Below are 72,089 nucleotides of genomic sequence, written 5' to 3'. Positions count from 1 at the left end.
GAGAGCGGCTTTTCAGAAGCGTTTGGTTTAGTTTCTTTTTTTCGTTTTAGTTAATTAAATGCTTTCATTTGCTGTTGGCTTCCACCTTAACGTTCGGTCCTTTCCAATTGATTTTACACCTGAGCTGGTTTCGCCTGCTTGCCGAGTACCATAAGCAATTGTTGTAGGAAGTGTGTGAGGCTTACTGCAAAAAAGAATGCCAAAAATAAAAGGGATGAATAAGGATGTTCTAAATCTTCGATTATTGTTATTAGAGAGTGCATAGTAAATGAATTAAAATGTATTTGTGGGTCATTAGTAGCTAGATTTGTTCTATCTAAAGCAGGCATTTTGATTAGTTGTTAATAAATGGAAACAAAATAAAACTAATGTAAAAAAGAGAAAGCAAACTTAAAAACCTTTGACGCCGCTTTGGGACGCACAACCATCATCAGTTTCTGTAGAGCTTGTGTGAGTCCGCCTAGAAGAGTTTCGTCAAAAATAAATAAATTGTGGAAAAGCAACAGCAGCAGCAGCAGCAGCAGTGAAGGAAAACTTGTGGGGAAATGTTATATATTCCCATTTTCTGGACGACTTACCCATGGTTTTTTGGAACCAAATTGGTTTATTTTTCCATGCTATGAATACCAAATATACAGGAATACTTGATAATATCATCAAGATGCCATATCCTGTTTCCACAGGACTGGCATACATGGGAACAACAGTCACAAATATTGTGGCAATGAGATAGATAATGGGGAATACCATGGGCACACGAATGGGACGTGGTAGATTCGGTTGAGCCCAACGCAGCCAGGGAAGACAGAGTACAGCAACGCCGATGCTCAACTGGAATAGACATTTGCATTAGCTTACTCTTTGTGTTGTTGTTGTTGTTGGCATCCTTGGACTTACCCAGGTGGCAAAGCCCACATAGTTGATCAAGGCAAAGATATCCGAGACAGTCAGGTACAACATCGAGAGCAGAGCCATGGCTAGAACAGCTGGTGTTGGTGTGAAACGTTGAATCTGTATCATGGTTAGGATCTCTGGCATTTGTCCCTCATTGGCACCCGCATAGAAGAGACGTGAAGAGGTCAACAAGATGCCATTGACAGCTCCAAAGGTTGATAAAGCCACAAACACTACAAAAACAAAGGCAAACCATTTACAACTTCTTCAAATCGTGAAAAGTTTAAGGTTAATACCTGGTATGGTCCAGGCCAGCATGCCAAAAGCTCTCTCCGCATAGGTCACAGCCACAGCTGATGAGCCCAGGACTTCGTCTGGCGACAAAATGGTGTAGAAGGACACATTGGCCATGACATAAACTACTGTAACCAGGGTACAACTGATGGCAATGGCACGTGGCAGATTCTTGACAGGATCTTTCAGCTCTTCAATGATAAAGTTTAAGTAATTCCTAGAAAAACGAGAACAGACAGAAGCCAATTAGTGTTGGGTCAAATCACAAAACTAAATAATTAATCCGCTTACCAGCCATTGTAGGCAAACAGGCCCGAGTAGAATGACAGGGCCAAGGAGGTGACTTTGGCATCTGTATTCTCGAATGTAAAGTATTGCACATTCCCCAGATACAATTGATACATGCCCGTGGCAATGATAATAAACAGAGCCAGTAGCTGCAACAAACAACATTTATCTTATTTTCATCGCTGTCAAGCTCTCTGAGTCTTACTTACTTTGGCATATGTGAATATATCCTGCACAGCGGTGGCCCATTTTACATCCCAACAGTTGATTAGAGTTAGCACCACTGTAAATGGTCATAGATATACAATAAAGAAGCTCAGTTGGAGTTAAGCTGGAGCAAAGCATTTATAATCATAAAGAAGCCCTGTCTTGGTTTGGCTTGACTTGGGTTTTGCCTTGGGTTGTCTTGGCTTGGGTGATGTAATAATGTCAAGATTTACACCATGTGACAATGTTTGTGGGTTTATTTTTGTATTTGCTATTGTCTCCCCTCATCTGATTGCATTTAGTGACGCTTAATTAAATCAATATTTAATATGTAAGAAAATCTGTCAATGCAAGTAGTAGAAACTAAAGTTTCTTAATATTTTCTTTGCTAAAATAGATGAATATTTATTTATAAAGGCTTAAATTAAAATAAAATGTCTACCGAGATTCTAACTATGTTTTTATCGTAATATCTATAAATATATATACCTTTCTTCAGATCTCTTTCTCCATCTGTTCTCTACATTTAGTATATCTAACTATCTATCTTTCTATCTATTTGTCTATCAGTCTCTGTTAATGTCTATCAATCGTTAATTGCTTAAGACCTTTCTATTAACACTTTCCCAATTATTTCAGTAACAATTTCCTAGAATTTTACCTTTTACGGAATAAATTGAAATAACATTTTCCTATATGGAGCAAAAATCGATGAAAAACAATTTTAGTTTTTCCAAAATTGTAATTAATTATAAGAGAAGTGAAAATATTTACATTTACTCCCCCACAAATTGTGAGTACTCGCTTATTTCGATTCATACCCCTTGCATACAAAATCTGCTGATAAGGTCTGCCATATGGAAAATATTCATTTGTTTATTTGTTTTGCACTTTAAGCGATATATGTATGAGTGTGTGTGTGTGTGAGAGTGTTTAAAGTATTTCTAATCTATAGGTCAAGTACGCGCTGCGATTAGGGGGGAAATCAACAAAGTGTAATTGTTCTACTCACATATACAGCAAACGGCAAGCAGACGAGCAGCATCCTCTGGCGGAGTACATTCGGGGAAAAAGGGTTTCAGCACATAGGTACTAAATGTGAGAGCAACAATGGCCTGAGAACAGGGACGCACAATCATGCACTCAATCCAGAGACGTATGAAAGCCATGAATGGACCAAAAGTTTCCATAATATAGGCGTAATCAGCTCCTGATTTCGTAATCATGGTTCCCAATTCAGCATAGCAATAGGCACCGACCTATGAGAGAGAAGATGAAAAATAATGAAGGCAAATTACATTTTAAAGAGAAAAGTTAAAGGTCTTCAATTCGCTCGACTTCACTCCATTATTGTCATCGTCATCATGGCGTATACGTAATTTTTATTGAGTGGGAAGCCGCAGTGAGGCAGCAACGCGTGCGTTTGACATGGAACATGAAGTTAAACGTTGCCAGCGTTAGCCAGGAATTTCAATAATTTCATTAAGAATCGTTGATGGCACGCACTTGGCATTGATAATTGAATGCCATAGTTGAGTCCTTACTCCATTTCCAGTCATTTTCTAGCTGTCATCGGCAGCTTATTTATCGCTTGCCCATCTGTTGGCTCTCTCTGCCAGCTGAGTTGTTTACAATCCGAAACCCACCTGGCTGGCTGGCCAACACACCCTCAACAGGTGTAACATTCATTAATTTGCATATCGAGTTATCAATTTGCATGAACTGCTAATCCAATTATGCAATGTTATTTACTAGAAATACAAATGGAATAACTCACCATAGAGAAGAGACCGGAAATGACCCAGACAATGAGAGCCAGATTCACACTGCCCGTATACATAAGCACTCCAGTGGGTGATACGAATATACCAGAGCCAATAATAGAGCCCACAATAACTGTGCAACCATTGAGTAGACTCATTTTGGCTTTTAGGGTCACCTCGCCACCACCTGCAGCACCTGCGGCGCCATTATCGTCCCCAGTTCCATCGGCATCTCCATTGGTCAATTTGGTTGTTGCATCGCCGCCATTCCCATTTATAATTGAACTCTTCCTTGAGGAATTTTTGCGATTTAGTGCCTCCGTTTCCATATTGTGTGTCTTAATCACCTGGAAAAAATGAAAACCTCAATGGATTATACTTATGGTAAAGCCCCTCCACATGATTCACAGTCGTCATTCGAGGTTAATATACTCGTTTTGTAGATAAATGACTAATAAATGGGAAAATATGTCACAATCAGAGTTTGAACTCTTTCGCTCTTTCGTTGCATATAAATAGAAAACTTTCTCTGATAAATTTTGACTTTATTTCTTATCTAAAGCAAGTACACATCACGTGGATATTTCCCTCCCTCCCTCCCATCCCATACTTCTTGCTTCTTTGGGTTTCATCCATTAACTGGTCTTTATAATGATTTGAATTACTCATTAGTCTCTGGTGACTTTTTGTTTTTTTTTTCCCCATCTGTAGCTGACTTTGAGAAATGGCGTGCTAATTGTGCTCTTAGCATGTTAGACTAACAGTAACAACTTTTTAACATTCAATGTTAGACATTGTTTAGATGCCTTAATTAATGCTTATGATGTTGTCTTCTATGTGACATACATATGGGTCTTTAGCTTGATATTTTGTAATCATCAAATGGATGAATAAAACATCATTATCTTACATTAGATCAGTAAGAAAACTTGGAGTAATTGTAGCCACTTTCGATTATTAAGCAAGTACATGGCAGTACTTTCTTTTGGTCAATACTCAAGACATTCTTAAGATATTTTGTTTATTAAGCAATGAGGAATTTCTTCAACAAGAGTATTTAAACTTCTACTTTACTTAAAGCATTTTGTTTCCCTTCCATTTTTCTGAGTGAAAGGTAAGTCGAGGTCAAATGGACTGCTCTACTTTTACCAATTCATTTTACACTCTCACATACAAAAAATACAAAAGTACAAGTTGTTTGCTTCTTGTTAACATTTTTGGAATGTAAAAGTAAGAAAGTTCATAAGCATTTTTGTGGTCTAGTGTAATCGTCATTGTCTGTCTTATCAGTGTCTGTCTGTGTGATTTCAGGAAGCAACGTTTCAACGATTAAACAATTTTCAGCAAGTTCGTTAAACCTAATTCCCCCAAGTACCTATGTACCTACCAACACAGGGTATACAACTCAGTCTCAAAGATTGAAAAGACAACGAATACATACACAAAAATAACATGACGCACATTTGGGCCTTTTGTCATGAAGGGAGGAGTCCTTTTTGCTCAATTCAAGGTCCTACCCACCCACCTATATTGCTATTAATGTATTTTGATTAGGTCACGCTGTTTGTTTGTTTATTTTCTTTCATATACATACTAAAAGTTAGGCACTTCCTATCGAAAGGCAAAAGCCGGCACTGGGCACACGCTTTGCATAAATTAGCATAACATCAAAGACGAGAATAACAACAAAACAAAACAAAAAAAAACTGATTCAGTTATAATACAAACAGGTGAATAAACTAATGAGCTGCTAGTACCTACAGGCGATTAATTCAACACAACAAAAACGAAAACGAAAAAAAAAACTACATTAAGTACTAATTGACCAACCAAAGTGCTTTTTTTTTTTGTCTTGACTTTACAGTTGGCCAACCAAGCTGAACGGCCAGTGAAAATATTCTTCGAGTAACCATCAACTCGATATAATTTTCTAGCCACAAAAATTACTTCAGACTGTGATTGAATTTCGAACCCATGCAGTTTCTTTTTTTGGGGATTTCCGTTGCAAAAAAAAGGCATTTAAATTGTAATTGCTGGGGAATTTACAATGCAACTTTTGGTATTTTACATCATTCGATCGATCTGGTCATACATTACGCGTGAAAGGTAATTGTTGGGTGTTTGTTGTACAATGTGTTATTAGCCCAATACAATTAACAAAACCATTGTATGTATCATATCTTCATACATTCACTTTGCCTTTCCATTAGGTTGGCCTCAATTTTTCTCTTCGTTATACAGAACAATGGGCACGATATACGACTCATTTATTTGGAGGGGGGGGCCGAAACTCTTTCAACGTAAACATTAGAAACACAAAAATGCCATTAATCTAGTCACGGTAAACAATCATGACTTTCTGGATATTGCCAACTATATAGGTAACATACTATATATAGTTATAGATGCTAAGCATTTCTCTATTGTACTTTTAAAAACCATCGAATACGTTTTTTGACTTTAGAAACCATCCAATAAGTAGTTTTGACTTTTGTTGTGAAATAGTTTCTTTTTTTTTTATTAAATCAAGATTAAGGATTCCGGCTTTAACGGGTTTTATATTCTTATCATTCGTGAGCTTTGAAAAAGATTCTAATTTAATCAAACCGGCTTTCAATTTATACACTTTAAAAAAAAGAAGAATCTTTTGCTTTATGTAGGTTTAGAAAACTTGGTTGAGTTTCTGTTTTTTCTCATTATTTCAATATAAGCATTTAAAAGTCCAGTAAGAGGGTTTCGAATCCTTCTCTTTTAAGTTTCTTCAAATGTCGTTGACTGAACAAAGATTTATCTGCCAAACACAGTGTAGGAAATAAAAATAGAAGCGACTACTCTTATTAGATTTGTCTCCAACTTTTTGACTTAAAAGATAGTTTTATAATCTTATAATCTATCTATCCTATATAGGATATCTATCCTATATCATTTTGGTTTAAGTTATTTGGTTTTGAATCCTTTTTCCAAATTTATTAACATTGTTTGATTTTGATTAAGTGAACTTTTGAACTTTTTTTAGATTATTAATTAACAAAAACATTTTTGCCGAGTGTATTCGCAAAAGAAACCATCAACAGGTCTTGTTTAGTATATAGCGAATTAAATAATATATTTATAAAATTTTAAACATTTTGTCTTTTTTGCTGTACACATAATAGTCATTTAATGAGTTGCCAAAATCGCGCCACGCATTTTAATTTTTTTTAATTAAATTTTTATTTGCTTTGTTTTTTTTTTGGTTTTTGCTTAATTCTTTAGCACATAAAACACATCTGGAGAGGCGGCGGCAGAGCAAACATTGTGGGGCTGCGTGTTTATAATCTGCCGAGCAGATTAAGGCATTACCTTCTTAAGCGAGATAGAGAGAGAGAACACTTTTCGCGCCTTTAGAAATTTATTCTAATGAACGTTAGGTAGATAGTAGAGTGGTTGGTAGCTGCTAACCGAGCGTTAGGCCAAACGAACGAACCGCATTCAGTCAACGGATACAGCAGACTGACAGCGACTCGGAGGCATCTTCGCGAGGGCACAGCACAGAAAGCAATCTCAGCCGGAGGTGGTTAGCAGCGGCAGCTATCACCTACCTATGGAACGGTGTGCGGTGTTGGTCATGTAGCTTCAAATGAACTGCTCGCTAAAAGTCAGTAGAGCTTATATTTTTTGTGCCCTACATCGAACATGTTCGTTTGAGAGGCTCGTTTTGTTTTCCTTAACCGGCATTTTATGAATTTGTAATTTTAGTGAAACAAGTTTTTGACGTCGCTCGCTTTTTTTGTTTTTTTGTTTTGTTTGTTTGCTCTCTGTTTAAACAGAATTGTCGTTTTTGTTGCCGAAAAGAACACAAAAATGTATGTTGTTGTTGTTGTTGTCGCTAAAGCGGAAAAGGTCTCTGGGGGAGTACATGCTGCTGATACGTGTATCTAACAGATACTCGACCTCGCCAAGTAACTTTACATTAGTTGATGATTGTTCCACGTGTCTTTTTTCTTCTTCTAAGGTGTGTCGACCCAACTGTTCCCCTTCTTTTCAAACAAAAAACATGAATAAATTTTATTAGATGCCCACACACATTCAAAAGTATCTCAAAGTCACACTTATTTTATTGGTCTGTAGGTTGAACTTATTATTTATTCTTATCTTTTTGAATATGCAAATTGCCTGAGAAAGATGTCTGATTTTAGCGCGCATTATGCTATATAATTGAATATATCCGTTCTCTGGATGGCATGCCAACTGAATAAATAACTTAATTCAAATGGCTCACAATGACGACTGCAAAATTTAGTTTCTTTTGTGAAATTGATCAAGTTTGACATAGAATTACTTGTAACAATTCTCTGACCCCTCCCTCCTTCCTTCGTAAAGGTATATACTATATGATTACGCTTCGGGCCATATGAGTTTATTGACCAGAAACTGCGAGAGAGAGAGAGACAGACAAAGATCAACAGAGTGGGAGATCTGGGAAACAATGACCGTTTCAATGGCTTTAAATTTGATTTCATCGGTTCCGTGACAGGTTTTCTTTTTCATTTCTTTTTCGTTTTCATCCTTCGTTTTTGTTAATCACTAAAGGGCCATCATTGGATTTCTTAATCTCTCGTTTATTACTAATTTGTGTGTGTTATAAGACCAAATTAGCTACAATTGGCGGTGAATTTGAGAACTGAAATGTCATTGAAGTGTTTCTCTTTCTCTTTCTGTGTGTGTGTGTGTGTGTGAAAGGTGCTCTGAACTTGTTGTCATTGTCGTGATTTGTATCACTTTTTAAGATCTGTTTGATCACTTGATTTACAACACGTTTATGTTCTTTGAAATTAAAGCATAAATTTTTGAATACATGTATTAAAAGTTCAGTTAAGTTGGGTATTTAGTTTTTGAAAAGCATTTATAGAATCTATTTTCTTTTCATCTATTAACTATAATATAAATGCAGTCCTAACAGTCGTAGCAGTCCTAATCTGAGATTAGATTGTATCGGCCAAAACTTTATTAAATTTCTTCTTTAAAATATAATCAATATAATTAATCTTGAGAGCACAGGTTGTTCTTTTTAATTAAGAATCGCTTTTATTTATTAATTAACGTAACTTTTATATATTATATCTTGTTGTCTCTAATCTAATCTGACATTGAAAAATGGCCAACAAATTGGCGAGAAGTCCAAAAAACTTTTAAGCACTTGAATTACACTTTTTTTTTTTTTGGATGGATGCTAAATGCCAATAAATTTGAAATACAGTCAAGGTTAAGCCTTTAGGGCTTTGAACTGACCAGACCAAAATAATCATATAGGTAGAGGGGATATGGTAACCCAAACGCGTGCCTTACACTCATAAGTTGGGGCAGAAAAGCAAAGCACACACCTTGCTTTAAGTTTAAGTATTAAGTTCCCAGTTTCCCCTTTCGAGGTAGGTAATGATATAAGTCGATAAGTATGTACATTAATTTAAAGATTGACTGACTTTCAGTTAAAGAATTTCTCATTGCATTGTCGCGTTTAACATTTCAAGTGCATATCATTTGGAAAATGAAATCTCACGTTTCTTATTTGGAGGCTGGCTGACCGCATGAGTTGGGTTTATTGCATCAGTCGTTGCGTGGGTAAAGGGGGAAATAGTATACACTGTTCGAAGGTATTCGAATTCTCTATAATGCATGATTAAACAGAAAATGGCGCCAATGTGTCTAAAGAGAAGTTTCTATAGTCTCTATATGCCAAAGCGGTAGGTGTAGGTGGGTTCAAAGTCAAATTGTGACGTCACTTCTGCACTCATGCAAAAACAATGGTTGCTTGTGACGTAGAAGCATATGCTCCAAAAAATTTTTGCAGACATCACAAAAATCTTTTATCTATACAGAGGTGGGGCAAACAAGGGCAAGTCTGAATGTCATGGATTTTTTTCTTACCCAAACAAAAAATAAATGGAAAATTTAATTAATGTGCGTTTATACGATTTCTTAGATTGACAATATCAAGTTCTCATGGTATTTGTAGAACTGATAAATAATTAGAAACTCTTTTTCTGTTTAAATTTCTTTATCTCCGTCAACAATTGGTTTCTACGTTCTCAGAATTCGGTTCGTTCGCGTCGTGACCACAGTTCGCGTTATACTAAACATGGCTTGGTTACAGCATCATCAGAGATGCAGAGAACTAACCAACTCGCCAGCGAAACGACGTTTCGCTGATAAGAGGGCTTTGGAGAGCGAACACACAAGAGCAGAAATGCCAAAAGCATTTGCAGACCACGTTTTTTCTTCGTCAGAGAACCTTTCGGTACTTCAAATTACATACATCGGTCCAGGCACAACCCCCCCAGCAGGAACGAAGTACGCGCAGGCATTCATCAAGGGTTTTTTTTTGTTTTCTTGTTTTTGTTTTTCGGTTCCCAAAAGGCTGTTCTTTCACATTATGTCAGGCAGTTTTGCCGCATGGATTTAATGCCTTTGCTTCATCATCATCATCATCGTCATCGTGGTTATTGGTCGTTTCTTGGCAAGTTCAAATGCCTTTTGTGTTGTGCAGGAAGCTTCGCTCTAAATATTTTGCGTGACACAATGTCCTTTGAATTAATCTGTACGAACTCTCTTCGAATGCTCTACACAAGGTCAGCAAAGTTCTTGTGCGCATGTACCAAATGAAGCTTTTTGCAGCTGATTCGAGATAAAATCATTTCAAATATTGAATTTATAGTGGGTCGACGTTAAAGGAAAATTTGAAAATAAAGAAAGTGAAAATCAAGTTGATTATAGAGAATTTTATAAAAACAAAAGACACTTCAAAATAATACTCGTTATTTTTTAAAATTCTGCTAAAATTGAATGCCTATCACAGGAAAGAAGAAAACTAATACTAAATAAATACTAATACCGAAGATCTAATCTAATATAAACTCTTATCTAATTTTGCAACAAAATTGTTAACTTTAAAAAAAAACATAAATTTTCTTCTCATTTGCATTTTTGAAATATTTATTAGAAGACAAAAAGAATAAAAATCATTTTAAATCTAATCCTATTAGAATATACAATTATTTCAGATCAAAAACATTCTAATATATATATTAATATAAAAGGATAACTTTTAATTCATAAGTAATGACTTGAACCAAGATACGAATTCGAAAATATTTGCTCTATAAAGCATAAAATTTTCTACATTTATTTAGGAGGAAATTGAATTTAAGATGGAATTTCAATAAATTCTATTAGAGCCTTGAGTTTGCTGTTTCTATGGGAACTAACTGAGTTAGCTTCTCTCTTTAAAAGAAAGGACTTAGCTGATCAGGTGGTGATTTTTCCCCGCCTACACTTTGTGAATAGTCTTTAATATTCTTAGTTAGGGTATAAGCTGGCGCCCTCTATTTGCTATTATTAAGACCCAAAGGCCATCTGTTGCTGCAGTATAAAGTACCATATGAAACATACGCAACTTATAGATGGCGACAGAGAGCAAATTGAGCAGTGGAACTAAAGACCAGAAAAGTGACTAAAAACTATTGGCTAAGAGTAGCATTCTTCTGTAGTAAATGTAAAATTCCTTCTTCTTTGAATGTTAATATCCCTTTCTTAACTTTTAAGTGGCATTTCTCTTTATTGCAAATGAAAGACAAATGTAATTACTCCTTCAAGGACTATTTATAAGGGCTCTTTGTGAAATTAAAGTCTACTGCAACATATTTCATATATTAAATCTTATATATTGCACTTGCCCAAAATGCATACTCATACTCCATAGGAATATAAAGGCTCAGTGTGTGAACCAATGCCATCAGCGTGATATGTGAGCCTAGAACTGCTGTGATCCTGTTGCAAACTGTTCATGCGTACAAGCTGTTGTTGTATTGTTCGGCGCTTAAGTGAGATTCCAGCTGGGGTGGTTTTTTCTGTTATTCATGGTATAGTTGTTGCATTTATAAATGCACTTTTCTCCCGCCCCAAACGTCAGGTGTAAATGCAACACGCATACGCACTGTTGCACCTCAATAGCTACCGTATAACGTATGCCTTGCGCCCATTTCACCAAAATTTCAAGCTAATAAGATTGTTAAAGTAAAAGTTTATAAAGTTTATTTACATTGAATTATAAAAAGAAAAACCAAGTGAAAAATCAAGTGTTGATATGTGTTTGTCTATATGTCCAGATGGGGGTTGGAGCTGGGCGTTCATTTATTAGTTTGTTTTTTGGTCCAAACTGAAATCAATCAATGGACAACTGGCAAACCTTCTCAGTCAATGCCGACGCCCACAGAGAGAGAGAAACAGACAATTTGATGGCATGAAAGCTTCATTCTCTGTGTTTGTTTGTGTATGGATGGGTGGGTGGGTGAATGTGTGTGTGTGCTTGGACCCACGGACCGGATGCAATACTGGCAGGATATGAGCGAACTGTACATAGGGTTCTATCCAGGTGGTAGAACGCATATTTTTCCTATGACAGTTTGTTTTTGCATCTATGTCATAGATGGTGATGGGTTTTTTTCGTCGTTTAATGTTTTTTTGCTTGTCCTGTGCTGTCCTGTCCTGTCCTGTCTGCTTTTGATCCTTACGTGACTGTGACAATTGTCGCTGGCACCTGTATGTGGCAAGTGCAATGTAGTTGTGGTACCATCAGAGTTCCTGATGTTTGATGAAAGGACTGGACACGATTTTTTTCTTCCCTCTGTCTCCCTATCTATGTAACTCTTGGCAAAATGGTACGGCGGCAAAGTTTTCCTTTCCGCAATTTCACGATTTGCATTTTGAAATGCTCCATTACATCGAGACAGAATGAGAAAAACTTCATATGCATTTTGCTTATCGCTTGTGCCTGAACAAATTTTGAATATTTCTTTGTGCAATGTGTGTGTGATCAATGAAGTGAGGACTTTTTGCAGTTAAAACATCTTCTAAGCTACTTACATTGGAATATGTTAGCCTTCTGTATCGAAAAGTAAAGCATTTATTGTGAAGAACCACTGTAGACCAGAGCCAGAGCTCTTTTTCTGGTTACCTTTTTTTTTTTTTGTTGCAAAAATTGATGCACTTCCTGACCGTAGTAAGCGTGGATGAGGATGGGATGGAATGGGATGGCTGGGCAAGAATATGTGGAAATGCGGTTCGAACTCAAGCCCAAAACTGAGTACACGAAATCTCTTTCTCTCTCTCTCTCTCTCTCTCTCTCTCTCTCTGTCGTCCGTACTGACAATGATGTGCAAAGCTGCTTTTGATAGCCTTTCATGGCATGGATGGATCGTCCTGAATACTACTCTAGCTCCAACTCCAACTCCAGTTCCAGCTCCAGCTCCAACGGCCATAAAAATATATATCTCTGTGTGGCGCCTACTTCTCTGTATTTATGCAAAGTGCTGCCAGCTGTCGGCTTATGTTGATTTCCATGGACTGAAATCAATTTGAAGCAAAATGGGGAAATATGTACAGAAAATTTTCTGGCACAATCAAAACTTTACTAATTATGAAAAACTTGCCAACAGCATTTGCTTAATACAATAAGTGCAAGAATCTCCTCCTCTGTCAGGATTTGAGGAAGTGAGAAATTAACTTGCGTTTTCAATTACCAAAAAACACCAAAGAAGAGAGGAAGCGAGAGCAAGTCAAAAGTTAAAGGAGTTTGAGGAGCTTGTTGCCAGGCATCAAAGGATATTGCCACCGTCTGCTGACAATGCGAAAATGCAAAGTGCCAAAAGCACTTGAAGCCACTTCGCTAAAAACTGACAGATGAACTCTATTGAAGGCCTTAGAGGTCTAACAATAAGTGGCAAAATATCTAACACAAGTGTGAAAGTTATGAAAATGTTCAATGTCTGGCATCCTTCTTTACTTTGGTGTGCAATTTCTATTTATATTTATATTCTTTTGACTGTCTTTTGAAATGTTTTCCTCCTTTTTCCTCAAATTTCAAGTAATTTCATAAATTCTTTGCCCGAGTATTTTATTGTTGAATTCCCCAACCAAGTGAAATAGTTTGCAATTGAAGAAAACTAGTACTCAACCGTCTTATTGTATACCCTACATAAAAACAAGTATAAATTTGATTCGAGGGGAGAAAGAGAGGAGAAAATAAAAGAAAGAATCTTAGCTAAAGCCTAGCTAAAGGAAAATAAGGATAAAATTAAGTCGGTGTCTTGCATTTTGGGATATTTTTTCATTACATTTTGCAAGACAATCATTCATGTTTTTTAATTTATTTAAAGTCGGGTTTTGTTCGAATGTATATCTAGGATGACATCAAAAAGCCAGTAGCCTGAACATCACCGACGCCATTTGACACTCGCGACTTAAGGATAAAGTTTATAATTTCATAGACTTACCCTTACGCCTTGGCCAATGTCTTCTTTTAAGGCAACGTCTTGAATTTATGCGCTGAATTAATTATGCACGTACGTTGCCGTCTATGAAGAGTTTGCAACCAACATCCAACACTCTCTCTGCCTTCCCAACTCCATATCCATCTTCATCTCCATCTCCATCTGAATCTGCATCTTGGAGCATTTTCGCTGTTTGTCTGGTTAGTTTGTGTTTGCTGGCGTTGACGTCGCATTTAAAATAATTGCTCAGTCTTCTCAGGGGAAGAGACTCCCCTGAGTCATAACAGGAAACGTGGGGAGGGGGGGATCGAGAGTGGAAAAACTGAGACCCGCAATTCGTGTGAAAAGTTTACATTACGCTTTTGGCTTAAGCTTATAATGGATTTGTCAGTGGGTTTGTGTTTTGTTCTTTTTTTTTGAGTTTCTTTTAAGTTTCCAGGCCACAGGAGTTTGGCTGCAAAAACTTAATGTTGGTGGCAAAGATTTCAGGAGAACTATAAATGAAGTTGCCTGTGAAACTAATGCCAGCTATATGCAGATAGACTAGACATAAGTGGCTAAGTGGCATATCCTAATGAGTGAAAAATGAAAGTGTTGTCAGAAATATTCTTAGTTCGATGCTCAGAAAAAGTTTGAGTTCAATAACCCATGACAAAATGCAACTGAATTTAGAACTGACACAAATTAACTTAGAAAGAAGAAGTCATGGCGAAGAAGTCATCAGGGAAGATGTCATGAGGAAGCTTCATACCAAATCCATATCACACAATAATCTAACAACAAGATAGATTAGTTAAAATGTATATAAAAGAATCTTAAGCAAAATGAGATAACCAGTTTATCTATATTAGATTTATAAGGAAGGAAATCACTAGAAAAATATCAAAGAAGCTAACATCGGCTATGCCGAAGTTTATATACCCTTGCAGTCCTTGGTAATAATAATTTTACATGTTCAAAATTTGTTTTCTGCAACTCAATTCATCAATATACAAACAAAACAATTTTACTCTCTATTTTACAATTTGTTCTTCTTCTTCCCTTATTCCCAAAGCAAAGCATTGCACGCATACACATACAGTTCATGTAGCGTTGCGTCTGTGTGTGTTATATTGATCCGATCACATTCGAATTTTGGGATCTGGGGTTTTATATCCAATATTATCACATATGTAAATTTCATAGCATACTCCGATTTTTATGAAAATGTTTCTTCTAGTTCTTCTAGAGCTATATGATATAGTGGTCCGATCCTTATGAATTTCATACTTTATTTTTCCCGGATAATAAAAAACCTCGAAACAAAATTTCAGACCGATAGCTCTTAAGACGGCTGAGTAGAACGCATTCGCACAGACGGACGGACAGACGGACATGGCTATATCAACTCAGCTTCTCATGCTGATCAAGAATATATATACTTTATGGGGTCGGAAACGTCTCCTTCTGTGCGTTACAAACATCTGACCAATTTTATAATACCCTCTGCAAGGGTATAATGAAAATTTAAAATTATGGTAATTACTTTCAATTACTTTCCAAATGAATTCTCATAGAGTTCGTTCGTGCAACTATTGTTTTGTTTTGTTTTTAACTTTAGAGAGTTGTTTCTAGGTAATCTGAGAATTATATTTGCAGTTTATTGTAAAGATCTGATTATGGTATAACTTACGACTGCAAGTTGTCTTTATCCTAAATTATTTCTTATACAAATTTCAATGGGTAAGTCATGGACTGATTTGAATGGGGATAAATCAGACATGTATATCGGCATTAAATCAGTTGCAGAGGTAAATTTTATTTCCTGATGCAGACAATTTCACGTATTTCCGCAGAAATAGATGATACTGATGATGATCTACAGCCAACAATTACTTTTCCTCAGCTCAACAAAAAAGGCAACATTTAACTTGAGGTCTTCTCTGCTCTACTTAACCCCGGCTCAATATAAAGCGCTAGAAATCACTCAGATTTCACCGCCTTCTGCCATTTACCACATAACACGAAAATCCTGTCTGCTTGTCTCACTCTCTCCGTCTGTCTGTCTGTCTGTCTGTCAGTTTGCCTGTTTCGTTTATTTACGCCAACGGCATAACGTTGAAAGCAAATTGATATCATGTGGATTTGGATTTCACTTTGTGGAATCAATAGGCGAAATCCTTTACGTCTCCTTACTGCCTTTCCAGGACTTTTACTGCTGCTCAAGTTAAGCCAAAGATAATGATTATGTTGCGTAACAATAAGAACAAGGAAAGGTTGAGACTTCAGAGTAAAACGGCCACTCAAGCGATTGCTGGAAAGGGGCAAAGGGACTTTTGCATAGAGCTTACTTATTTGAGGGGGAGGGAGGGACATTTTGGGGGGGCCACACAGATTTTGTAATCGACAGACAATCGATGTGCTCCTCGAACAACATAATGGATATTGGAATTCGAGACCCCACAAACCAGACCAAAAGCATACTCCAAGGCATTGCAACTAATTGGCTTTCGTTAAATGTTAGACCAAGGAAGGAACGAGTGAGACGGGAGTACGAGACAGAGACCACAATTGTGGCAGAATATTGAAGAGAAGTAAGTGGATATTATAGTGGAGTGGGACCACTTGATTGGAAAATCAAACTAATTAAAAGATTTCAATTAAACGCTGAGCTGAGAGTGAACATTGCCTGCTACTTACTGAATCTTACCGCTAAAATGGCAAATCAATTTCAATAAATTCTCAATTGCTGCTCCACAAGGTAAATCGAATAAAGCAAATTCTCATCTCGCCTTTCTCCCATTTGGTCACTTATCAAAAAACGAATATTCCTAGCTGACAAATCTGTTAATTGAATCACAAATCCAATTAAAACTTTAGTTTTTTTTTTTTTTATAACGAAAAGAGAAACTTGCCAAGTGCATAAATGGCCAACATGTCACGCTTTTGTGGTGAAAACTTTTACATTTTGTTAACACACACACACACACACACACAGACGTTTCGTTTTTGGTGTCCTCCATGTGGGCCTGGGGTGTAAATTTAATAATGAATTTTTGCATCAAACAAACATTAAAGTGCACAATTTCCTAATTAGAGTGTCTGGCAATGTTCTGTGGAATTTGTGCACGCAAAAATAGTCAAAGTAAAACCGCAAAGCATCGCATAACTAAACTCAACTACTATATTTCGACTAACCGCATAGGTATTTTCCCTCCACCCCCCCGCACCAACTTCCCACTCAATTTCAGCCTTAACAGTAACAAAACAACATTTGAAATACATTTGTGTGCTAAAAGTGTTGAGTATCAAAATGGTCACAGGGTTACAGGTTGCAAAAGGGTATAAGAAAATCTACAGTTAAACTATTTGGCCAACATATTTGGCATCTCTGGCATGGCTCTCTCTGGGTACATGCAAGAGACCATTAAAACTGCATTTAGTGAAAATTTATTTATCTATGTGCAGGTGCAGAAAGGTAGCCACCGCAGGCGCATTTTCAACTTGTGTGTGTGTGCGTGCCCGGAAACGGAAATAAAATAATTCTGGTAGCACACTTCTCCACTTCCACTTCCACTCTACTCTACTCCACTCTGTCTCTGATAGCAACAGGAAGAATTTTCATTCACCTCTCTGGCTATCTCTAACTGTTTGTCCGTCTTTCTGACTGTCTGTCTGTCTGTTTGTTTGTTTGTTTGCCCGTTGGTGTTCTCAGGTTTGGCTGTTTATGCAAATACTTTGCTCTTGCTTCACTTCTCACCAAAAAAAAAAAACATTTTAACCACATTCACCTTGGGCGGCTGCTTGTTAGTACTGCTCATTGAGAGCAGAACCACAGACACGGTATGCCCCCCTCCCCCCCATACCCTCCCCCCTTCAGCCTTAACAAACCAAAAGGCCGTAAAATGCCTGCAAGTTACGGCTATGCCCCCCTGGGCTGTTGTTGCCGAAAAATGTTTCATTGCTTACGTTCCCTAACCATTTTCCGCCCCCCTCCCCCATCCCCCCTCACCAAACATCATCTCTAGTATATCTAACTCCTATTCTGTTCATGGCTGCATGGGTTTCTATTATGTAGCATATCGTAATCTCACTTCAGTCAAAGGTTGTGTAGCTATTGCCACCCGGGTAACCCAACAGAACACCATCTACCATCTACCATCTTCTAGTAGCTACAACCGACCACGCCCACATCCACCCGCAGCTAACACTTTGCAAATAGTCGTCGGCGTGTTTATTACTGAACCGTGCAGAGTGCCTGCCCTTGAAGAGTTGTTGCTGTTGCCAGTGTGTTCCTGTGTATGTATGTGTGTGGCAAAGTTATAGTCACTTCTAAAAATATCCAACAGAGACTTTAATTTCATGCAATATTCTTTTCTCTTTTTGGCATATAAAAGGGAAAGATGTCCAAACTCAAATGATATGTAATCAAAGTCGAATTAGGCGATAACTTTTCTAACTCTCTTGAATTTGATTCATTTAAGCGTATTAAACTTTATGCTAAGTTCAACTAGATATAAATTCAAGTGATTGTACATATTTCTTAGCTGGTGAAATAAATATATAGTAAAAATATTTAATGAACTTTTCCCAAAATCGATGAAAGTTTTACGAATGATTTTTCATATGCAGCACAAAAAGAAGAATTTTCCGCTTTCTAAGTTATGATTCTCAACTAGTTTTTGCATTGAAAAGCCACAAGATAAAGAGAGATAAGAGATAAAGATAAACCAAAAGTTTAGATTCTGTTATGTCAAAATATTTGAGATGGATTTTCAAAATATTTAAATACCGATTATAGAGTAACAAAGGGAAATATTCGACATATTTAGTTTCCAATTTTCAAAATATGCATGACGCGTTGCTGGGGGCAGGGTAGAAAAACAATGTCGGTGGCATCGGTTACATTGGTGGTATCAACCAAAACAAGGAGAGAGACCAAGTGGAGCAGCCAAACACCCAAAGACCGAAACTGGTGAAAAACAAAACAAACATTTCGCTCTCTCACGAAATTTATCGTTTGCATAAATTTGCTTTATTGCCCTGTGTGTGTGTGTGTGTGTGTGTGTGTGTGTGTGTGTGTAGCTAACGGAAGTGTAACTTTCGCTGCCGGGACCAAAGCCAGACCCAGACAAGGCCAACAGGAACAACAACAACAACAACAACTACAAGGCAAATGTGGCGAACAAAGTTTTCCATTATTCAATTTAACTAATGAAACTGAAAATTCATTTTACCACATTAACAAACACAAAAAGGAAAGCAAAAAGGACGAGCACAGTCCAGGCGTGGGATGGAGCAGGAATATCCTGCGAAGCGAGGACATGTGTGCGTGTTGTGCCCTGTCGTTGGTCTTAGTTGTTGTTGTCCCATAAAAGTGGAAAATTTATATTTAGAACTCAACAAGGACAAGAAGGCGCCGCCACATACAATACTGAGAGTCGGGGGGTGGGTGAGGGGAGATATATTTGAATAATTAAGCAGCAATTTAGGCGTTCCATTCGAATGTCCATTTGCCATCTTAAATTAGTTAGGGAGCCACGGTCAGGGGGGAGATGGATGGGATGGAAGCGAATTCGACTGTATTAAATAACATAAAATTTTTTTTTTATTTGCTTATAACAATTGGGAGTAAATGCAATTCGAATCAGCCTAACAATAATTAAAAATCATTTGTCAATTGTTCTCATCGTCATCCGATTCATCTTCGTCATCACTAACGGTATTACTGTCATGATCATCGTCATCATCATCATTGTCGTCGTCGTCATTATCATCGTCATTATCATCGTCATCATCATCATTGTTATGGTTATTGTTATCGTCATCCTGATCAGAATAATCCTCATCATCTGCAGCCGCATCATCATCTTCATCCTCGTCATCATCATCAACATCGACTTCATCGGCTCCGTGTTCGTCAGGAGCTTCGCTTTCCGCTGAGGCTTCATCCACCGGAACATGCACCACATGATCCCCATTACCCAGATCTCGTCGATGCGTTGTCGTTGCCTCACTTTGTTTTGCCACGGCCTCGCCAGTGCTTAAAGGTTTTTTAATGGACACCAGTTTGGGTGTCACAACATTGCCTTTGGGTAAACACTCCTCTCCAGCTGTATTTCGCAAGCGTGAACCACCCAAATCGCGGTCTGGCTGTGCCGTCGCTTTGGGCAGTAACAGGGGCATAACACTTGGCTCTATGGACCGCTCGTGGTCAGTGAAATTAAACAAGGGCGGCAGACTTCTTCCATTGGGCAACACCTGAAACGGATCCTGACGCAGCTCATCAAAGAAAGGATGCGCACATCCCATCATCGGGGAGACACGCAAACTGGGTGAATAGACCAACAATTTCGAGACCAGATCAATGGCTTCGGCTGGTGTGCGTATGCGAAAGACCTTGGGCCACGGATGCGGTTTCAGTTGAGGCAATTTGAATTGTTTATAGCTAGGATTCATATCGTGCATTTGGTCAGCTGTGGGCGTACCCATCACTTTGACTATCTCCACAATCTGATCTACCCCAGATTCCCCGGGAAAGATCAATTGTCCCAATAGCAGTTCGGCCAGCACGCATCCAGCACTCCACATATCGATTTTAGTTGAATAATCCGTGGCTCCAAAAATCAATTCCGGAGCCCGATAATATCTCGAACAGATGTACGAAACATTCGGCTCACCATTGATCAATTGTTTGGCACTACCAAAGTCGCATAATTTCAGGATACCCGACTCTGCGTCGAGTAGCATATTCTGCGGCTTGATATCACGATGACAGAATCCCAGACTATGCAGGAATGCCATGCTCCGGAGCAATTGGTACATATACAAACGCACATAGTTCACTGGAAGCGTCTGCTTGGCTCTCGCATATTGCCTCTCCACTTTATACAGCGTCTCGGGCATATACTCCATTACCAGATTCAGATATACCTCATCACGTTTCTCACCACTCGAATAGAAGAAATACCTGAGAGTCACGATGTTGTCGTGCTTCAATTTCCTCATGATCTGCAGCTCTCGATTCTTGAAGCGGCGATCCTGATGGACCTTCTTAATGGCCACCAACTCATTGGACGGCACCAATTTGGCCTGGAATACCACGCCAAAGCTGCCGTTGCCTATCACCTTGCTATCGGTGTAGCTAATCTCGCTCATAATGTCCAGCCCATAGCCAGCAGTGGCCACCACAGTGGTCACTTTGTTGCTCATACCGCCGGACTTGCTGGTCGCCATCTCTTGCTAATCACACTGCACTTTTTCCTCAATTTTAACAAAACAAAAAATTAAATCAAATCAAAACATACATTAATATTCCTTGTGTGTATAATGGGAAAGTTAACACTGATGTAACGCATCTACAAAATAAAAAACCAAAACACAAACAGATCAGAATGAAAATATATATTTTTGCCCCTTTTTTTTGTTGTAGTTTTTTCAATTTTGGAAATCTCTGTGCGATGCTGCCAAAGCCAGCTGTGACTTGCACTAAATATTTTGTTAAAAAATTAATTTACACTTTTAGATATATTGATTGGAATCCCCTAGCCGCATAACTCGAAATCTTCATTTGAAAAGTTTTGGTTTACCTTTATAGACAACTAATTAGTTTATATGTTTCATATTCCTCTGAAAACCAGTGGCTGATCTATTTCATTATTTTAATGGGGTAATTCGTATATTTTGGAAATGAAAGATCGGTATAGAAATTTAAGACCCACAGTGTGGTCCCTGACAGAAAAATCTCATATTATAAGATTTTGATCGGAAGACAAGAGACCTTCTGAGTGAAGGGAATATAGAATTAAGATCAGTAGTATAAAAGCTAAAGTTAAAAGAAAAGCTTAGAGAAAAACAATGAAAGGACCTCAATTTCTGAGCCCAAAGTGGTGGATAATTTGTCTAATTAGGAGGCACATTTGCCGCTGTCTGGGGATCTTATTAAAACTCCATTCTATGAAGATGATCTCTACTTAGACCAAGCAATATGTAACGGGAAACATTCCTACTTCTAGATAAAAGAGGATTCATAAAAGACAGTTACGGCATACCTATTTTTTACCACATACTGAGAAGAGCAAATAATAAGTCAATACAATCAAAAAGCTTAACTGTTGAAAATAAAAGATTTGATACATCCCTATGGATCAGAGACAAAGAATTCCAGTTAGCATCAAGGAAGCTTTTCTGGTGGCTCATAGAAATTGAGGCTCGGTCTTCTCTTCTTTTATCTTAAACTACCCTACTTACGCATATTTTTTCCTTTGGTGGATAATTTGTCATTAAAAAATGTCTACTAGTACTTACCAATCGGAGTTCACTTTCTATGTTAAATTTTCTTCTTATTCTTCTTTTTGATGAGTTAATAAATAGTTTTTTCTTACTGCTAAAAAATCCATCAAATCGAAAGAAGCCTTAAATTATAGATTTTGATATAATTGATTTTCTTATAAACAAAAGAAGTATGCTGAAAATATGTTATAATAAAATTCTTAAATTTCTCTACGTTTTAAATTCTAGTTAAAAATTTCAAACATTTAATTCTTTAGCCCAACTAAAGTTGATTGACCGAGTAAATTGAGTTTATTTTGAGCAAACTATTGAGACACACAATTAATTTAAATTAAAATCTATTTCTGTTTTTTTATTGTTCTCTGTAAAATGATGTTACTTTGTTGTCCTTATCACACAAGTCGATGCCATTATCTTGGCACTTGTGTGGTTGTGGTTATGGTCATTCATAACTCTAAAGAGGATTCTTTGCCATTCTTGCTGTAACTTGACTAATTTGTCTCAGCCCCAAGCTCAAGTTCTTGGCTTCAACTTGTAAACTTTGGCTGCTGCTTTGTCGCTTTTGTTTTGCCGCTTATCGTCCACTTGGTTATCGGACTCGGAGTTGGCTTTTGTATTATATTTTTTTTTTTGTCCCACAAAAGTGAAGTGGCCCTTGAGGCAACCACCCAGCAACCCACCAACCCACCAACCCACCACACTGACACTGTCACCCTCAATCCCTAGTCACTCATAATAATTTCGGTTTCTTTTGTTTGTTTTTGTATAAAACTGTTGTTTTTTTTTTGTTTTTTCTTTATTTGCAGATATATAAAAGTGACACACTCATTGTAAAATCTTGTTAGAGACATTTATATTTTATTTAAGTTATACTTTTTGTTTTTTTTTTTTGTTTATTTTTTACTTGCATATTTCATCTATTTTGTTTACATCAAATATTAATGCAATAAATATGCGTTTTTTGTTTTGTTTTGTAAAATTGTCGATCGTCTTACACAATCTTTCACAATTAAAAATTGCTCGAAATTTGACAAAAACACACACACGCAATAATGAATACATTTATATTGTTAATATTTATGTATGTATTTATGAAAATGTATACAATTATTTTTAGTTTATTGAAATCTTTGCTGCCAAAAGAAGGAAGTCATAGTTGGGTAAATAATATTTACAAATGTAAGTTAGTTCAAGCTTAAATTAGTTGCAAATGATTAAACTAATTTGGGCTTACCATAATTTCTATATGGTCAATATGTGTGTCTGTGTTTGTTTGTGTGTTCGTTTATATGTATGTATGTATGTGTGTTTATTTAAGTCTTACATAAATAATTATTATTGAAATTTGCTGGACGTTGTTGGCATAAGTAAGTAAGTAGTTTGTTTTTATAGTTGCGTATTTAAATAAATATATACAGACACACATACATATACATAAATGTTTATATACATGTATGTGATAAACGTACATATATGTAAATATATATAAATTTAAATAACATAGGCTACTATATTTATTTGGCTTTGCTTTTGCAGTAAAATTGAATTTTACATAATTTTTTTTTGCTTATTTTCATTTTGTTGTGCTTTGTGTTTTTTTGCTTTTACTTCTGTTTAGATGGGGGCATTATTTAAATTGCGTATCAAATTGGTTCTTAGTAGTTAATAAAAACGTATATTTAATTTACTTGCTGGCTGCACACACACACACTCACACATACACAGAGCCACATCACGCATAACAATAAAATTTTATATTTATCGCTAACGTTTTCTTAGTGTGTGTCCTTGGCTTTGTGTGAGAGCGTGCGTGTGCGTGTGTGTGTGTGGCAGGCATAAATATTTTTGTTGTGTGTTGTCTGCTTTTGGGCGCTAGACTACAATTTTTTCCGTCTTCGTTTCCGTTTCGTTTTTGGTTTTCCTTATTCGCTTGCTTTCCTTCTCTGTTGTCTGTTGTGGGCGCATATTTTAATAAATTTTCATGCCGCTAAAATGCTTGCCGCTTATCATTAACGCACAATTTATTTTTGCCCCCATTGTTGGTCTTATTTGATGCTGCTTGCTGCTGCTGCTATTGTTGTTTATCTGTGAGATACATTAGCTTTTTTGGCTTTTTGATTATTCGCATTCTTAGGAGCTAACATTTTGTGTTTTTTTTTTCTGTTTATTCGTTGCGGCTTTCGCTCGGCTAATTAGTTGTTTATAAAAACAAATATTCAAACTAACTTAGACACATTTCTATGTATGTATGTATGTATATATACATAAGTGTGCTTTGTATGCAATTATATATGTACAAGATATCCATGAGCTACTTATATATCTATTTACAAGTTGGCATAATGTGCATTTAATTTGCAAATACGACAAGAACCCGCAACATTGTTGAGTTTTCTCTCTTAAACTTTTCCACATACCCACAAAACTTTTTTGCCCCGGCGGCTTTTAAATGTTGTTTATTGTTGTTGATGTTGCTGCTGCTGCTGCTGCTGCTGCAATTGCTTAGCATACTTTTGTGCTAAAGCCCGCATGTGTGTGTGTGTGTGTGCGTGTATAGTTTCCATTTAACTTTTCACTTAAATGTACTGTGTGTTGGTTAGTTACTACAACCAAGCCTGTTGTTGTTCAAAGAGTTGCTGCTGCTGCTGCTGCTGTTGTTGTTGCTGTTGTTGATGTTGTTGATGTTGCTGCTGCAGCCAAAGTTTGCAGAATGCAGTTGGAGGTGGATTAGAGGCATCTGTTACTGGGTTGTGGACGAGCTTTGGCTATTGCAAATTAAATTTAGCTAATTCTCACAATTCTGTGCTCATTTCGCTTACAATTGCGCTCTGAATAGTTGTTGTTGCAGTAGTTGTAGTTTCAGTTTTGCAATTCCATTTGGCATGAGAACAAGAACAAGAACAAGAACAAAAAAAGAGAAAAACAAAAAGTTGGAAGAGAAAAGCGAAAAAATATTTGCATATGTTAGAAAAAGTTTGTTTGTTGATTTGGTTTCTGGTACTGTTTTTTGTTTTTTAAAGTTTTAAAGTGCGTTTCAATGAGTATATGTATATGAGCATGTGAGTATGAGTGTATGTGTGTGTGTGTGTGAGTAAGGCTTGTTAGTTTGTTCTATTAACTACATTGCGTATAACGCATAAAAAATATAAAAAGAAAAAAAAACTCGTAAAAAATATACTTAAATTATGAGAAAACTTGAATTCAACCAATAAATTTCATATATTTGCTCTTCTTTTTCGCAAATTGAATTTATGTGGCATTTGTTTTGGCGCCACTATGCCAATAATTACTTAATTTAATCATAACCAAAAACAAGAGAGCAGCAAAAATAAAACTCTAGGCACATAATGTCAACGTGCCGAAGTTGAGTTTTTATATATCCATTCCATAAGCTTATCTTTTTGCCTTGCTAAAAATGTGCGTCAAATTTACGACCGCCAAAGGCACTTTCAACATTTTCAGCACTTTTTTTGTCGTTGTTGTTGTTGCCTTTTACCGGCTGTTGGGACAAAGCCAAAAAAAAAAAGAAACAAAAAAAAACGAAGAAATGCGTAAAGTTTCTGGTGGCCCCATTTGTTTGTTTGGTGCCCTTTTTTTTGCTTCCTTCTGCTTTTGCGTGTGGCCTAGGACACAAGTCGCGATAGGCTTACAATGAACGAAAACAACCAAAGGACAGACGAAACTACTTCTATATATGTACATATATAAGGGTAAGTAAACACCTTTATTTAAACATAAAGCTCTTCAGTGAACTCTCTTCAAATGTGAGTTTAAAATGAGACTGTGCGATAGGTGTTTAAAAAAAAAGAAACACTGATCTCTAAGTTCCTTTTTCCCTCTTCAACTGAAAGTTTACTTGATCTGAATTCTATAAAGAGTATCTGCACTTCATTCTAACTATGATCATACATTACATCATATTCAAACGTTTTCAGTTGTGTTTTCTCACAGACCCAAAAAAGGTAACAAAAAATATTTCGACTATACCAAATTGTTTGGTTTGCCTTTTTTGCCTTCATCGCATATTATTCTTACTTTTTTTTTGTTGAAATTCGTATTTATGTTTGGGAGCTCCTCCCACATAGACAAAGACATTGACATAGACCCAAGAGGAATATCATTTGCTCTCTCTCTCTTTTTCTGGTAAAGCTTGTACTCGTATATTTTAATGCTTTTGCTTTTGTTGTGTGTTTTCACCCATCATATTTTCATCTATATGTGTGTGTGTATGTGTAAGTATGTGTGGGTTGAATGGGTTTTTGCCTTTTTTGTCTTTGTGTGAAATGAAAATTATGTATGTTTTTCTTCTTTTTTTTGGCACTTTCGCTTGTTTTGTTTTCGCTTATCGGGTTTGAAGGTCATTTACTTGCAATGCCTTTTGTATACATACAAACATACATAAATTGTTGTGCCTGTGAGTGTAAATGTGAATAAGAGTTTTGGGGGTGCCCAGTTCGCCTGGCTGGGTAGTTAATTTGTTGTGAAATTGTCATTTTGTTGCTCCAATGGCTGTGTGCAATGCTGCGTATGAGTTATATTTTTGTGCCTGGGCAAAAATGTATAGCATACTTCTCAGGGCCGTTGTGGGGAATGGAAATGAAATTTGCGTTTCAATTGACATGTTTAAAGTCAATTTGCCTGAACTTTTACTCATAAACAAGACTCACCACACCACCCACCCTCCCTCTGATGACATTAACCTATTCATTTATAAATAGGCTGTCGAATTTCCTGAGTACCATTCGTTTTTTGTCTTTGCCTGCTTACATAAATATTTGTGTGTTTTCTGCCTTGCCAAGCGAAAAAACGACAAAACGCAAATGAGAACAACTTACAAGGGGATGTGGTGCTAGACACAAAAAGAAACAAAAAAAAAAAACAATCAGGGGTTGGAGAAGGTGTAGAAAGGCGGAAGGCAACGAAGACAACACACTGCAAAAGCAAATAAAACAAACAGCGCGACGCAGCCAAATCAAATGTAAATCCAAAATGAAAGCAAGCGCCAAAGTGAAATTGAAATGAAAACGAATGTTTTGGCCCTCGACAAACCATCATTGATGCCAACGTCTTCCTTCTTTCAATTGTTATCGCTGTCGCTGTGCCCCATTGTTGTTCCCCAGTTTGCTTCAAGGCAATTGAAAATTGGCAGCTGGCAAAGTGCTTTGACTTTGGCAATGGCGAAACGGGGAGCAAAAGGCCAAAAGCTTATAGGTTTTTCGTATGATGAGAAAGAGAATGTAGAGATGGAGATGTGGTTGGGGGATGCTGGTAGTCCCATAGAGACAAGACACCACCACCACCATTACCATCGACAAAAGCGTAGGCCTAACGGGCGCATTAATACATAATTTATAATGTTTTCATACGGTTTTGTTTTGGGCTGTTTTTAAAGCCAATTCAAGGGTAGAAATTTAACAAAAACAAAACAAACAAAAAAAAAGAAACAAACGAAATGTTTAGAAAGAAAACCGTTTTGTCTTTTGCATAAATATTGTGTTAATAAATAAGACTTATAACTAATTTAAATTAATTAAATATATATTTCAATGATTTTTAAAGACTTTTAGAATGACGACTTTATCACACAAAGTTTTATAGCAAAGTCTAACAAATTTAACATATTTAACTGACTACAAAAAGTTCACATTTCTCAATTGTTTTGATTGCTAATCTATTTAATAATCGAATATTTTCAACAATTATCCATCATCGCTTGACAACTTGAAACTAAACTCATATTGGAAACATTTTAAAGGGTCTCACATTCAAATTGGGTAAAGAAATAAACTGCAATCACAAACTAATTATGGTAAGTACAGATATTTCAAGACACTCGTCATTTTCGGCACTTATTGATGGTAGTTGCATGCAAAAGGTCAAAGGTTGTCAATACAATCTCTTTTCGTGTTAGCCACACATTACAGTAAAACGCAAAACTTGAAGGGATGGTTAAAGAAAATCATCAAAGGAAAAACGAAAACTTACCGTCGACTACTTTGGATAATTGGCGATAGGATTATCTCTAAGCTGGAGGAAATGTTTGGATTTTGTTGCAAATTCGAGTGCAAATTCATTGCAGTTGCTGCTACGGCTGCTGTTGCAGGTGGTGTTGGGTTGTTACATTGAGGGTCACTATTTGGTGGTGGTGCATTGACATTTGCATTGGAATTGCAATTGGTATTTGTATTGCTATTGCTATTGCTATTGGTATTTGTATTGGTATTGGTATTGGTATTTGCATTCAGTGTGGGACAATTTAACGTTTGGTTGGCTGCGGTAATTGGTTGTACTTGCTGACCGCAATAGACAACATTCGCATTGCAATTATCGAGATTAATATTGTTGAGAGGAGCTGCTGTACGATGACTTCCATTATTGTGGTTGTGGTTGCTGCTGCTGCTGTTGTTGTTGTTGTTGTTGCTGCTGCTATTGTTACTGCCAGTGGGTGACATCAAAGGTGCATCGGCATCAAACATGTCCTCTGCCTCGGCAGCCTCCTCATCAGAATCTTCGTCGGCTTCGTCATTAGTTGTTTGTGCATCCTGTTGCATGGCTTCCAATACAATCATGGCCTCATCCTCCTCGCTGCCCGACTGGGACGCTTGGCAGTGCATCTAAGTGGTGTCCATTATGTTGGTTTGTTTCAATTCGATTTCGAGTTGGGGAATTTCGAGTGTATTTTTTTTGGTTTTTTTTTGGGGGTTGGGTGTGGCGAAAATATAATAATGGTTTAGATTTCTTGCAGGATTTGCGAGGGTCTAATTGAAATTTGCTCTAGGCACAATTCCACATGCATTTACTTCACTAAGTTGTTGTTTTTGGTTTAACACAAATATTATTTTATTGCTAATTTAACACAAACATAAAAACAAATTGAAATATGCAGGCAGGAGACATGCGGCGGGGGGCTCTCTATTAAAATTTTATTGACTATTTGCTATGTAAATAATATTTCAATTGTGAAAACATAAACATATACATATACATATTTACTTTATGGCCGAACGACCGTCATCAGCAAATTGTTCAATGCCAGTTTTAATTAATTTAGCTTTCATAAAATCAGCTCAAATGTGAATGACTACCTCCTTCTTTTTGTTTTCTTTTTTGGTTTACGCATACAAAATTTATCATTTTAGTCCAAAGGGCACAAACTTTTACATTTTAATTACATACAATGCAAAAAAAGCAGCGCAAAATATGCACTCCAATTTCATCAATAAACAAAACAAAATACAAAATGAGAAACTGAAATAACAATGGCGCACGGTTGGTTTACAGAGAGGGTGGAGAGGGGTGGGGAGAGAGGGTTGGAGTAGAACCAGAGGGCCGGGGCTAACTTCGACCGCGTCAAAGTTTGTATACCCTTGCAACATTTTTGGTAACTCTTTCCTTACCTATAGCCATCAAAAGTGGAAAAACGTTTAAGCTAAAAAGGCTAATGTTTGCGAAAGAACGGCCTACATAGGAAATAACGGAGTTATTGATCAAAGTCACTGTTTTCCACCGATCGTTCCTATGGGAGCTATATGATATAGTTACCCGATCCTTATCAAATTTGGCACAATCATTAACAGATATATTAAACTAACAAATGTTTAATTTGAAAGCAATCGCGTCAAAAGTAACGAAGTTATTCACCAAAGTCACTGTTTTCGAAAGATCGTTCCTATGGGAGCTATATGATATAGTCACCCGATCTTGATCAAATTTGGCATAGTCGTTTATATGTGTAATTAACTCACCAATATTAAAATTCACGACAATAGCTCAGAAAATAACGAAGTTATTAAGAAAAGTCACTGTTCGTGACTTTGCCATTTGTATGGGAGCTATATGATATAGTGATCCGATCCGGCTGAATCCGAGATATACAACGCCTGCAGTGTATACAAGCCTACATGCAAAATTTCCACTCTGTAGCTCTTAAGGTCTAGGAGGAGTTTGCGTTGATCCAGACGGACGGACGGACGGACGGACGGACGGACGGACGGACGGACGGACGGACGGACGGACGGACATGGCTATTTGAACTCGTCTCGTCGTGCTGATCAAGAATATATATACTTTATATGGTCGGAGATGCTTCCTTCTATGCGTTGCACACTTTTGACCAAAATTAATATACCCTTTTTGCAAGGGTATAAAAATTGGTAACAAAAGCTCGCCTGATTGCTCTAACAAAGCCACTGAGAGCCTCCGGCTAAACAGTTGGCCAAACCAAATTAAACGCGCGCACAGAGACCAGGTGAGGTCGATTCACCCTGCGGTTTGCTCTTGATTGCATTCGGTAAGCTTTTAGCTTGGTTTATACCTACAATGCTGGTTAGTTAACCCTTCTATGCGAATCTGGAATGCCGTTCATTTGGTTATCACATAAAGTACAACAATATATTAGTCACAAATATTAGTTAATAATAAAATAACCAACTGCCCCCTCCTCTCTTAGCGATACATCGGGGGGGATGAATGGGAACGCCCCCCTTCGAAATCTCTCGAAACTTTTCAATACACTTAAAAGCTCATTCAATTTGGCCAGAGACACGTTTGCCATTATGATTGAGTTCTGAAAGCAAAAGTCTCTCACAGACATCCTGTGTATCCTTACCTGTGTGTGTGTGTGTGTGTGTGTGTGTATTTGTGTTTGTGTAGGTATTAAGCAAACAGACAAACAAAGTGATCCCCATGTCTCATATAGTTAGTGAAATGGACATGTTCATTTGTAAATGAAATCAGAAAAGGTGCGCATACCAAAAAGATATATTTCACACACACACACACACACACACACATGTCTGTGTAGGAAATTCTTTGAATAGACCAACTCTGTTTTTGTGTGTATATGATTTTTGCAGCAAACAGACAACAAGTTCTCCTGTCTACAAGTTAAGAGAGAGGGAATGAAGATGGATGTGGGATGTCTTACAAAAACTTTGTTTAGATTTTCTATTAATTAAAATTGCATTCAACTTGAAAATTGTATTTGTTGTCTTGGGGTTATCTGCCGAGGGGAAGTCGTCTCCCACTTCTGATAATGAACTTTGAATTGTTGCCTAATGGAAACACGTACAATATTGCTTAAATAAACATTGAAAGGCAAGTCAAAGAAGAAGCCCTCACACATTTTGGTTGCCTGCAAGAATTTAATTAATTTTCTTTAGCGCTTTTGGGTGTGTGTGTGTGTCAGTTAGTGTGTGTGTGTGTGTGATTGTTAATTGGGCATATACTCAGAGTCCTTTGGACAAACACGCCCATTTGAAAGCTAATGCATCAAATTGTCTGGCAAAATGTTGGCGAGTGTCAAACGCCTCTTTCATCATTAACACACCCATACACACACACACACACACAAACACATTCAATGTCAGTGCTGTAATTGTTAGCTACCAGACTTTGTTTTTTTTTTTTTATTATTTTTCAACTAACTTTATCAACCATCCTTTGAAAGGGATTTCTCCTGGTCATGCATAAAACATTTCATTTAAAATAAAATAGAAAAAAATAATGGTTATATGAATATTAAAACCGACATATGCCTGAGGGTTGAGAGACAAAAGACTAGCTTAGAGGCAATAAAAATACAAAAATATATATTTTGTATTCTTTGTGGCGCACCCCCCACCCCACTCCACCCCCTGCTCGTGTTACCTCTTGCCAAATTGTCGACATCCTGCATAATTAAATCATACACGCTATTCAATGTGAACACAAAAACAAAACAAAAAAAAAAAAACAACGCTTTTAAAACAAAAGCATTTTTTTTCTACACTATTTGAGTTGGAAAAATGTTTTATGTTCATAAATCAATAGGCAAAGTTTTTGGTTTTGTTTTATGCATATAATAAAATGATTGTTAAGGCCATTGCACAATGCATCTGGCATTGTGCAAATTTAAATTTAAATGCCATTTAAATTCTAATGGAAATGGAATGTTGCAAAGAGAGAGATTATCAATCATCATTTTGTTTTCTTTGTAGTATTTTGCTTTTCAAATTGAATAAAATTAGTTTTCGATAGTCCATTTGAAAAGATAATCCTATTAAATGATGCAACTTAAATTTCCAAACATATATGCAAAACTGTTAAGAGAATATAGAAGTTTTCGTTTGAATAGAAAATCAGACAGTTAGTTGATAAATCATGGCTATAAAGCAGGTAATTTCTGATTACAAACTATTAGATCAAATTGATAATATCAATATCGGGTATGAAGATTTCATTTCCGCTAAAAGTTCAATAAGCTTACTCTTTTTATTGTTTACCAATTGGTTTAATCTAGCATTTGTTATTGTTTTCCTGTGTGTGTGGGGCGACAACAACAACAATTGTTACAATAACAACTGCGGACATTTTGGACTGGGCAACATCTTGGGATACTTTGTCGCCTAACCCTTAAGACAACAGACCAGAGACAAGACAGGACAAGAAACAACAAAAACAATCGAAACTTTTGCCACATTAAATCAGTAAATTTATTGACTTAACTGCTTTTGGCGAGGACATGCCACAAATGCTAGAACACGCCCCCTCCGATCCCCTTCCCCACTACCTTTTTACATGGCGCAACGTTTGACTGTTGTCAGCATTGGCATTTGTCTTTTAGCCGCTGGCTGCACACTTTGCCACTTTTGGCCTGGCCTCAGTGTCCTTTCTGGTATCCAGTTTCTTCATGTTTTCTTGCCCCTTGCTGTGCTGTCATAATTTTTGATTTGCTTGTTTTATTTGATGTCCTTTCCTTTGCTGTTGCCCAGGCAATGTCTCTGCTTCAGTCTCAGTCTCAGTATCTGTCTCTGCCTCTGCTTGCTGCTCAACTAAGCTGCTTTCGAGCTTAGGAAAACAATTTTGCAAAATTTATTTTATACCAAAATTATGCCAAACATTTGGAGAATGTTTCTATGTGCTCTGGAGGCCATTTGTGACACAAACACACACACACACATACTTATTGTATGTGTATCTTGTCGAGCATGTGTAGGGAATACATGTGACTGGGTCGAGTTTTCGTAGCACAAAATTTATTTTAGAATTGTAAGTATTTTTGCGAAATTTGTGCCATCAACTTTAGTTGAAATTATTTGCTTGGGCGAAGCAAAGTTTTATTTTTACCCTCTCCCTTCCTTTCTACATATGTATGTATGTATGTATGTGTTCGTTTCACTCTATGTCTAGCTTGTCGGTTATATAAACTGGGATAATGTAGCGCAAATAGTTGCTTATTATTTATTCTGTTTTATTGTTCTTTCTTCTTGCTTTCTCTTCTCCATTTACTCCTCCAGTCTTTGGGTTCTTCCTTTGTCTTGGTCTTTATTGCCTTTTTTTTTTGCTTTTTGGGCAATTTATTTGTGTGCTAAACAAAAATTAGTTGGCATATTTTAGTTGTTAATTAGGCATGCGTGAAATTGAGCAAAGTTTTTGCTTCAAAAATTCTTTTGGGCCCATATAGTAAGACTAAACTGAGCAAACTTAAAGTGAAATGAGAACTTATTTCTTTGTGGGCACATCTTAAAATGAATCTGACAAGAAAATTTCAAATATAAGTCTAATAAAACCAAAGAATGATGGTCTCTATACAAATTATTATAATTCATTTTTTGTAATGTATAAACTCCTAATAAAGTAGACGAAATAAACTTGAAATGGTCAAGTCAATACTAGACTATATATAAATATTAATTTATAGAAATATATTTTGTATCCCATGCTTCATTGTCTTTCATTTGTGCCACAGGATTGACAGAAAGCTAACTAGGAATTATTTCTTCCATTTTACTTTAGGAATAAGAGACTTAACAAGGTGTATGGCCATAAAACAAATTAGAAAAAAGAAGAAGATCTAGATTATTGCATTATAGACAAGTATTTCAGCAAGATCTCGTTAAATGAGTGCTTTTTTGTTTTTAATTTTGAAATTCCCCACGAGATGCCTCGACTCATAAAATTAAATTTAATTAAATTTTAGTCTATGGCTACAGAGACATAGAACTCAGATAGCGGCAAGTTTATTTGCAGACATTCTACAGTTGCTCTTTGATAACCCGCATGCACACACACACACACATACTCATACAGACAAAAGAGAAGTGTGTGCATGCCAAAAGATAAGTGTGCATGTTACAAAGTCGAGAGTGGTAGGAAAGGAATTGAATTGAGGCAAGGGCAGACAGGGACATGAAACAGGAGCACATTATATAGACTTCACTTTAAACACATGTTTACATGGAGTCTTACAAAATAATCAACATAAAAGCTTTAGTTACTTATTACAAACTAAAAAAAAAGTATATACTACATGCTAATACTATACAGATATATATATAGTATAATGCCTTGTCTGGCATTGGTTAATATAATATTAATAACAACAACAAAAAAATTTTCTTTATCTCTTAATTTTTTCTCTATGCTAGAGAATAAAGTATACGTCATGTTGTCCAATGCATGCAGACAGAGAGAGTGAGAGAGAGAGAGAGAGAGGGGTGATGTTTTAAGGGACGGGAAGGGGAAACATTACAGATACATTCAACTAAGTGCTTGGGTCGTATATACGATAATGCCAATAAAATACGGATTCAATTAAAGTGAGATGCGGCAACTTGACACACAACGAGAAAGACGATGCAAACAAAAAGAACACAACAAAACTCGGGGAACATGCGGGTAACAAAAAACAAAAAAACACAAAACAAGTAGTGGAACAACGAGACACAAAGAACGGAGATACAAACATGCGACAGGTTTTTACATACGCAACATGCGGACATCGAATCCTAAATCTTACTCACAGTTTGCTGGGTTGAGGTGACATTGGATGGCGCAACATTCTGGCCATGTTGCAGATAGACTAATGGCCCGCCAGCCACCGACTGTGGCTGTTTTACAATGGGCGGCGTCACTGTAGTTGCTGTTGCTGCAGCATTGCCTTGGCCACCACCACCAGCAGCACCACCAACGCCACCACTGACGGCGGCTCCTTTGTCAAACTGATAGTACATGACATCATTGGCGGGAGCTGAGCCGCCATATAATGGTGGGGGATCGGCTGTTTGGCAGCCAGAGATGTGATACGCGGTAGCAGTTGGCGGCTGTTGCTGCTGCTGCCTCTTGGGTGATCCATTGCCACTGCCATTGCCACTGCCTGATGGCATCTGCGGCATCTTGTAGTTGTAAATGTAGGGTCGTTCATATTCACCGCCATGAATGTAGGACAAGAAGAGATCAGATTTGGCTGGCTGTAAGCCATAACTGCCGCTAAAGCCGCCTCCTCCTCCTCCTGCAGTTGATGATACACCCATTCCCGATCGTTGACCCAAAGCTCGATGATAGCCAGTTACATTACTGCTGGCATAGTGCAGGGGATAGCAGCCGCTAGCATTGGCCAACTGGGCCCCACCCCCCAGACTACCACCACCATTACCACCACTAGAAAGATTGCCACCAGTGAGGAGCTGCGTCTTGGTCAAACTCTGGCCCGAAAGTCGACGCGTGGGCACACCAATATCCGATTTGGCATCGCGCCTCTTTACATGTGCCGCTGCTGAAGAGGGACCCTGGTAATAATAAGGAGCAGCCGGATTGCTGGGCCACTCCACAAAGCTGCGTTGTCTACTGAAAGCACCACCACCATTAGCACCATTACCCGTAAGATTGCTGCTACTGCCACTGGCTGAGCCTTTGCCCAGGGCATTGTTCAAACTGAACTTGTATTGGTTATTCTCAAAGGTTGTATAATTGAGCAGGCGATTGCCAGCGGCCGGCGATTGTGTGGGATTAGTTGGATTGTTAGTGGAGGATGAGGATGAGGCACTGCTGTGCACTGGAGCTAGGCCCGAATTGTTGTTGTTTATTATTGTGGGATTAGTGGACGAGGATGCGTATTTATAATTGGTCTTCGGGTGGTGTGGTTGTTGTTGTTGTTGTTGTTGTTGGCGTTGTTGCTGTGCGAATAGGGAACGTTGTTGATTCTGCTGCTGATTACTCACAGTCTGTTGCATGAGGCTATTGTAGCCACCATTGCCACTGCCACCGGCTCCATTGGCGGCACTTCCCGCGGACTTGCGCGTATGCGAACCACTCGAAGCTCCTGAGGATTTGTTAGTGCCATAGCGTGTACTATCACTGGATCTATTGGGCATTCCCAGAATCAGAATCATAATGAATGAATGATCTTGCCTACTTACCTTTCCGACGAATAGGCATAATCCTGATCAGCACCCAGACCCGAATCAGTGTGCTCATGCGATACACGTAACGCTGAGTTCTCCAATGGACTCAGATTTGAGCCAGTGGGTGAGATAAAATCACCCATACTCATGCTTGACATCATTCTGGCAAACGAAAAATGCATATATAGTCTCCACAAGATCTTTTATTTGAACTATCCCCATGAACTTACCTCACCAGTCCACTGTTTCGTTCACATTCCCGAGATGATATGGTGCTGGCCGACCGAATTGAACCATTTTTGGGTGCACTTCCTGCACTGCCACTGCCAGTGCCAGTGCCAGGTCCACCATTGTTGCTATCATTCGGATGAGAGCTTTGGTAGTAGAGTCTGCCATGCGATTAAGATTAAGAGTAAGTCTACCAATGACCACTCCTCCACCTCCTCCTTCTTCTAACTTACCCCCTAATCCGATCGACACGATTCCTGGCCTGTCCAGTGCTCGCTGAACCGCTGCCATTGGTAATGGTGTTGCCAGAGCCCGTGCTCTTGGCGCCAACACTATTCTTGCTGCTGCTCTTATGAATCTTCAGATTGGAGTTCGTTCGTTTCGATGTGGTGGTCTCAACCACCGTGTAAGGGATTTCCCTAAGCTGCTGCTCGGACATACCTTCTGTGTCGACCAGATCAAATTGTAGATGCTTGGCCAGTTCGCTGTTCCACATGCGACTGCGCGACTCCGATGGGGATCTAGATGGGGATGAGGAGCAACTTCAACCTAACTGAAACTAAGAACGAGATGTTGGCATACTCACTTATTCTTGCGGTGCCTTCGTGACTTGTGATGGGAGTGAGTGTCCGAATGACTATCATTACTGTGCAGACTGCGGGCCACCATGCTGCTCTTGGATACGGCTGCTTGCTGAACAGAACTCTGACCGAGACTGGCCTCCGCCTGTCGTCGTTGAACCTCGCGCCATTGGGTGGTCGAGTCAATAAGCTCGGCACTGCCACTGCGCATGGACGAGCTGCGATGGCCGGAGTAGCTGCGTCCACGTGTGCTGTCATGATCCGAGCCACCGGCAGAGTCTCGCCTGTGCCGATGTGAACGCCGATGCTTGCGATGATGCGAGCGGCCAGAACGTCCCGAGCCACGTGACAGCTCACTCTCATTATCTGAAGTCCTGCGATGACGTTGCTTGTGTCTGTGGAGGGGAAGAAGAGGGGCATGCATGAATGGAGAACTGTCAGCGTCTGGGTGAACCCACCTTCGTGTGGATCTCGAATCGTTTGACGAATGACTCTCCACTGAGCTGGAGCGATAGCGTTGCTGCTGATGGGAGGCGGATGAGGAGCTGGCTCGTTGTTGTCGCTGATGATGATGATGCGACGACGATGACGACGATTGCTGATGTGGATGATGGCTGGTCCCATGGCCATGGCTATGATGGTGATGATGATGATGATGCAGACCACCGCCCGCTGTGCTGACCGAGCGAACCGAACGTGGACTCGATGGATTGTGGCCAAATAGTGAACGCTGCTGCGATCTTGGCCAGGGTGCGCTGCGTGTACTGCGTGGCGAGTCAGGTGTCTGTAAGCTGCTGCCGCCTCCATTGTTGTTGTAGCTGCTGGAGTTGTTGTTCTGCTGCTGGCTGTGGCAGGGACGCACACCCAGACTGGTCGGTATACTGTATGTCGACCGGTAGGGACTGTCATAGTTGCTGCAGACAGGAGCAGGAGGGGAGGGTGTTAAGGGGATCAGTCAGCAATTGCAACGCTCCCGCATTATTTTGCCATAAATTTAAATTGTTTAACATAAATGTTGATTAAAGTTTTCTTTTTTACCATCCCATCCCATCATCCCATGGTCCCATCGTTTGAGTACGAAGCAAAGAGAGAAGAGGGCCAAAGGTGGAGGTGGAGGATCGCCCTCGAACACAGATCGACACAGACAAATAATGCGCGTGTGTAAAATTGAGTAATTGCTGCACCGGCAATCAGCGGGCAATCATTTCGTACTCTCAGGAGTCGTCGCCATTGACTCACAGACCTGAACGTGCCACAGAAACTGAACAGACAGGCGAACTGGCAGGCAGGCGTGCCTGGTGATTTATGTCTCCGCACAAAAAGGGCAAAGGGGATGCCACTTGATTGGCTTGTCCCCCTGTCCTGTCCTGCCCTGTCCTAACCTGCCCTGTGCATTGTACTCTATAGTTCGGTTCGTTCTGTCCTGACCACTGGTGCTCACCTGATGTTTTGCCTTCTCTTTGTTTGCAAATGATAAATGACGTGAGCTATTTGCTCATACCCCCAACTCTGAAATGCTTGTTCCTAGGAATTGCTTGGCCAGCGATTACATTGACGCGTCTTCGTTTTGGGATTGTTCTATTATTTCATTCCTGGGCGTATAATTTATGCACAGATTGCTGTATGCACTTTTGTGGTGTAACAATTTCAAGCATGCTTGATATTACGCCTTTTCAACCCAAACATTTATCCATACAAATAGCAGCAACTAAATTCTTTAACAGACTTTTTGAGCAGCAGTTTGAATATCATCTTGTGTCATTTCTGTGGTTTCATTTTTGCCCAATGCCTTCTTTCTAATGTTTTTCAGTTGCCTGTCGGCCAGTTTTCGACAAGGATTTGTCGTTCACTGGGTTCTTCGATTTTGAGCTGGATTATCGCTTTCGATAAAACAAATTTCTGTTGGATTCCCATCATCATCATGTCCAGAACTATTGGATAGAAACATTATCATGGACTATTCTCATCTGACAATAAATCTCTTTGCATGACTCAATATTTCCCCCTTCTATTCACTTTAGTTTAAGCTGTTCAAATACATTTCGACAACATATCCGTTGCGTTGCCAACAGTGAAAGCTCTTCTAATGGCTAGATTTTTATTTTGTCTATATAATTTGATGTTCAAAACCATAAAACATTTAATAAATGTTGCGTCTAGACAATGTAACTGCCTTCAAAATGGCAACTAAATGGATTTTGAACACGAAATCGAAACAAGAACACAAGAACACAAGAACAGAAAAGGCTAAACACACAAAGCACATGCCATGGGGCACTTGAACAAGGACAATGCGAAGGAGTCGGCCTGTCAAACCCAACACGGGTTGATGAAGTGTTTTCCTGCATTGTGTTTTTTTGTTTTTGGCTCTTTCTCTATTCCGAATTCCCCATCACATTGACGTAAGCGATACAATAAAGTGAGGTTTTCTGCTATACACCCGAAAAAAAAGACACAAAACATACAAAACGAAAAATGGAAAATAAAATTGCAATTGGATGCTGAATGCAGACAGAGAGTTGCTCCCGAAAAATATGTTGAAAATTAAAAACAGATCAAAGGAAAATACTCCAACGAGCGTTCGTACATAAGAGCTCTTCCCTGCGAGGCAGCAGCAGCTCTAAAAATTATTACTACAAAAAAGGAAAAGAAAAACACACACACACAAAAAAAAAGACACTCCGGGAAAAGGGGAAATGTCCAAAAAGGACAACTACGTCAAAGAACCATATAAATGGTAGGAAAAGAACAAAAATTCGAGTTTCCTACATGGTTTGGGTTTGCTGGACTAGGGGCGTGGGGCGGGGGTTGGGCGGCTGGTTAAGTCAAAACTTTTGTGCATGAAATGAAAACAAATGATGGACATTGGAGCACTCACTTGGCATTCGAGTTGGAGATGTGGGCCAGCCCCGGCAGCTGATGATGGGACTGATTCTGCGGACTCTGGACCTGAAGCTGAGGTTGCGGCAAAGGCCTGTTGAGGATGCTGTTGGTAACGCCTCCTACGCCACCGTTCGCTCTATTGCTGTTGAAAAAGTCATCAATCACGCGTCTGGGCTGACGCTTGGAGGGCACACGGGTAAAAGCGGGCGACGGTCGTCCAGCGGCAAGTGCATCCTTCTCCGTCTGCTTATCCGTACGACTTTTGGTGGCAATACAGTTCGGTTCGGTTCGGTTCGTTGGATGTGGGGGGTGGCAGGCATCATGCGAGTATTTTTTGGGCGAACATAAAAGTAGGCATAAGGATGTCCAAAAATATTACACAAAACCAAAACAAAACAAGTAAAAATAAACAGGAAAGAAACAAAAAGCAACTACATACTACAAAACATAGAAGACGGTGGTGGATGACTGCTAATAATGAACAGTGAACCATAAAAAGGTTGTAAAAAACTTTCATTTGTTTCACAAATTAAAAACGCCAAGACCCTTGAGCAGCCATAAAATGCGCCGACGCCCAAAATAAAACTAAACCAAAAAAAAAACAAAAAAAAAACCTTACTTTTTCTAGCTAATAGTTTCCACTGGCCACACGAACTTGTCAGAGAGGTTTCTCGAGGCTTGAGTCTGCTGCTCAGTCCGGTGGCAGAACAAGAAAGTTCGTTCGTATAGTAAACCAAATGGGCAGCCACACACAGTTACCGCAAATGGCAGTCATAAACAGCCGGGCTGGGCTGGGCTAGGCCAGGTTTCGTCGGCTCAACTAGAAACGGGATCAGAAGGAGTAGCAGCCCCCTTGCCCCTTGCCTATTGCCGGCCTATTCTCATGCCACATTCGTCATGCACAATTGCCTTGCATTTTAGTGTGGAGCTGGAGCTGAGTTAAGTCCGCCTCGGACTCACGGAAAGTCATTAGTGGGATTTGCACTCGACTTGCTTTTCTGGCAGACTGCCAGTAGATCCGACATTTTTATTGGACTTCCAATTAGTCGGCCATGCACGGGACATACAAATATATAGTGCCTGTTACTTGATTTACACTCGCAGAACAACAAAATTGAAATAAGTATGATTGATTCATATGGAACAAGGTGATGAATTGTTATACTAAACCTTTTAAAATAATCTACTAAATATTTCTAAGAGATGAGTTAAAGAACTTTAACATATCTTTTGTCTATTAAGAGATAACTATAATTTTTTGAAATGGATTATAAACTTTTATCTATAAAAAAACTTAATAGCATTTTCTTTAAGTGTATCTGCGAGTTATGGGATGATTTCTTTGGTTTTCAAGACTAACAGAGTTATGAATAAGTTAATTCACATATATCTTTCTCTGTATGCACCTAATAGACACCAAGTTCATCTATTCATTCATCCATCCATCCATCCACTTTTACACCAAAATCGGCCCTTAATGAGCTAATCACATGAGGTGCATGGAAAAGGAATTCAAGTGTCTGGATTGTCCATTCAAAATTTGTAACGTTTTAATTGGCTGCACTTTTGGGTTTTGGCTGGCTAATGAATTGGTCAGGAGAGCAAGAAGGAGGGCGGGGGCTTATGGCTTTATTTGATTCCTAAGCTCGAGGCGGATGTCTGTCCACTTGAGCACTTGGCATGTGCACTGCACTGCACCCACTTGTACGTGCTGAATGTGGCCAACACTTCCGGCATATTTCACTTCACCTTGGCATGGCTTTTGGTTGGTTGGTTGGTCGATGTGGAAACTCACCTGTGCCTGAAGCGGGAGCCCAGCTGAAATAAATCGGTGGCATGCGATTGCGAATTGGGCAACGGGGCGACGCGCACTTGTCTAAAGAACGCATGGTGCTCCACACAGCATCTCCACAAATGTTTGCACGCCGATTTGCGTGGAGTTTCAAAGCCATAAGTGCTTAGCTCATTCTGTGAAGGAGAAGAGAAGAAATCACAAAGAAAAAAAACAGTGTGATAAGCGCAAAAGTCAAGTCACGACGACGGCGACGACTACCACGGCGGATGATGACGATGGGAACGACGATGATGATGATGATGCTGCTGTTGCTAGAGGTTGCTACCGACCCATGTCACAGCCGTTGCCAAGTGAAGGCAAATTGAGTGAATGAATTCTTCCACCAACCCGCACTTTCCTTCTTTATCACTCCTTCAGCTCTTTCATTTTTTTTTTGGGAAAATGTAAAGTGTGAATTCTTTTGGCCAAAAAATGTTAAAGTTTCTTTGCCTTTGTGTGTGTGTCAACTGGCTGCAAAACTTTTTTGATTATCAAAGCGTTAACACCGAAAAGTGTTCAAGTGTTTGGCTATCCTACGATGCTGAATGGAAGCTACTGGTAACTGGTAACTGGGAACGACTATCTGTTAGCCAGCTACTTGTTGTCTAACGATGCTCTCGATGCTCGGCTTCTGGCGCCACTTGATGCCGTTGACAGGCAAAAGTTGTCACCCAAAAGGGGAGGGGAAGGAAACACTTACATACATATATTGGCGACTCTGCAAAATGGCGAAACGAAATTGAAGCAAGTTTCCCTGTGCCAAAGCACGAACTTTAAGTACTCTAGTACCAGAATGCTTAAACTTCAAAAAATTGCACAATTGTCACTAAGAAATTGTGGAAAAAAAATAAGGCGGGAGGTTATTAAAAAATTGCTACGTTTTAAGGTGATTGGAGTTGATTTCTAATGCTTTTGGAGTGAGGTTTAGATATTGTATATCTTCAGACAATTAAAAATGTATTTGAAATTCTAAAAACTCAATGAGTTTTGCAATTTGTTGGAATAGTTCCATGTCACATCGATTAGCAAAAAAAAAGTGCAATACTTCAATTTGAGTTTTATTGAAAACTTTCTAATAGCCTTTTTGACATCTTTGAAACGTCTCAAGCAACAGAGTCATAGAAATATAAAAAAAACGAACTGCAAATTGTACGAAAGCACTTGTCAGCCAAATATTTATGGTTAGAATGGGGATCTTTTTTAGCATCAGCATCATCCTTGCCATCGTCATCGCCATCGCCATCGCCATCGTTGGTCGTTCTTGTGCTCAGTTGTCGCTTGGCGTGTTGGAGGAAGAAAAAAAATTTACATTTTTATCGCTTATCCTGAGCATAAAATAGCGTCCTTTATAATAAACTTTGGCAATGCGCGGCCAATAGTAATGAGCCACCGTCGTCTTGTTGCGCAGCACAACAATTCCGCTTGGCGTCAGGCCCAGAAAGTATTCCACGCTATCCTCGCCCTGCGAAAACAAATACAAAAAAAATAAATAGGAAAAATATCAAAAGAAATGTGAAAAAATGGCGAAATCTGATGCGAAACTTTACGGAAACAAAAGAGCAGACGAAAAGTTTCTGCTCTTTTCTTTTTCTCTCTTTTGGCTATTCCCCGAAAATGTGTTAACAAGAAGAAAGTTTTGTCCCATTAGCAGCAGCAGGCGGCGTTTTATGGATCTTCTCTGCCCCCCCCACGCCCCCTCTAAACGCTCTCTTTGTAAGGCAAAAAGAAATGTAATTTTAGCTGTTAATTAAATTAAAAAAAAAATAGAAGCAAGTAAAGCAGTCATTGGAGGGGGATGGGGGTGGAAAATGACGACCTGGCGCCGCTTTAGTTAATGATTTGTGTCTATAAACAAACACTGGGGCAGTTGAAGGCAAAGGGTGAGAGAGTTGAAGGGTGAGGTTAACGCATACCACAAGCATACAAGAGTACAAGGGTTCGACACCCACACAGACATGTATATATATACAAACACAGCTGGTGATTTATTGAGGTTTGATATCCAAAGTAAAGGGCAATAAAAAATGCAAATGAAGTGCCAACTTGCAGAGCCCAGAGAAAGTCCACAGAAGGGCAAATGCAGAGCGCGATACATATGTACATATGTATGTAAAAGGTTTGACTTTTTTCTGAGCGCGGAGTTGGGGGGGGGGAAGTAATCATTGCGACTCCCCCTGCTACACTGTTCTGGAAACACCCTTCTTGAGGTCCAGGAAGTGTCGGCAAATGATTTATAATATTTGCCCTCAAATGAAATTAAAGTTTATATTTCCCTTTGACCCCCTTTTATGTGTTGCTGTTGGTGGGAGGGTGTGCTGGCATGTGTGGCATGTTCTCAACCCTTGCTGTGGTCTACAACTTTGCCTCATATGTTATATGCCTCATTTCCCTGTCCCTGTCAATGTTCTCATTTCTTATTAGGCAACATTTACTTACCAGCACGGGATGCAAATCAACACCATACATATCATGCCATTTGACTTTATCCAAATAGTTCAACTCGGCACTCGACGGCGACATGCCCTTGAGCTGCTGATGGAGCTCCGAGACACGTGATTCCAGTTCACTGCTCTGATTGGGCAGCAATCGAAATTCCGATACATATCCCTTGGAATGACGTCTCTGATCATAATCACCCAATTCAGCTATAAAATTTGGTGTTCAATTATTATGAGAAAGATAATATACATACATAGATGAAACATTATGTTGAGAAGATAAGAGAAGATGAGAAATACGATTTGTCATTTGTTGAAATATTTTGCATCCTTCTGTTTACTTACATTGAACCACAAAGGCTCCCAGCTCTGCGGCCAATTCAAAGGCTACCGGCAAACGTCCCTGCAAAACATCCTGTTTGACTTGAAGGAAAAGTTGATATCTGTAACAAAACGACAAATATTATTAGCTGCGACAACAGACAGTTGGACGAGTAGTTAACAAGTTGGTAAACAAGTCTCAGCATAAAATTAGTTGATCCGGCTTTGATGTTTGTCCTAAACCCACACACGCACACATTGTTGACTTTGGGTGTAACATGAAAATCATTGAAACAAATACAAAAACAACCGAGTGTATAACCAGATATGTTAGAGAGTATATGTACATACTCTTTGCATCATATTTCACAATTATTTGTAGAAAGCGATAGGAGAGCCATAGCTGAAGTTGAAGTAGCTTATTTGCTTTATAATCCCTTTTTGGTCTAGGCCAAACTCTAACCAGTCAATACTGCACACATCACAGCCATCACCATTATAACAATTTTCAACTTTTGTCCTGTTTCTAGAGTCAATTGCCGTTTATTGTGAGCCGCAGACTTTGTATAGCTAAAATAACAAAAATTCTTTAGCCCTAGTGCACTTGGATTCCCATAATGCATGGACTGCATGACTCCCCCTTAGCCCCGCCAATCATCCCACCGATTCTGATCGAAGTGCATTTCAATGCATTTATATGCGCCAATATTAGCGCAGCAGTTGGCAAAAGGCTCGCATACACGGATTTTGATGATGTTTGGCCAGTGATTGGCATTCGCCCATGATGGTGATTATGTGTGGTGATGCAAAGAGTGGAAAAGTTGAGTCCGAACGGGGATGGGGATGGTGAAGCGTCAAACGTGTCGTCGTCGTCGTCATCGCCGTTGTATAGTCCTCAAATATTTGCACATACCAAATGCTTGATAAATGCAGCAATAGCCCCCAGACATGGACATGAGGCCCTACAACCAGCATAAATGTTTGCGACATTTGTGCCACATTTTGTGGGCCCCTTACCAGTCTTTCACCCATCCGTGATGCACATCCTTTTCCAACCGCTATCCCTTTGCACATTTTGCAATTTCCCGCACCAGGAAATCCCCATGACGATTGCGTTATTTTAATTTATTTTGCTTGATGTGCAGCACGCATAAATGCATTAAATGAATGATGCATTATCCATTAGTTTTTGGCTTCAGAGTTTGAGTTTGAGTTTGAGTTCAGAGTCCACGAAACGCATCATTTTGCTGTTTATTGAATTATGAATGTGTGTGTGTGTGTGAGTGTGAGTGTGTGTGTCTCAGCAATTAACAAATTAAATTTGTAAAATTAAATTTAAAGACCATTTAGTTGAAATTTACCTGGTTATTTCCTCCAACAGTTTACACGGATCGGCAGCATAAAATTTAACTCCAAAATACAAATCGTATGGATCTGATTTGGGCTTCAATTGACGAGATATTCGTGACGCAGGATCCAGCCAGTGCTAAAACAAATAGGAAACACAATTATTTATTATAAACAGTGTAAACAAAATCCTATTAGAATTTCGAATGCAAAATCAAGCTATCGATAGATATTTTTAGCGATTTTTAGTCATTTTCATCGATATCGGTTAATTATTAAGTATCAACCATCACTAATGACTCGACAAAATTAAGTCATCTTTTTATGTCTTTCTACTGACCTAGTTAAAACATTGTTGAATCGAGCTAATATCATAAGCGACTTGAGAAATGGAAAAAATTGATCTTACAGAGCGTCTTTTGGAGGACATGGGCAATCTGTGCCTAAGTGAATCGTACGCAGATATGGAATTTGTCGTCGAGGGGGAGAAATTGCCGGCGCATCGCGTTGTTCTGGCCGTACGCAGTGAATATTTCCGGGCCTTGCTTTATGGAGGAATGTCGGAGTCGACACAATGTCAAATAAAATTGGATGTGCGTCTAGATCTCTTCAAGCTGCTGCTGGAGTATATATACACGGGTAATTTGTCGATCGCCACACTGAAGGACGACGTGGTTATAGACATGCTAGGCACTGCGGATCAATACGGATTTCACGATCTTCAGCTGGCCATTTCCAAGTACTTAACACAATCCTTGACATTGAAAAATGTTTGCGTAGTTTTGGACGCTGCCCTTTTGTACAACCTAAAAGACTTGACTGAAGCTTGTCTATCGTTTATGGACGGCAATGCGTCCGATCTTCTACAGGAGGAATCATTCAACTTACTATCCCAGGAATCTTTGGAGATGGTTCTGCAGAGAGACACCTTTTACGCCCCAGAAGGAGAAATATTTCAGGGTGTCTTAAAGTGGAGTCGTTCTAATAATGCTGTAGACACCGAATCGCTATGGGATGCTGTGCGACTGCCATTGATTGGGATTAACGATTTGCTGGAAGTCGTGCGTCCCTTGGAAATTCTGGATCCCAATAAACTACTTGATGCAATCTCCCAAACGCGTTCAAAGATCTTGCCATATCGTTCGCATTTAATATTAGAGAAGAATGTGGCTACTGCTGAATATTCTGCAAGATGCACTGAGGGTGTTAACTGTTCCAACTTGCTTAATGGCGATGTGATTAACTATACTAAGCACACGGGTTACACGTATCACACCATCTCGGATGGGAAGGATAATGCGATTGTAGTTGAACTAGGCGCCATGTACAACATTAATCACATCCGCCTTTTGCTGTGGGATAAGAACTTACGTGCATACTCCTATTTCATCGAGGTCTCTGCCGATAAGCTCAATTGGGAACGTGTCATCGACTATAGCCAGTACCATTGTAGGTCTTGGCAATACTTATATTTTGCTGCACGGCCTGTTCGTTTCATTAAAATTGTGGGAACCTATAGCAATACGGTTCAGAATTATCGTCTTGTCAGTTTGGAAGCCATGCATGCGATCGATGTACCAAAGCTTATTGGACATTTTGTGTCACCTGTAGATAATGTGGCTACGATTCCAATGCATGCTTGTGTTATAATAGATGGCGAGATAATTTGCAATACTCTCATAGATGGAAATTTCTTAGATTGCGATGAAGAAGTGAATGAACACGACTACACTGAGCACGAATTGGGCATGGAAGGAATTGTCGTTCGTCTGAGACAGCCCTATCATGTGGGATCCATCCGTTTGCGGTTGTGGGATCGCAGCGATGTTACTTACAAATTCTATGTTGAGACGTCAACAAATTGTAAAGACTGGGAGATGGCTGTGGACAAACGAAATGAGGAAGTAAGATCCTGGCAAAACTTTCATTTCACTCCTCGTACTGTTGTCTATATACGCATAGTGGGCACAGATTCTTCGGATGGGGCATCGTTTGCTTGCATTCACTTTGAATGCCCCAGTCAGGAGATCGAGTAGTGTTTCACCTACTTGTAGTCTGAAATTTTTCTAAGCTTCTGTATGATCAGTTTTTCAAATAAACTATGTTTAGAATGCTTCTAAAAAGCTTTGGTCTATATTATGAGGTTGTGTTCAGATCTGTGGGAAATGTGTAAGTATATTTTTGTCGGATTGTTTCCTATGCAGATGCATTCCAATAATACGACTAAAAGCGAACAACGAAGGCCACGCACTCCAAAGAAGCCGGTGTCGGCGGAGAACCAATGAAAGCGAAATTATATAATTTGCCTTGCGGCAAAGGACGAACTCAAAGAGTCAACATCATAAGCATCCACGTCAAAGTCGATGCTGGAGCCGGAGTCTGGCCGTAATCGTAGCCGTAACTCTGGGAGTCTGGCTTTTTTGTTTTTTCATTTTTCAACGGTCTGTGCGCCTGAATGAATTTCAATGAAAACGAAAATGAATTTCAAAAACCAATATGTTTGCACAGCGGAAGCAGAGCAGGAATAGTCCCAGCCAAAAGGGCTGTCAATTCTCTCCTCGGCATCGTCGTCATCTTTCTGTACTCACCGTTTGATTCTCCTCGTCAATGTAGCGTATGCCAAAGTATGAAGTCTCGATTAAATTGAGCCTGGCAAAGACGACATCCAGCAGAGCCTGGCCGGGCAAATCATCCTGAAAATAGACAAGAAAATTGCTGTTAAAACAGAGCAAAGCGAAAGAAAAGAGATGGGCAAATAGACATAGTTGACTACATTGGATGAAGAGGCATTGGCAATGGCAATGGCAATGGCAAAGGCAAAGGTAAGAGGTCTGCCCGGGTGAGGGCAGCCATTGGCAAACTGTTGAGCCATTGAATGGCCACAGCTTTAGGTATATGTATGTGTGTATGTTTGGTTCAGAGTCCTGCCGACAAAAGTGAAAACTTTCTAGCGACAATTATTCAATTGGAAAATTGCTCCTTTCTGCTGCTTTGCTTGGCTGCTGCTGCCGCCGTTGCTGATAAAATAGAGAAAATGAACCAAGGAAAAGGAAAAGTGGAAAAACGAAATAACCGTTCCAAAGCCAGGCCTCTTTCCACAAACAATTTATGGCAAATCGAAAGGCAATCAACAACTTTCTGTTGGTTTAATTTAATATTGTGTTAGCCTTTAAAGCTTTAAAATGCCAATTCTTACATTTTATTATTATTATTTTTTTTTTTGTTCTATTGCCAATAATAAATTGAGTTTATTCTCGAGGGGACCTTGCCCCACGTGCTGCCTTTTTTAAGCTCAAAAGGTTGCCGCAGCTGCAGCAGCAAGAGCAGGAGCGGGAGCGGGAGCAGCGGCAACCGCAAAAAAACACCCAAACTATGGCCAGGGGCATACCATTGTTAACCACAGACACAGAGGCTATGCATCTGCCACTCCTCCTGTGCCGAGCAACACCTACCCACACACACACACACAAATAGTCAGACAGATGTATACATACATATGTATGTATATCCTTTTTCGCCTCTGATGCCACTTTCATTGTCCTTATGTGGAGCCACATCTGGCGTTTCAACATGTTTGATTTTTGGCGCTGACCAGACACTACTCTGACTTTGCCTTTTTGTTGTTCTTTTCGTTTTTTGTCTTCTGTGCGAGTGTGTGTGTGTGTGTGTTTTCTGCCATGTTTTATTTATGGCCCAAACATCCCTTGGTGGCTGGCCAATGCTCACATCCCTTTCTTTATTATTTTGGCCATGTTTTATTGTTGTTGCGTAATAAACTTAATGGCTGGCAAGTGTGAACAAGCCGTAGAGCAAGAGGACTTGGAACATCAACTTTGCCTCTACTCCTGGTCCCGGTCCGGATCAAGGCCTCGGAGTTAGTCTCTTTTGAATTTATGTTAAACTTTTGCTGACCAAATATAAAAAGGAAAGTGGAATCAGTTCGTTGGAGATGCTTAAGTTGCCATTGGGGATTTCAAAGCATAGCAAAATTGACTCAACCAGGCGATAATCTATATATGACAGCATCAGGAACGGGCAGTAAAAGGCAGCAGCATGAGTTGATGAGATGTCCAGTCAAAGAACCCACACGAGAGTCATACAGTGTGTCCTAAGTGTGAGTGTGTGCCACACTAATTGCATTTATTCGGACTGCATTAAAGGACACATTCAGGCATGTGTCACACTAACAGTGTGACATCGACACTGATGACAGCAAAAAGCTTCAATGAACTTGCTGCAAAGGCTTTGCAGTTCTAGTCAGAATGGCATTACAAATACAACGACTTAAAGACAATGGCTCGTAAATGTGTGTGTGTGTGCGTGCATCCTTATTGTTGTTGATCTCAGTACTTTCATTTCAGTATTCAGTATTTTCATCTCCTACTGCACACTGTCATTGTTGTCAATGCTTTCACCATAAAACAGAAGCAGAAAAGTGCATTTTAAAAATGCATAAGACCCATGAGCGTTCATCATATTGTTGTTTGCCATTTACTTTGTCCAAGTTTGCGAGTAAGAAACAAGGACCACACCATATTCTCTGCCTTATAAGCACATTTATATGTATGAGAGACGACAACGACAACGACAGCTTTGAAGCTCATAATGTATGTACTTGCTGCTAAATGGAATACTTGATGAGTAAATAATACAATTTCCCACAAAAGATTCTGAGACCTAGATATGTGCTTACAGCATTTATTATATTTATTTTGGAGAAATACATTCCTAATACTTTGCAATTTTTCGTAAAGAATTATTGGTAAAATTGAAATTGCCAATTCATACACTATTACTTAATACTTAAAAACCATAGATCAACTGCTTAACTATTTTATGTAGAAGTCCAAATTTCCTCATATAGGCAGTGAACATGATACACCTAGACCTCGCTTTGCGTTGGGGATACGTTCCAAAAAAACACGACGCAAAGTGAATTAAGATTTTCTATAGGCAACCATGGAAAGATCAAAGATAGGTTTTTGGGCCAAGAAAATACTAATTTTTGAAAAAAAAATTGAACAAAGTAAACATTTAAAAACAAAAATGTTATTGTATTCATTCATTAAAAAAAAAAACTGCTTCCATTAAATCAAAATAACATATTCAATTATTTATCTTTATGAGTTTTTAGTGGCTTCGTTCACCAAAAATTTGTCCATAGTTTGGTGAATAGCTTTTTTTTTTGTAAATTTAAATAAATTTCTTGGTAGCAGTTGATGTTTGGGATACCTTAAAACTTCTGTCATTGTCAGGATCGTTTTTTTATAAAAATTCTCCATTGCTTCGTCAATCAAGCCCATCGCTTTTGAAATTTGTTTGAAGGATAAACACTGTTCTACGAACATTTCTACTAAACCTTCCCCGAGTTTTGATAGCAAGACGCAATTATAAACAGAAGTACCTAGGTAAGCTAGATGTCAATGTTGAAAAACGTAAAACTGACAAAAATTCAAAGGCAATGTTGGTAAAAGTTGATATTGGCGTTGCCACAATGGCTAATTAAGAAAAAAAAAGTTAAACACTCGAACTCAAAACAATGCAACAACGATAATTTAACGACGCACAGTGAAAATTAGTACTAATAAAGCAGCGACGCAACTTCGAAAAAACGCAAAACGAAACGACGCAAAGCGAGGTCTAGGTGTATTCGTATATTTTAAAGTAAAAAAACAACCTTTTTCAAAACACCCCTTTTATTTTGAAAAAGGGGGGAAACTTATAGCTCTTGATTAGTACCCAGTAGTTTGTAGAAAATCGAACAAATAAACCCTACAAATACAGGCTTTCCTGGAATGCTTTTAAGATCTTATACTTTATTAAAGAGAACATTTTGGTTGCTTCAGCTTTAAGGATCTACTAAGTCAACACACCCCAAGAAAGCAACAGGGGAAACCTCATCGAAAGTAGACTTCAGAAAGCGGCATCAATCCTAATGAACTACGCCTCATGCATGTCTAAAACGTTTTCCAACAAAGTTATGGCCAGCAAAATCAACGTAACATGTAAAGGCCGCAATGGTTTGCAATTAATCACAAGCCTTCAACCGAAACCCGGAAAAAGTTGGCCAAACAAAAGTGTTTAAGTCCCAAAAGGTTTTTTGGTTCGTACCAAACTCTATTTCCCTCAGATGTATGTGGTAGTGACCCACCCACCCAGGCATAAGACCAACTCACTCGCTGGCAGAGTTCAATAAATTAGATTCGTCTGCTTGAGAGAGTCGAGAGGCAACCATAGATGGATGATGTCTCGTCGGTGGGGCCATCAAAGGCTGCATCTACGACGCTGACGGCAGCAAAAAGTAGAAGATATGCCCTGAGATGAGCCTTTGCGATGATTATGTTGATGCTAATGATGATTAGGTCTTTGGCTTAAATGTCTTAATCAAATTATGCCTACTTTGATGTTGCCAAGAATGTTGGAGGAGGTTGTTGTAGTTGTTGTTGATGGTGAATCTCGTAGAGAAGGGACAGCAAATCTTGGCCAAGTACACTTAATGAGCTTACACTTTTCCTCTCCCCGCCCCACTTCGGTTAGATGGCTTTGCTCCTTGGCAGCTGTCGGCAAAAGAACTTTTTTCATGCAACTTAATTAATGGAACGCCAAGTGGTAAACCGGAAAATATAGCACACATGTACGTGTCTCAGTCATAGTCTATGCACAGCTTCAGCTTTAGCATCTCACATGGCAAGAGGCAAAGGGCGACACTTTTAGTTTGCAAAATCCCAGCAGCGTCTTTTGGGAACTTAATCAACGCGCCGCCGCCTCCGTGACTAACCCACTTTCTGAACTGAGTGCAGAAATCTGCGACAATTCCGACTTAAATATAATTAACACATAGTTTATGTTTTCAAAATGAATGTAAAATTCCCTTAGCTGTTTCTGAGATAAATACACAGATAGAGAGAGAGCTTGTCCATTTTCACTGTCAGCTTATTTTGTGGGCTCCCTAGTACCAACCAAAGGAATAATACCCTGTTAAGGACCTTTCTGTTCTATGTACGTAGATCCCCTTTGAGCCAGCTAGCATCTTTCCAATTGCATTGTGCGTATAATTGCGATGCTTGGCTTAAACGTGCGCTGACCTTTGACAACAGCTCACACAAATAGCACACAGATGCCATCGTTTTTAACGGCATTATGAGTTTTAAGCTCCAGAGGGTATACACACCAAAAGCAGCATGAAAATAAACAAAGCTAAAAACAGAATAAGAGAAAGACAGAAGGAAAAAAAATAACGTACATACATACTTAGCCGTTTGCAATGTCACAGACAAAACGGCGACAAAGTGAATGAAAGCAATGGCAGGCAGTCTAGAAGGCATCGTGTTGACGGTATGCACAAAACAACAAACCCAGAGCCAAAATGCTAAAGCAGATTTATGTCCATGTGCCGCCTCAATCTCCCTCTCTCTCGACCACCCTCCCGCCTGTTTTCTTATCATCTTGTATCCACACGCCCCGCGACAACCGTCGACCCACATTGCATCGCATCGCATCTTCACCTAACAGAAAATACACATTCAACAAACGAGATTTGCGTAATTCCTGCAGCTCGTAGCCCGTAGTCTAACAAATTATTTTACCATTGCCATTTCTCTATACCCTTACACAACTTTAAGTGCCGAGAAAACAATTGAGTTGAAGGCAAATACCATAAAAAGGAAACCCATCTCTAAGTCTATTTATCTCAAACTTTTGACTGGAACACAATTTTTTGCAATTTTGTCACATCTTTAATTATTATTCATACTCTTTATGGGTTTCACGGGGAGTCTTGATAGTAGAAAATGGTAGCAAAACATCTTTCAGTATCTGCCTATGGTTTGGTAGTATTTGGATACTAGCCTTGGGATTAAGTTTTATTTCATTTTCGAAATTTACGAATAGTGACTCATTAATTTTCGCATTTAATGCTTGAAACTGAAAAGTAATCATAGATAACTTTAAATAAAAGTATTCAAAAGATGGTTTTAAAAACCAAATGAAGTATTCTTAGTTTGATCGGTAGTAGTGGGTAGTTTAAAGTTTAACGACTTTCATTATCGATGTGCTCTAGGATAAAAGTATTGTTATTCTTAAATAGGCACTAAAAAGTTAGACAAACCTTTGTAATTTGTAAGATAATTTAAACTAAAGGGGAAAAAGTTTTCAAAACATTTGTGTAATATGCCAGACCAAAAACTATTCCTTAAGGTAAGGCATCAACCTGTCAGCTTTTCCAATTGTGTAGTTTATGCCATTTCTCGTTTAGAACGTGCTTTCAACTTGGAAGCGATGCTGTCTGTTTACGAGAATTTTATTTCTCATGCCCAGCCAAATGGGCACAAAGCCTCTCCAAAAAGCTGGACGAGGACAGAGATGGCTCATGCTGTGGCTGAGACGGATGCTGAAGCTGATGTAAAGGCTAAGGCTCAGGTTCAACTGTGCTTTGGCGACAGCAATATGAGTTGATGTTGTTGATGCTGTTGTTACTGGGTATATACCTTTGTACAAACATTCTTCCGTCATTGTACCATAGCGGAACTTTGTGTGTATTTTTTTTGTGTTGTCTTGTTTGGTTATTTCTGTTTACGTCAGTTGTTGTCAGTTCTTTGGCCCGTTGACATTTGTCGCATCTTTCGCTTTTGAAAGAAGTTCTCTTTTGGCTTGCTAATTTCTAGCAAATATGCCAACTCTTCTCTCTACAACTCTCTACACTATGTGTGTGTATATAGCTGTGATATATTGCACATGTAACTGTTGAATTTGTCTTGAGATTTTCCGGCCAGGGTAAGAGCTATGACTTCCGTTGTGCTCCATCACTTGCATTTTCAATGGGGCAACTGGTGAAGATCATTGTTTGACTGGCAAATATTCTTTTTCACATTCTATCCAGAAGAAAAACTCCCTTAGACTCTTGTGGCTCACCTTGAATTTGTTTGGTGCCTTTTGTTTTGGCTCGCTTGTGTGCTCCATTCAAACGCTTCGGTAAACAAACAGCACACACAGACCGACGACAAACCGACAGCCAGTCAGCTAGTCAGCCAGTCATCCATTCGACAGAGACATAGGGCGCAAAAAGTCGAAAAGTGAGTGAGGTTGAGACTGAGCCTGGTCCAGTTCAGATGCAGATTCAGATTCTGGCCCAGACCACCAAGTGAGTGAGTTATCTGATGGCCGTCAAGAGTCCAAAAAACCCCTGCCCCCCTGAATGTACTCCCCTTTAACTGAATGTCTGGCTGTATTTGTGTTTAAAGTTTTTTGATTGAATTGTTGCAAATTGTTTGCAAATCTATTTCGTTTCTACGTCTCTCCCTTTCTGTCTCTCTCTCTCTCTCTCAATCTATCTATTCATCAGTTTGGCCATTGAACAATTGGTTTTTGTCTTGTCTCTCTTGGGGGGAGATTTTGCGGCCACGCAGATATTCAAAATATATAGCCAGAAAATCTTGACATGACACTGAGTTATGGTTCTGACAGCTGCAAAAGCCAACGAACGACTCTACGAAAAATAACTCTAAGCTAAATTTTTACCAAGACCGTTTTGTTTTTCTCTCTTTATGTTGATATTCTTTGGGTCTGCTAATCCTATTAGGAAGCGAAGCGCAACTTCAGCAACAGATAAAGTAATTACCCCCAACCCAAAGTATTAACAGAGACACAAAAAAAAGCAAAGAGATGAAAAATACAACCCAACCAAAATGCTTCGTTGATTTTTGCAAAAGGTAAAGTATTCAACTTTTTGGCTAAACCTTTTTGCTTATTAATTACGCAGAAGAAAAAAGGGTATTACGAGTATATTGGCTTTCTGCTACCTGGTGAAGGCAATTTAATCTCTTTGAATTTAGTTTGTGATTGGTCTTAGCATACTTTTAGGAACAAGAATAATTATTCTAGAAGCTTCAGCATATGTCCTTTCTTAGTTGCCTTGGATAGAGTATAAACTCTACGATTTGTAAGTTCATTTTCTTCACCCACCCCTTGATGTTTGTTTTTGCCCTTTTCATTTCGATTTGACGGGAATAATCAATAGGGTGAATGGGCAAACTGCCGAGTTTCATTTACATTCTTCTTCTTCATATTATAAAGATATAGACTACACCCTGTATCACAGGTGTGGGTGGACCCCCGCCCGACCCCCGACCAAACGGAAATCTAGACGTCGGCATTTATTTAGCCATTAAACACGCTTCATGGATTTTTCTTATTTTCATTATCAATTTGAACGCGCGCTCTGTCCAGTTTTGGATGGGCGGCATTACATTTTGGGCAGGGGGAGGGGAGTATTAAAGCTGTAAAAAAGCTTTTAACTTAATTATGTTGGCCATAAACTGCAGGTTTTATTTTTGGTTGGTCAAGATAGCCAAACTCTGGCCAACAACTTGGCGTGTGAACGCTTGGAACTTGGGTCTAGAGTCTAATTAAATGTCGCTCGAAGGCATGACCAAAATTTTATATTGACACACACACATACACATAGACTTATTTTTGTATATGTGATTGTAATTTTTTTTTGTTTTATGCCAAAGTGTTTGCTCGTGAAACACTTGAACTAACCATTTTCATTTTGGCTTGTCATTGTGGCCAGTTTGAAGTGTGTTGGAATGATTTACATAAATTCTCAAATGGGGGCCATGTGCGGTTGGCCGAGAGTCTGATGGACACCCTGTATACACAAAGAACTAAGCGCTAGGCAAACACAAACCCACACACAGAGACCCAGAGACTCAGACTCTCAAACTCTCCAGAGTTGAGTATTTTAACCGTTAAGATATAATTATATAACCTTATGCTGCAACAAGCGTAAAATACTTTTTTCTTTTTGGCTTTAAGTGCCAACTGTGCCGCCGATGAGACAAGCTTGGAGCACATGAAGTGGTGATACCCTGTAGCTATTTAATGCAAGGGTATACCCAGAACTGATAGATTGGGATTGAACTGGATAACTTTATTTTTGTGTAAGTAGATTTATTTACAATGGCTTCAGAAGGAATAGAATAACAGTTTGAGCCTTGCTTATTAAAGGGTACCTCAAGGTCGTTATTCTCGCCGGACTTATTTGGTTTCTACTTTGGTCCCTGACCAGATGTCATTAGCATTGTGAGCATGATAAATGACAAAAATGCGCGTACACAGATCAAGTATATACATATGTATATATACACGAATGTCTGGAAACACATATATATGTATTTGTATGCTCACTTGGGCATGAAGTTGTCAAAATCATTTGTCACAGTTTTGCCAGGTTTTTTGCAGCGGCTTTTGCGCGGCGCCGCCAGTAAAAGGCTTTGTCTGACTTTGACTTGTTAAGTCCATTTTTCAAGCAATTGTTTCGAAAATTCTGGCAGTGTAAGTGGCTTTTAAGCTATTGTCAGAATCAAAACTGTATATAAATTCAGTTATTTGAGAAATATCACTCATACGCAACGTTTGAATTGTTGCTTTGCACACGTCAAGGCCATAAAATATCGATTACGACACGTTTTCCAGGGACATTTCAATAATAATAATAATAAAAAACTAGCCCAGATACATGTAAATATACATATATACATATATGCTGCTTGGTATAATGTTTGCGGATATATAGACAGTTCAATGCAAAGCTGAGGTTAAGTAAATCTCAACCGAAGATTTAATACCCTCAATGACACTGACATTATTCGAATAATGAGATCATCATGATCATTTAATGCGACATACATTAACCTAATTTCTCCTTTGATTTTGATAATAATTTTGAGCACTTTTCGAACTTTAAACTGACGAATTTTTGCTTAAGATTAAGGTTAGTCACTTAAATTAGATTAATATAAATTATGATAATTAAGAATAAGATCATAATAACGTTTAAAGCCTTATCCTTACGCAAAAACGTTTTAAATTGCTTGAAATGAGTGAACGCTTTTTGGGAAAGTGTATGGATGAAAAACGAGTCAACCGCAAATTTCCCCCCCACCCAACCTTCCACCACCATCTCCCACTAGCCATCACTTGTGTTGCCATTAATGCTAGATTGCAAGAGTGTGGCGGTGGCCTTAAGTGCGTGCGTTTAGTGCCCATCGGCAGCCGTCAAAATCAACACAGCGAACAAAAGCAAAAGCAACAGGGAACAGGAGACAGGAGACAAGACGGGGGGGGAGAGTTACCATGGGCTATAGCCAAAGCTTTAGCCATCTCGTGGTTGTCAGTTGACAGACAAGAGTCATGAGCCATGGGCTGGCTGCTCAGCGTGTAAATAAAATTACGTTTTGCGGCTGGCGGCCACACGCATTATTTTTTTCTTTTTTCCTCTTCTTGCCCGTTTTGCATATCTTGACTGCGGCACTTTGAATTTTCATTCATGGCTTTTGTGTGGTGTGTGTGTGTGTGTGTGTGTGGAATTTGGTCGGCGAGGCCTTTTATCAATCATTTGACTGAACATCAAGGGGAATTTTGAGGGGGAGGTTGGTCCATGAGCCATTTGGCCAATAATTACATGCGATAAGTTGTCGTTGTCGTTGTCGTTGCTGTTGCGGCTCACTTGCTCTCTTACCAGTTTCAACTCATTAATATTAACCCGCGGGGCACAGGCACAGGCACAGGCAAAAGCGACGCGACACGACATCGTTTGGCAACGGCTTGTCCGCCCAGTTTAGCCATTGTCAAATTATGGTCACGCCCACAGAAATACATAAACACACACACACACAGTCTTACATGTGTCTAATGCACAATTTATGAGCTAGCCAGCAGGCTAACAACAATAATCGCTTAAAGATTTTTACCTTAAGCTGAGCTTTGTATTCTCGCAAAAATTATTATAAATCTCCTGTTGATGAGCTGTGATTATTAGCATTTTATTTTGCTCCAATTTAATGCTTGCGATAAAACGCTATAAAATGCAATCGCCACATGCAGCCAAGTGTCATTAGTCAGTTCCTGGAATTTGCTAACTAGCCTGTCGTTCCACTTGCTGCTCGATCAATCAGAAATGGCCAACTGCTGGTACACTATAACCTAAGGCGATTCAACTTGTATTAAACTGGTAGGATAACATTGTAAAATGTATACATACATATGTATGAGTGTGCTATGTGTGTGCTATGTATGTGTTTGTGTGTGTGTGGACATACATATTTTATCTCTGCCCCAAGACGAACAATTAACTGGCGGCCCTTTAAGTCATGGCTAATTATGCCGCGGACCTCACATGCAATCCGGTTGACATGAATTTGCATTGAATATTGCTTTTAATATATATTAAGGACACATCCTATGTTGGCCTTAAGGTAGACTAATTTAGCTGCAGCTTGTTTAGTTGATTAATTCCATCATTTTACATTAGACCAAAGCACCAAACTTACTCCGATGTATAATATTTGGTATACCAATATTAATCGATTTAATCAAAATTGATGAGTTCATTGAAGCCTGGAATGATGTTGGATTTGAACTATTGTTCAGATCTCAGATATTTCTGGAATTGATGGCTATTGATATGACAATAGTTTGAGGTTAGCAACAAATATTTATACCCTTGCAGAGGGTATTATAAAATTGGTCAGATGTTTGTAACGCACAGAAGGAGACGTTTCCGACCCCATAAAGTATATATATTCTTGATCAGCATGAGAAGCTGAGTTGATATAGCCATGTCCGTCTGTCCGTCCGTCTGTGCGAATGCGTTCTACTCAGCCGTCTTAAGAGCTATCGGGCTGAAATTTTTTTCGGTGTTTTTTATTACCCGGGAAAAATAAAGTATGAAAGCCATCAGGATCGGACCACTATATCATATAGCTCTAGAAGAACTAGAAGAAACATTTTCATAAAAATCGGAGTAGGCTATGAAATTTACATATGTGATGATATTGGATATAAAACCCCAGATCCCAAAATTTGAATGTGATCGGATAAATATAACACAAGTTACAGTCAATATAATAATCGGCTCTGCTCCCAGCTCTGCCAGCAGCGCTGCTTGCTGTCTACTACATCTTTCGTCATCAACAGAGTACATGCATACACACACAGACGCAACGCTACATAAACTGTATGTGTATGCGTGCGTTGCTTTGCTTTGGGAATTGTTTGTATATTGATGAATTGAGTTGCAGAAAACAAATTTTGAACATGTAAAATTATTATTAACAAGGACTGCAAGGGTATATAAACTTCGGCATAGCCGATGTTGGCTTCTTTGATATTTTTTTGTTCATGTTGCATGTCTAACAAATAATATAAGCACTGCCCAAAGAATGAAATTCCTCGAAGTACAAACACTAAGAGATCTTTTAACTGGCTTTTAATCTTGAGGCTTCTGTATCATTTTTATTTTTGTGGATCAGAAAGAAATTTAGTTCAAGTTGCTTTTGTTTTGTTGTTCTCTCAATTCAACTATCTAAAAAATAATACGAGATAAGTAAAGAACTATTCGTTCTTGACCTAAGTCATAATATACTTTTACTCAAAATAAAATAAAGTTGGAGTAAATGTTCTAAAAACCAATTAAACGACTCATTTCCAACAATATTCAACTTTTAATATTTGATGTATGAATGTAGTTGTTATTTTCAATTTATTACGAGATTCAGCAATAAAAAAATGTGCTTTTCAATTAAAACATTTACTCATAGGCGCAGAATTTCATGTGTATATTATTTATATAGCCTACTTGGTTAGCTTTTGCAAAGGTTTGCTGAAATCAGAGACAAACCATAGCCATTTGTGGGGATGATAGAGAGGGGAGAGGGAAAATCACAACAATTTATTTGATCTGTCCGCACAATGATGCCAACTATGAGAGGATGTCGTGCAGAATCAGCACAAAATCCCAAGCGACGCCATGAGACACACAAACGCAGACAGACAGGACACAAAAGGCGACAACGAGCTACTGACGACTCGAGTACTAAGGACTGAGGACTGGCGACTGACGACTGACGACGACCCATTTAATTTGGCAAACGTGAGCAGTTTTAAAGCCGAAGTAGAGAGAGGAGAATGTCAGGCCATCATCTGTGCGGTGTGTGGACGAACGTGTGAGTGATGACACTTTGCATGTTTGCCAAGTCACAGCAGGGCCTCTGACGCTGCGCCGTTGCCTTGCCGCACTAAATATTGATGAGGGTGCTCGGCACGGGCACGGGCACGTGCAAAGTATGCAACACTTTTTTCTCAATGGGCACAAGAGGGGGAAAGAGTTTTGTTTTTCTAGCTTATGTCAGCTAATGTTCACACTAAAGTCAAGTACTTACCTTGATCTCGTGTATAAAGTCGGTCTCGTCTAGCAAATTAATGCGCACGGACATAATCCGCGATGGTCGGCAAAGACAATTCATTTTGTTGCCGTTTTTTTTGTTTAGATTCGCTGCGTTTCGCTTAATTCGTCTCTCTTGTCTATGTGGTTAACATTTTCTGCAAGTAAAGTAAAAGATTCAATTGCGGTTAGAAAGTGGCAATTAAATTGTGTACACATAATTAATAAATAGCTAGAGACAACATTTCTTTCTTTTTCTCCTCTTTCTACATTGTTATCAACATCTGTTGCAATTAGTCGACCTGCAACTGGTTTGTTGAAAGGTGTATATAATACACATATGTGTGTATGTAAGAAGGGGAGTCAACAACCCAGCGAGAGTTAGTTAGTCTTTGCCTGTGGCTCTGACTAGGCCTTGTTTTTTAATAACTCTTTTGGCTTTGGCGTTTATCTGTCTCGCAGATCAGCAACTGTGACAGCAATGACAGCCCAACTGTCAGCAACTCAAACCTCTCCCCAGTTGGTTATTATCATTATAATTTTATAATTGCGCTTGTTGTGCCAGTGATAACTTTAATATGCACGTGGTTGTAAAAGTGGAAGAAGCAGCAACTCCAAAAACAAAACACCAACAACAGCAGCAATAGCAACAAAAGTCACTTAAGCGGATTAGTTGAAGGGCGCTTCTGTGCTGTTTTGTTGCCTAAAAGCAGATTATGTCATTAGAGTTTCTGTATATATAGAAAAAGAATAGAGTAAGAGATATAGGGAGAGGAGTGCCAGACAAGACTTTAAGTCTCAGGCTTTAACTACTTGATTCATAATACCCATGCAGCAAGAATTTAAGATTTTGAGAAGATTATGAATACCACAATTATGCATAGCTTAACTTAAAGATCAATGTCGATCATTATGAGTAAGGATACTTCTTAAAAAAAAACAAATTACATAATCAATAAATACTTTAAAACAGGCTTGGCTTTAATTTTGAGTATTAAAAGTGGATAGAAAACCTTTTGCAATGCCTTATCGACTCTATGGATTGCCTATGGTTGCCTCTTAAAGACACTCTTTTGATATTCTCATGTATGTATGTGTGTGTGCGTGATCGCTAATATATAGCTACAGTAGGGTAATTTTTTACCAGGTTTGCCTGTATGCAAATATGCAAAACTTGTGGACAATGGTATAGAGGACGACAAAAAAAAACTACTATGATGGAAACCTAAGACACATCTGGCTTGGGTTTTTATGGTTGTGGCTGCATCTGCAAAATAATTAATGTGCATTCGCATAATGAGAAGCAACGGCAAAACAAAAAAAAAAAGAAACCAAAAACAAAACAAAAGCCAACATGAAGCCAGCTAACTTTTCACACATTTCGCATGAGTTTTAAGATATGTATGATGTTTGATGTTTTGCATAGCTGAAAATTTCACTGCATATGCCCACCCACCTATGATCATGTGTTGTTGGTGTAATGTGGTTTGGGTTTTTGTGCCTTGTTTGTCTGGGCTTTCATTAGTTGCCGTTGGTTTGCTTTGCATTTCACATAGTCTTAGACTCTCTACTCATTACTGTAATGAAATATTATGCCTAATTAATGGAAAGTCGACTCAATTGGCAAGGTTGACTGACATCTGTCAGACATGTGTCTTTAACTTGGTCACTCTGTCAACTGTGAGCAACAACAACAACAACAATAACAACAGTGAATTGCATCAATTAAAATGCATATTTCACATATGAATGACAGCCACTATGAATGAGTATGAGGAATGGCACCACCAACAACAACATGTTATTTTAATTGCATCCACGCAGGTTCATTCAACTCCAAGACTCATTGCGTCTGCTAGCTTTCTGCCCCCCACTCATCTGTCTCTCTCTCTCTCTCTCTCCATCCCTCCCACTCTGACGTGAATTCTTTCTTTCTTTCTCTATTCATGCCACACATGAGTAGCAGTCAATTTTTACATTCTACGCATAAAAATTCATGAAATATTTGATTCCATTTAGAATTCCACAATCTTAATCAACATTAATAGTTTTGAATTCTTTTAAAAATCTGCAATTTTTCTAATTCTAAGGCAGAGTTAAAGCTAATAATGAGATCTGCGTTGGCTTGATTCCAGTTATATAAATTAGTTATATAAATTATGGTATTTAATGTGAGATCAAAACAATTCTTTTGGGTAATTAATGATTGGTTAACTCTGATACTTAAATAGCTACAAAAGGGCAAATGTAATTTTACTCTGAATTGGTCATCAGCTACATTTTTACATCGGTTTCTATATATTCTTCTAGGGTAGTATTCGTCACGGGGGACCATGTGATAAATATGACATTGATCGATTTTTGAGCAGCGTTTTCCTGCCTATTACTTGCCACTGTTCCCCTTCCGCTGCGGCTTTGCAGCCCCTTAGCCCCATCAGCACATGAGCAAATTTATCGCTTTGGCATATTTATAGCATTATATCTTTATGCCTGAGCTTGTTTACAGGACATCATCAGCATCCAGCAGCGACACCCTCATAATTTTTTTCCCTCCATCAAATTTATCACAAGGACAAAGCATTCAGTAGCTGAGCTAGCAGTAGTAGGCGTGATTTCAGGGCACACACTCTATCCCCCGCTCCCCCATTCAGCCCCCTCAAACATACATACATATATACATACATAGTAGAGAGTGAGAGAAACTTGGCTTGATTTGTGATAAAGTGCGTGTGGCATTGACATACTCAAAGATTGTGTGAGAAGCTACCGACTTTTCTATTTATCAGACGAAACTTTCCTTTCAATTTTCTTTCAGAGACTTTACTACTTGCTCTTTTTTTTTTAGGGTTTATTAATAATATTTGAGAAGCTGTTTCACCCCCCTCTTTCTCTATTACTCTCTCCTTCACCTCTTTGGTCGTAAACTTGAACAACCCAAGAAAAAAAGAAGAAAAATGTTAGCCTATTGCATTCATTTTGCTTTCTTACTCTTGATGACGTTCGTATCAATAACTGAAAATGTCTCAAACAGCGTTTTGTCATATTTCAATATATGGATACCCGCAATTTGGTTGTTGGCAGTTGGAAGAGGGTTGGGGCCCCCACCATCCTTCCGGCCCTATTCATAGCCATTTTATGTTTGCGGAAGTAACACCAAAAACTGAACCAAAAGCAAACAAACTTTTAGCACATACATCTGGCAACAGAATGCTGGCGTTGGCATTAGAGTCGGGCGAGAAGTTCGAGGAGAGTTTTGGGGCAAGGCTTTTTCTGGTTTTCTGCTCTCGTTCTGGGCTAAACGAAATTATTTATTACTTTCGGTGCAAATGGTTGGCTGGCTTGGGTTGGCGTTGCTTGGGTTGATGTTTGTTGTTGTTCCAGCGATATGCGTGCGATATTGCTGGTGCCACTGCCGCTGCTGCTGCTGTTGCTGCTGTTGTTGGGGTAATGATGATGAAAAACGTGAAAGCATCGAAAAGTGCAAATGGCCAAAAGGTGACTGAGTGAGAAGTGTAGAACGAGAGAATATGAAACTCAGAAGGATTGCTCCTTGCTGTTGGCTCGACCCGAACTTTAATGATGATTAAATGTGCTTTCAGCTCTCTGGCATTAGGGAAGGTTATTGAAGGTATCAGAATCTGTGGTTCTGTTTTTTGAGTCTTGTTTTATGTGTTAAGAGATTTTGATTCACGTTTTTTATTTGTTTGATTTGACTATGTGGCATAGCTGTCGCAAATGAGCCGGAAAATGAAATCCAGCAGAGAGAGATTTATTCTGTGACATTTGGCTGAATGAAGTTAATGAGGTGTTGAGAGGGGAAGAGACGTAATCAAAAATGAATACGTATTCGTATACCAATAATAAAAAGTTAACCCACTGTTTACTGTGAAGTCATGGGCACCATTCGTAGGTGGGCCTCGAAAACCACAGATGCTCATATGTGCTTGTGTGTGAGTGTGAATAAAATATGGCAATGCTACGTGACGATGGCCAAGAGGACGGAGGGACATATATATCTCCAGGCAGTTGCAGCAATTAACACGGTCGACGGCGTGCCTTGGCGCCCACTTTCGGGCCAACATGGGTTTGATTTGATTCTCCTTTCAGTCAGTTTTTTCGGCACGTAATGAGCATTGGCAGGGGCTACAAACTTGTTCTCCCTAATTGCATTGACGCTTTTGCTCTGGCTATGACATTGAGTGTGATTGAGATGCAGTTAATTATGCCTCGTTGCGATTTCGACAATTTTAATGATTTTGTAGCGGTTTTTTTTCACTCTCCACACACCACACAAAGGCAAAGGCAAAGGCAAAGGCAAATATTTTCACTTACAGTTGACGGGCGACACGCCCACCTTACCTCCGTGCCACAAACTGTCGTCAGTGCGTCGAGTGCAATGACACACAAGTCTTTCCGTGCTGTATGAGTATTTATTTACAGTTGCCGACGATGACGTTGCGAATGCGTCTGTGTGTTAATATTTAAGCGGCTGCATGGGAACTTGTTAACACCAAACCAGGCAGCGACACACACGAGTCGTAGCCCAGACAAGCGCCAAGGGAATAACTGGAAGCTGGAGTATGTATGTATGAGGAGAGTATGTATGGGGGTGAACAGAATGTGCTGCCTCTGCCTACCTTTTGCCACGCTGCACTGCTACGTGAGTGATTGTCAAGTGGTTGACGCTGCAGACAAATAAAATTCGCTTAAAGTGCGCCACAGTCGCATTTGCGCGGCACAAGGGGGACACGGAGGGGGCACGAGACTCGACCAGCAGCCGCCACGTCTGTGGCACAACTTGACTTGGCTGTCTGTGATGGAGGCGTGACATGCTACCCTGTGAAGTTCTTAGTATAATTAATGACAAAATGTTGGTAAATCAAATCAAAGAAAAATAAAGTTAACAATGTATAACATCTTCGAGTTGTTGATAGAGTTCCGAACAATGTTTTGTTCGTGAAACAATTAGTTAAGGTTTAGTTTTTCTATACCCTTTCATAGGGTATCAGTGCGTCAATGTAATGCTGTGGCTTGTTGTTGTTTCGCGACCCTCCCCCTGACCCTGTCAGCATTTGTGACTTGCGCGTTTTTCCTATGTGCATTATTTTTATAAAAAAGAAAAATGCAAAAAACGTGAAAAAGAAAATGCGAAAAAGCAAAGTTGGAATTCTTGTGGCCTGAAGGGAGGCGCTAGGCAGCATGTGAAACTGTAAAATAGAATCAACTCATTCGTCATGTTGCGGAAAATGCATTTTATTTTCTATTCGGCATGGCACATGCGTGAAAATTACTTTATTTTTAATGACTCTGATATGGGGGTGGCAATAAGGTGATAGGGAAAGAGTTCCAAACAAAAACGAAAAGAAGGAACGAAAAAGAGAATCAACAATTGTGAATGGAAAAGGATGACGGCTAAATGGGACAGTTACAGCTGATGTTGCATTTGCATTTTGCAACTGATGCTTCTGCATGATACAATGCATTTTCTTTCTCTCACCATCAGTTTCAGTCTCTCTCTCAGACTCGACTCAGACTTGCAACATATTGTGGCAAATGTGGGCGTCTACATATCTACATTTCTGCGGTTCTGTTCATGTCATTAACTTTATGAGTGCTTAAATGTTGTGGCCAGGACCAAAGACTGGCTCAAGGTAACGGAAACTGCAACTACCGTTATGTGAGCGAGATTCCTCTTCTAGAGAAGATTACCATCACTTGTTTTTCTCTATTTAAATGAGCTATTTACCTTCACCCTTACCTGTGACATCGATTCGACATTTATGTTTCTAGCAGGCGTAATTTTCTGTTTGTTTTTTTTTTTTGTGTCCTGGGCAATTCTCTAAAGTGTTTCACTTGCTGGCAAAACAATAAACTCGGGTTACATAAATTTGGCTACCCATAGAAATGGGTGAGAGTGAGAGCAGGCAGTTCCTCATGGCACACGTGTTACAAATTTTATATGAGCAAACAATTTCGCCTCGTCGCCAAAATGGTTAGAGAAAAAATACAAAATATATATATATATATATCTATGTATATATAATATAAGCAGCATGACAGATAAAGAGAAATACACTGGAGGAATGGCAGGAGGCGAAAACAGGCTGCTCAACTCAGTAGCCGTAGTAGTCTAGAAGGCATTTTTATATATGCGCACAGGAAAAATGTCGTAAAAAAGTTTTACGATCAAACATTGCACTTTATGTGCTTTTATGTAAAATTACCGTACAGCATTGGCAACATTGTCAGCTGAGCTGTAAAAGTAGCAGAAAAACGCTATAGAAAAACGAGGGGACATGGATAGGCAACAGCTGAAGGTGCACCACCAGCTCCACCGACTCCAGGAGGCGACCAAAGAGACCTCCCCAGGCCACGAGGCAATCAGGCAAAGTTACTTCCCTGTCTATCTTCCGCTCACACGGTCGGAGACAAATCCAATTTACTTATTTCACTGTAACCAACAATCTTTTCGCTTCTTTTTATTTCATTCTATACATTTTTCTCTTGCTTTCTCTCTTTCTTTTCTACGATGGATTAAATTTAAATGAAGCTCCCACCTCCCACCTAGGCGTATGCGTAATATTCTTCTATTACCACAATTAAGCCTTGCTAAGGTCTAATTGATGTTCCGTTTTGCTTTCATAACCATTGGAGCTGCGTTTTATGGCCATAACTCACTCCCTGTTTCCCCCCACTCCTTTTGCATTAAGTCCCCCTTCCCAAGAGAGAGATGCCCTTGCATATAAGTATGTATGTATTTATGGGCTTTTATCTCTTTTGCTGGCCAAACACTCGCCAACCATATCATAAAATGTTCGAAATGTTCTTTTGGGCCAATTTTTGGTGGGGAAGAATTCCACCATTAGCGTCCATTTAATGGCAATGCCATAAAACACTTTGGCCACGGCAAAAGTGTCAAATGGTTTGCAGCAATTCGACTCATTAGCACATTAATAAGCAAATTATTCAAATTTATCAACAGAAAGCACGTTTTCAATGATGCCCAACAGGTTTCATTTTTCTATTGACCCATTTCTATTGTTCTCAAGAAGCCACAAAACGAGAGAGGGTGAGAAGGAGAGGTGGAGAAGTGTGGGGTAAAGGGGTTCAGTGAACCAAAAACATAGAACTTGAATGCGGGTCATCGAATTTGAATTAATTTGCATAATTAATAAAGTGAAAAGCAAATTTGATAAAAGGTCAACAAATGTTGCCCAAGTTGTGAATGGCATTTAATTTGAAACTAAGCAGTTAAGTAACAATTTCTTGGAATAATTACATCAATTAGAAAATCTTATCAGATTCTCTGATTTATAAAGAATTTTGTATATCAATTTATTATCAACTTAATGCAGTTGCTATTTTCAGTTTACCATAAATCAATTAGTTTATAAATCACAAATGTTACAAAATCAAATAACAATTAATCGATATTTGCTGCAGTTGCCTAATGAAAATTAAATGTTACACTGAAGAGCTAATAAATAATTCTAGAATACTAAATAAAATCTGACGATTAATTCGAGTTATATGAAACGAAATACTAAAACGCAAAACATTTCAGTTAGCCATAAAAGTTAAAACTTTTTTCAACTGAAAAGATAACTAATCATTATAAGTATATCATTATTACTCTCTCAATCATATATATAGGAAGCTATATGCTTTCTACATGATTTCTGTAAATGTTCCCAAGATTAGAGAATAAATTTGTGTGCGAGAAAGTTCTTTTTCCGGCATTTCTTTTTTTTTTTTTCAATTTTCATCGTAGATAGATAGTTTTACCTATTCACTTTCCGTAATAAAAAGTAAAAAGTGGTATGACTCATGGTCTACGAAATGGTAAACAAGCCGGATGGCTTAGCGCAATGTTTTAATTGGACACATGCCGACTGTCAAAGGGCTTGTTTTAGGTCTTGTTTGTTGTCTCTTTTAGATTGATGACAGTCAGATAAGACCAGACCCTCTTTTGGCATTTGAAGTGAAGCCGTCATAAAAAAAAAACGAACATTTCTTTATGGAATTATGTGATATATAAATTTAATCAAATAACATATATATAATAAAGACAGACAACTGCGACTTTAATTATTAAAACAGTTAGACACTTCCGAGTAGATATTGGTCGATTGCCCGATTGTTTTAGTATGCCACGGAAATCGCTTGGGGCACGACAAATTGATGTCTATAGGGAATCGGGTCAGCAGACAATGTCAGCAACATTTTGCAATCCTAATGAGAAATGCACCAGCAACATTGCCCAAAACGTGGTTAAAACCGAAACGGGGAAACAAATAGAGGCAAAAAGAGTGCATAAAATGAAATCTAGAGCAACACCGAGGACTGGGGCGACCAAATATTTACAGCCGGTTGATTTTCGGTTCGCTCCTGTTGCGGTTCAACGATTTGTGTTCAGCTCTGCCATAATGAGCTCGGTCTGGGTCTGAGCTGTGAGCTCTCTGGTACTGGTAGTGGGACTGAATCTCGTCTGGCAGCAACGACTCAATTACAAATTGTGTTTGTTTGTAGCGCTCAAGTCGTTGGCCCTTCCGTCGGGGCTGCCGCCTTCCGCCTTCCGCCTTCGATGCCTTCTCTGCCTTCTGTGCCCCATGTGCCATGTGTTTGAGTTAAGTGTTCGCTTTGCGGTTTATTTAATACACTTTGGTCTGTGCGCTGCACTTTCTGTCCGGGGGCAAATTGATTGACACACTGAGAACTTGATGCTGCCTTGGTGTGTAAATAACCGACTGAGTCTCGGTGCCTCAGTTTTGTGGTTTATGCGTTTTACTTAATTACCTATTTGAATTTTTAATGCCCTTTGATGTGGCCAGGATATTGCCTTTTCGATGTAATTTCCTTCATCTCAACCCCACCCAAAAAAGCGACACTAATCATCATCATCATCATCATCATGGCCATCATCATGGGCTTTTTGATGTGGGCGGCTTGTCGCTCGTTTCCTGCCTAACAGTCGCGTGTCTAGTTTTCCTTTGGCTGTAAAAGATAAACTCACTTCGAGCCATATAAATCAAAATGCAATTTGTTCTAGGCAAAAAGGGCAAAAGCTAATAACCAAACAAACTGCGGGCCACTAAATCAACGTGGAGCATGATAAAACACAGCAACAGCATCATCATCCACCAAAGCAGACGACTGCGACAACATCAATGAATGACTGTGGGGACAACATTTTTTTACCACTGTTCCTGATTATGATGCTGAATGTTGTTGTTGTTGTTGTCTGTAGCCTCTACAGTTTCGAGGTGGAGCGTGATATTCTCATAATTTATTGACTGACAAAACAAATTCATTGTGAAATGATAAGCCAAGAAAAGTGTCATACCTATGATAATAATGCTAATAATGATGATGAGAAAAACGATGAGGTTCACGATTGCATATATGCAATTTTATTTACGAATTTTATTACATCTAATGTAAAACAATGTAGCAAAATTTAACAATTAGATGCCTAAAATGGTTGCCTTTTTCATCAAAGTTTGAAAGCAGTTTCCAAATCAAATTTTTTCCACTGTCCAACTGCAATCTATGATTACTGAAGGCCTTAGTTTATCTGTTCGTTATCCTAAACCAATTAAGAAAAAGTTAAAATGTTTTAACGACTATAATTAAATTGGCATAAATAATGCTAAATAGATTAAAGATGCTGCACGATGTAGAGATTCCATATGGTATTACAATTCTTCAGTTCAGTTTTTTATGCTTTCTTTTACCTCACTTCAGCTATTAAAGAATAATTGTAATTTAAAACTTTTTTTTAAGTTTCTACATTCTTAGAAAAAGACATCATTAACTTATTTAGCGGGAAAACTGGGAATGTATTGAAACTGTTGAAAATGACAGCAGCAGCAGCAACCGCCTTTTGTCTCTCGTATTCTGGCCATGCCATTTGGCAGTGGCTGTGGCAGTGGCAATGGCATTGACAGTCGGAAGATTCCAGCAACAGCTCATAAAATGCCGGAATGACATGAAGCTGACAGGTAGTACATTTTCAGCCTCAGTCCGCTGATTGCAATTGCCACAGCTGCTCATCATCATCATCAGCATCAGCATCATCGCCAGAGCAACAGTGGAAGCAGAAACAGAATCAGCCACTGGCCCAGGACCCAATGTCTTTCATGGCATTACAAGGTTTAATAGACAAGCACAGCATAGAGCTGAATAAGATTAATGAAGCCGTTTAAAACGCTTCGGTTGTTTATCATGCCCATACTGCCACATTCATATCCCTCCGTAAGCTTTTCGAAATGCCGTGTAGCCGTGTTGGGCTTAATGTACTCTCTCTTTCTCACTTAGTCCGTCTCTTGGTTGCCCATTAGCAGCTGAGACACCGATGTGGCAACATGAAATGGGCAACGGGGCAACAGGCAACAGGCGAATTGCGGTCCATAGCCTTATTAAGTCGCCATAAACCACTGGCTCACGTTTGCCATAGTGCAGGAGTAGATGAAATAAAGAAAAAGTCAGATTTTTAATAAAAGCCGGCAGCCTCTGTGACTGAAGCTGATAAATGGCTGTGGGCGTGATTTAGCCAGTCTTTGATTAGTCTAACATGACCCAAAAAAAAAAATGAAATAAAAGGAAAAGAAAAGAGAGAAATAAAATAGTTGGGACAGTGGCCACGACTAGCAAGTTCAAATGGAAATGCATAGCAATTAAAATTGCGACCACTTAGTCCAAGTTCTGCAAGCTTGACAATATTTTCGTTGCCAAGTAGAGGTAGAGATGAAGTTGAAGAGTCGAGGAGTAGGCGGTAGTTTGGTGTGCCGTTTTTTATGGGTCCTACAGATCTACTTGCAACGATAGCAAGTTTGATTTGTACGCCAAGGTAACAGCCAAAACGGGTTATGATTGACTGGCTGACTGGCTGACTGACTGACTGACTGGATAAGCCTCAAAACTCGAAATCGAACTCAAACTCAAGTGAGGACTGCGACTGTGACTTCTGGACGGTTGTTGGTTGGTTGGTTGTAAAATTAATGACCCTCATTTTGTATTCAAGTGTTATCGAAATGATTGCCAGTACA

The 72,089-nt window shown here is 39.0% G+C and overlaps 4 protein-coding genes across 9 annotated transcripts in view; 1 reads left to right on the top strand and 3 right to left on the bottom strand.

Annotated features, from left to right (window-relative positions):
- Nucleotides 1-9,560, bottom strand: part of LOC6649824 (Y+L amino acid transporter 2) — a 10,483-nt gene extending 923 nt beyond the window's left edge. The window contains exons 1-10 of one of the 3 annotated variants that reach the window (XM_002072230.4): nt 6,789-6,942; nt 3,461-3,793; nt 2,696-2,942; nt 1,686-1,759; nt 1,480-1,625; nt 1,191-1,405; nt 898-1,127; nt 579-831; nt 399-460; nt 117-184 (exon numbers count right to left, since the gene is read on the bottom strand). In XM_002072230.4, the coding sequence (XP_002072266.2) occupies nt 182-184; nt 399-460; nt 579-831; nt 898-1,127; nt 1,191-1,405; nt 1,480-1,625; nt 1,686-1,759; nt 2,696-2,942; nt 3,461-3,775 (1,545 nt within the window). In that variant the 5' untranslated portion in view covers nt 3,776-3,793; nt 6,789-6,942 and the 3' untranslated portion in view covers nt 117-181. Of the gene's footprint in view, nt 185-398; nt 461-578; nt 832-897; nt 1,128-1,190; nt 1,406-1,479; nt 1,626-1,685; nt 1,760-2,695; nt 2,943-3,460; nt 3,794-6,788; nt 6,943-9,353 lie in introns of those variants that run through there. The other 2 variants (XM_047009271.1, XM_015177079.3) reach the window with 2 other exon arrangements.
- Nucleotides 9,561-19,317: 9,757 nt separating this feature from the next.
- LOC6649874 (putative glycogen synthase kinase-3 homolog) lies at nt 19,318-21,132 on the bottom strand. Its single transcript, XM_002072229.4, has one exon. The coding sequence runs from the start codon at nt 20,966-20,968 to the stop codon at nt 19,409-19,411; it is 1,560 nt and encodes a 519-aa protein (XP_002072265.3). The 5' UTR covers nt 20,969-21,132; the 3' UTR covers nt 19,318-19,408.
- Nucleotides 21,133-24,716: 3,584 nt separating this feature from the next.
- LOC6649871 (band 4.1-like protein 4) lies at nt 24,717-61,195 on the bottom strand. 4 transcript variants are annotated; one of them, XM_023179774.2, is made up of 16 exons: nt 61,040-61,195; nt 48,407-48,511; nt 45,833-45,957; nt 44,496-44,593; nt 44,149-44,357; nt 43,022-43,174; nt 41,674-41,846; nt 39,874-40,137; nt 37,454-37,909; nt 37,001-37,390; nt 36,648-36,935; nt 36,417-36,575; nt 36,202-36,348; nt 34,807-36,145; nt 28,010-28,638; nt 24,717-24,852 (listed from the first exon to the last, which is right to left on the bottom strand). In XM_023179774.2, exons 1-16 carry the CDS (start codon nt 61,121-61,123, stop codon nt 24,840-24,842), a joined length of 4,632 nt encoding a protein of 1,543 aa, XP_023035542.2. In that variant the 5' UTR covers nt 61,124-61,195; the 3' UTR covers nt 24,717-24,839. The 4 variants fall into 4 exon arrangements, with proteins under 4 accessions (XP_023035542.2, XP_046865224.1, XP_046865225.1 ...); XM_047009268.1 differs by having other exon boundaries at nt 36,417-36,542; XM_047009269.1 differs by lacking the exon at nt 28,010-28,638.
- LOC6649872 (BTB/POZ domain-containing protein 9) lies at nt 46,114-47,922 on the top strand. Its single transcript, XM_002072227.3, has one exon. The coding sequence runs from the start codon at nt 46,208-46,210 to the stop codon at nt 47,852-47,854; it is 1,647 nt and encodes a 548-aa protein (XP_002072263.1). The 5' UTR covers nt 46,114-46,207; the 3' UTR covers nt 47,855-47,922.
- Nucleotides 61,196-72,089: the final 10,894 nt, after the last annotated feature.

The sequence above is a fragment of the Drosophila willistoni genome, chromosome 3R (genome assembly GCF_018902025.1).
Source record: "Drosophila willistoni isolate 14030-0811.24 chromosome 3R, UCI_dwil_1.1, whole genome shotgun sequence".
Taxonomy (NCBI): Eukaryota; Metazoa; Arthropoda; class Insecta; order Diptera; family Drosophilidae; genus Drosophila; species Drosophila willistoni.
This window is presented reverse-complemented; position numbering and strand designations above follow the sequence as displayed.

What these genes read in the sequence shown, in the direction of transcription:
- LOC6649872 (XM_002072227.3), top strand. Translation starts at nt 46,208, where the DNA reads ATGGAAAAAATTGATCTTACAGAGCGTCTTTTGGAGGACATGGGCAAT.
- LOC6649874 (XM_002072229.4), bottom strand. Translation starts at nt 20,968, where the DNA reads ATGGCGACCAGCAAGTCCGGCGGTATGAGCAACAAAGTGACCACTGTG.
- LOC6649871 (XM_023179774.2), bottom strand. Translation starts at nt 61,123, where the DNA reads ATGAATTGTCTTTGCCGACCATCGCGGATTATGTCCGTGCGCATTAAT. An exon ending in GATTCGAGATCCACACGAAG is followed by an intron (nt 37,391 to 37,453) that starts GTGGGTTCACCC and finishes TCCCCTCCACAG; the next exon opens with ACACAAGCAACGTCATCGCA. An exon ending in CGTGTCGATCGGATTAGGGG is followed by an intron (nt 36,576 to 36,647) that starts GTAAGTTAGAAG and finishes ATCGCATGGCAG; the next exon opens with ACTCTACTACCAAAGCTCTC.